Raw genomic sequence first — 72,089 nt, 5'->3', positions numbered from 1 at the left:
AGAGAATTCAATTTCATAAAAACAAGAACCTCTCTTAGGAAAGCAGAGACTAACATTTGCCTCCTTCCCTGCAGTCAAACTGCCAACTCCGCACGCAGGTGCACAGATGATTAGATCTGTCACACACAGAAGGCTTCTGATGAAGTAACAAGAAAACAGGGAGCTTTTCATTGTACTGGCCATTCTGTGCTTCTGTAGAAGTCTCCTTTACAGAAAAGCTACCATGCATTAAAATTTCCACCAAGGGCTTTTGCAGTTCATGGTAACATGGAAGTTGGATGGCTGGTCTGCTAAGAGATCTTTGTATTCTCAGAGTGGTTAGGATTACTGGAAAGGAAATATTAGCAAATGTTGTAGGAAGAGACATATGAAACAAAAGCCCAATTTACTTTCTACTTAGACAAATATGTCTTATGAACATTAGACACAGCAAAGCAGGGATTTGGGGAAGTAGGAGTTTGGGGATTTGAGGTTTTTTGACGATGGGCTGTTTTACAGGTTGGTTGGCTATGGAAAGGTAACAAGATTGTGACTGCTGCAGACTGGCTGAATTTCAGAAGCTTGGACATGGAGGTGAGGCTTTGCCCATTGGCTTTCAGAAGTACGCATCTGTCACTGAATGGTAGGCTATAATAATTGAACTATGTACTGGTAGAAAACGGTAGTGTTGAGAAGCTATTAGTGAATCAAATGATTTCAAACTGATGGTTAACTGTTACCCATGGCTATGGAAAAATCATCCTTTTCTGAGAAGTGTTGAAACTTTTCTTTTCTTCTTCTTCTTTTTTTTTTAATCCCCTAGTCCACTGTTCTGCTAATGGGTGGAACAAGAAATGCCTGGGACAAATCTCGTCCTTGAAACATCAAAAACCAGAGCTGAACTAAAATTAAAGGAACAATCCAGGCTTGATCAGTACTACTCTTGATTTAGTTTAAATGATCAGTCCCTTAGCCTTGATTCTGACAACTAGAAAAAAACTACTATTTATGGAGTAACTAGATAGATAACAAATAAAAGATTGATTTTAAGATATGAAATATCACAAAGGATATAGGTATTCATTAATAATTGCAGCAAATTTAAACAATTTTATTGATAGACTTACATGCTAAAATTTATAACTTGTGCATCTCTAATGCATTTTCTTAATTATTGATGATCAAAAATATAGAAAAAAAGAGTAAATAATGTATAAACAACAGAATTAGGAGGATTAACCTAAAGAAATTAACTGGAAATCTTCACTCATCAAATTGAGAATATACATTTTTAAGTATGCAGGGAGTGTTGAAAAATAAAATATAAACCTTAAAATCCCATTTATATAAAATAAAATTTAAACTGTATTCTAAAAAAGAACTGAATGAAAATGAAAATATTGCCTATTAAGTGTATGGGATAAAGCAAAAGTATTATTTCAAGAGCAACTTCTAACCTTAAATTAGTATATTGAAGAGAATAAATGCTCACAAGTAAATAAGCGATCCTTTTTTCACATTAGAAAAGATGCAACAGGGAAATCCCATACAAACTAGGAAAAGATCATTAATCTGAGAGCAGAAGTTAATGAGATTTTAAAAATATATATCAATGGAGACTATCAGGAAAACCAAACATTAGTTCTTACAAAATATTAACATCATTTAGAAAGGTTGATAAAGCTTCCAGGGAAGAAAGAAGACATAAACAACATCCAAGTGAAAATGAGAACATAAATTCAGAAAAACAGAGAATAAAATAGTAAAGCAATACTTATAAATTGCTACACAAATTGCTACACCAATTGTTAAGAATATATACAGCATATATATACAAATATATACACACATCCAAGACAACTGACTCCAAAAAAATTAAAAATTCAATAGTATTATAACTATCAAAGAAATGAAAGCAGTGATTAAATATCTTATATCTCCAATTTAAAAAAAACATAATTTTACAGAGAAGTTTTATGAAATTTAAAGTATGTAGTCTTTTCTATTTACCACTATTTTTGAAAGTAAAGAAGAAATATTTCATTCTATGAATCTGGCCTAATTTTAACAGTAAAATCGGGGCATTATAGTGCTAAAAAGAATATTTTAATGGCCATTATATTCATAAGTATTGATATGCTTAGGACACAAAGGTTAATATTTAAAAAAAAAAATGGAGGGGCACAGTCACTATTGATTTGGGCTCAGGTCATGATCTCAGGGTGGCAAGATGGAGCTCCATTAAGTTCTGGCTCAGTGGGGAGTCAGCCTGAGATTCTCTCTCTCCCTCTTCCTCTGCCTCTCCCCCCGCTTGTGGGCTCGCTCTCTGTCTCCCTCTCAAATAAATAAATCTTTAAAAAATAAATAAATGAATGAAATGAGGACCCTACCAAAGGGAAAACCTGTATATGTTAATTTCATGTGTTTGTCATAGACCCAATAGAAAATAAGTCACACATACAAATTTGTGAAATTTGAGGAGGGCTTCCTTAAAAAGAAGTTAGGACAAAGGTGAATGGACTGTAGGGAAATCAGAAGGGATCGTGTAGGAATTCAGCTAAGGAAACTGGATTACTCTACAGTTGTAATAAATCAGGATCTGAAGATAATACAAATAACTAACACGAAAGGTTTGCTATTACAGTTCATAAAAAATAGATGAAAATGAGTTTTTCTGAGGAACTTAATACAATTATTTAAAAATTTTCGATGAAGAGCCATTAAGGACTAAAAATCCCTCAAATGAAGAGAGCCCGAGGTAAGGCGTAAAAGAGGTTGTCTGCGAAGATACCCAGAAATTACGAATCTCAAGTCATAAAGAGACGCAGTGTATCTCAGGACAATGACCGCAGGACGTGCATAAATTTGAGTGCCACGAGAAGGCCCACAAAGGATGTCAACAATCGAAATAGGCAGATCTGTTTTCTTTATGAACCTCGCCAGCTTTGCGCACTCCGTGTGGAGGTTCCACGGGATAATGAAGGAGGGGACATTCCGGCTCGGGTTGGTAGTTATGTACAGGCTCAAGGAAACGAATATACCAGCGCAGACACTGATGGTGTCTTGCCACCTGCTGAGCTCCCGGCTTGACAACAGGGGTAACAAATGCTGTGTTTTCCAAATGGCAGTATTCCTCGAGGAATAGCCAAGCACCTGGTGGCATGTTAACTAACTAGAATAGATCCCTCCAGGCAGGAGCGGTGATTTTCTTCTTCACTGGAACAGGAGCTCACACTTTATATTAATTTGTTTCTGCCTGCGCCACCTGCAAACATGTAAAATCTATTAGTCAGTTTCATGATATCCCACACAACACTGCTTCCAACTAGGAACCACTTTCACAGCAAACAAGGTGAGGAATGGATGACCTTATACCAATGGGATTTGCTGATCTTATGTAGTCCATCATCCTGAAGTATCTATCCTGATAGAAGGCAAGATGGCTTATCCGAAATTCAATTAATGCACTAGCTGCGTAACAACACCTTGTGGGACCGAGGAGCTTCCCTGTATGTTGCACTATATACTCAGAACAGAGGATCAGGATACAGCTAGATTGCATGTGTCTAGGAGCCAAGCACTCGGGAGCTGTTTTTCTTACCAGTTCTCCTTATGCACTTACACAATTTTGGTTTTCCGTTCCAGCAACTTTGGTTTTGCTGGCTTAGATGTCTCAGGGTGCAAGAAAAGCCAGTAAGGGATATAATGACCTTTCACCGAGTTGGAAGTTGAGAGAGTCATTATGCAACTCTGGGCTCATGGTGCCAGCAAAGGACTAGGTGTAAGAAAGTCTTACTGAATTTGTTGAATATCCAGTTTATCTAGAAAAAACAGACCCCTAATATAGAGTGAGGGCAAAGGGAGTATATCTAAAATCAGAAAATTATCTGAGTGCCTCTGAGTATTCCCACATCACGTGACAGAAGTTACTATTAATCTATAACAACTCGATAGGGATGGGGGACATTAATTGCATAGATTTTTCAAGAATAAAATAATGATCATATGCCCAGGTAAATAGCCAAAATAAGTTGAAAGGTTGTGGAATTATTGTTAGAAAATGTATTGTAAACCCTAAGAAGTGATGTGGAAACAGCTGAACCGTCATCAGCATTCCTGTTCTTGGGCTTGAATACAATGGCCAGGTAGGAAGAGGTTCCCATCATCTCCTGGGGCAGGGCAATATGAGAGAAAGTGACCCTCAACTCCCCTTCCTGCCTCCAGCGGTTGCTAGCTCAGACATCCCCTTCTTTCCTTATCCCATGATTGGCTCCCATGTGTTCTGAATAGGGGAGTGTGTAGGCCTGCTTTCTGGCTTCAAGGTAATTGATTTCTTTGTATCCCTTCCCCATGCTTTAAAACATCTGTCCTTGCTTTGCTGATAAAAAACAAAATAAAAGCTATGTGTAGAATTCAGCTGCTGCTACTCTCCCTGTAGAGGCAGCCCTACAAGACCTCCTGAGAGCTTTATTTTGTGCCAGATGATAAAGGCTGGGTGAGGACAAATAGAGCATGGCATGGTTGTGGAGAAGTGAGTTGTAAATATCAAATCCACCATGTTGACTAGCCATAGAAATAAGAAATGAGAAGCTTTGCATATTTGCCATGTTTAGCTGTATATGATGATATATAGAACCATATTTTCCTTTTTCTATAACATTCTATCTAATGCAAGATGTGTTACAGTGGTTATACATTATACTATTGTGTATACATTTTATAATTATAATTGTATAAATATCATTAAATACTAAACTATGCAAAAAATTAAATAATTTAGTACTTAATTTCAGGATGTCAAAGGGAAATTGTGATTGAACTAATAAAAAATGAACAAGACCCACATAATTAACCAGTGATGTGATTCTTCCTACTCTTTGGGGGAAGAATAGGAGTAAGTCTAGTTAACTGAGGATTGCATCCAGTGAGGTTGAGGAAGGTCATTATTGCTGCTGTTCAGATGATGAATTATAGGTTATAGGTAAATTTACAAAGTGGTAGACTGAGCTAGGATTTTCAACTCAGTGTTAGAAGTACTCCAAAGTCTAATATTACCTCTGTGCAAAAGGGAAAGCTGGGGACTAATTTTTCTTGAATCAATTATGGAGACAATTCTACATTTTTAGTAACATATTTCTTCCCACTAACCTACAAATAGATTTCCATTACAGGGATGAATCAATGGTAGAAAAATACTTCCCCCCACTGCCCACAAAAAAGGTAAAATTCACAAATGATCAGGATAGTGTCAATTTGGTATTTCTTGAAGAATGTTTTAGAAGAATCAAAATTATGCAGATTCAGTAATGAACATATACACAGTCATCTTCTAGCATCATTTAAAAATTTTCAAGTGAAATTATATCTTTTGTAGATAATGTAGCTGAAAATTAAAAACCATAAATCAGCTAACCCAAAATCCATTGCTTAGAAAGCTCTTGTCAGATCAAAATTCTAAGCTGAGCTCATTTTCTTTCAAGTGAGCTTTTCTCATTAATCTAAGTAAAAGTGATGGGACGGTTAGGAGCTGAGAATTGACAGAATATTTCAGGGGTGTCAGAAAGAGTGTGATGCCACTGCCCGTTTGAAGGGAAGAAACTTTAAGTAGATGACACCACAGCTCACAGTTAACTCCCTGGGCATTTTGGTATTAGTTCTTTTGTATGTCAGGTAAACTCCTGTGCTTAATAATAACAATAAGTTGTGATGTTTGCTGTTTTTCCTTAGAAATTCAGGACAATTTTGGTCATTTAGCAAAGATTTGACCAAATGAGGTAAAGCACTTGGATTTCTGAGACTGGTTGAAATTTATTTTGATTAAGAATGATAACTTTGCATTTAATTAAAAGCTTAGATAGTTACAAACCTTGCCAGATTTAAATATTTACTTGCGATGAGAAAATTAGAAAGCAAAATTTCTGGAGCGTTTCCTTATTTCAAGTTATACATTAATGTTAGTTTGCTCTGGTTTATAAAAATAATGTAAGTTTCTCTTGATTATATAAGATCATGATTTTCTTATATTTGAATTGCCTGGTCTTAAGAGATTAATTTGTACAAAGTAATAGTTTAATCTTTTTTTATCCCCATTCCTAATATATCCTGCATACTTCCCACAAAATGAAATTAATAAGATGCAAATCTACTTAGAACTTTACAGTGGCTGGTAGGATTGAGTACAAGCTTTATGCTTGTCAAATACAGCTCTTCAGATAAGACTCCACTTCATTCCCTAACCTGTCTTGCTACTACCTCACTATTTTCTTTTATTTCATACTTGAGTGCTGCTTAACTACTTGATTCCCTTGTAGTTTACTCGCATTTGCCGTCTCTATTGGTGATTACTAGAGCAGAGGGTATTGAGAAGAGAGACACACTAAAGTCAAAAGCTGGTCTGTAATAGATAGATAGATAGGTAGGTCAATAATGTATCATCTACCTGTCTATATTATTGATATATAGATACAGCAGTTTGATCTTGAACAAATAAAGGAAACCAAGGCAAGTATACATGCACCATCTGCCTTTCTGCCTATTTGGGCAAAAGGCTGAATTAATGGAAAGACCTGTAAACAGAAGTAAAGAGTAGTGTTCTGCCTTCTAAATTCTGTTAGTCCACAACTTTGAGATATCATAGAAATAGTTAATCTCATAGATAAAGCTGGGTACCACAAGGTGGAGAAACAGCCCAGATTGCCTATCCAGAATTTCTCCTTTTAGCTTTGCAGGGGAAAATTACATTAACACTAGTTAACCAAAGATTTTTCAGTCTCACATATCCAAGAAACATTCATCTCTGGATTGTAGTAAATCCTGCAAGCAGGAATCAAGAGTTATTTCTACCTAGAATACTTTTATTTTCTAAATTTCAAATATATTTAAGATCTGAAGAGAAGATTATACCACTACCAAAATTAGCACGAATCTTGTCTCTACTGGGAAGACTTTTCTAATTTTTTAACAGCACCCCTAACCCCATACCATCACCCCATCAATTATCTGCTTCAAGAAAAAAAACTAAGCATTAAAAACTTGGCGTTTTCTCCATAATGTGTAACATTTGTTCCTGGGCTTCTCTATATAACATAAGACAGAAGACTCAACTAGATATCTAGACACTCAAATTCGAATTTTCATGGGTTAATAAATTCTTAGTGAAAAGCAGTATAGTTATTACAGTGTCCCCTTGCTTTTTAAAATGTGAGTACCTTGAGGGTAGGAGTTTAGCCATTATTTCCCAGAGCCCACATTGCTTACACCATCTCAGTATAATTTTTTGACTTGAATGGAAACTGTGTGTACCAACATATTGAAAACAGTTTAGAATTCTGTTGTCTCATTTTCTGCTTATTTCCAAGTTGAGGTGTAGGTACTGGCATCTGGCCTAGTGTTAGATGCTAAGTAGGTACTCAATTATAAGAATCATAATTTAAGAACCAAAATCATCTCATCAAAATGTACTTCAATGTGTACTTTCTGAGGTCCCAAAATAAACTGCGCATATATGTGTATACATAAACATTATATGCAGAGGGAGAGGGCAAGAGAAACCTAAAAGAGACTGAGCACCAGCCCATCGTGGGGGTCAATCTCACGACCCCCAGGATCACCAAGAGTTGGTCGCTCAACCTACTGTGCCACCCAGGCGCTCTGAAAATTTTAATTTAATTATAATTTCAAAAAGTAAGATGTGAGCAAGTTCAAAATAAAAAATAAAGCAAATGAATATTATTTGAGATATAGATTTTATTTGAAATGTGCAAAATTTATTTAAAATAACTATAGAGCTTGAGAAAGACACCAACAAAATAAATATCAAGAGAAACAAATCACTTATCAATGTGTGGAACTGTATGCTGATACATTATGGAGAAAATTTTAGGAGACAAAGAATTATATATTTATTATATTCAAATAAATAAATTACTGTTTAGCGGGGAGCATGTATGGAGTATAGTTTGTATTTCCTCCCTAGCCCTCCTTTCTTCTAGTTCCATAAACTTCCTGAGTGAATTAATCAAACCCCAAAATTTTGATTATGATCTAAGAAATCATGAGTCCTTTGCCTTTATTTTCAGCCTACCCCTTTCTCAACATCCAGACACATGAATTCAACTCCATATTTCTTCCTAGATGAAACCCAATTACCTTTAACTAATACATATAAAGCTAGTTGTACCACCATGTGCTAAGTTACATGTATCAGAGGGGACTTTTAAAAGATTCTTCACTTGGGCACCTGGCTGGCTGAGTTGGTTCAAGCAACTGCCTTCGGCTCAGATCATGATCCTGGAGTCCCGGGATTGAGTCCTGCGTCAGGCTCCCTGTTCAGCGGGGAGTCTGCTTCTCCCTCTGACCCTCCCCCTTCTCATGCTCTCTCTCAAATACATAAATAAAATCTTCACTTATTACAAATATTTTTACAATTTGTAGTAAACTTTACTTCATAGATATCTATCCCCTTCTTTTGACACAAAGTCCATGTGATCATTTGGCTTACCAATCATCTCTGGTATACATGTGGTCTAGTGGCAGATTCCTAGTTTATTTTAAATCTCAACTCTTACTTTACCACTTTCTGCCAAGCAGCTACTCAGAATTTTCTCATTAAAGTTATCTTCCTATTTCCTTACTTCTGATACTTAATATGTAGCAAATGTATGAAACATTCTACAGCTGTGAGAGGCATACATAATTTTTCTTCCTCAAATAACAGTTTTCAAACAAGCCACTACAAATTTCTGTCTCTCATGTCTCATGTATAGAATCTACTGCATGCATAGTCTATAAAATTTCAATAATTTTAAGCACTAAAAATAATAGCTCAATCAACTCTAGCTTACTATTTCAATAACTCTCAAACCGTTCTCCAGCTGAGGTTTAATCTATAACTTGAAAGCTTTGGCACTGAGGATTACAAGACATGGATTCCTCTCTCACTCCTCCCTCATTCTCCATTCAGCTGCTGCTGACTGGAGTAGGAAGAGCTGGATATTGCAGGAAAAGCAAAGCTTTTTAATTTCATTGGAACTCCTGTGGTCATATCTTGGCTGTACATGGACTTAATTTGGCAGGTTTCCAGGTGTTGGATCTCGTGTGGGGCATATATCTCTGTTCTCTGAATAATTTATAGGCCCTTGATAAGAATGTGCATTCTCTGTTATAAGGTATAGAGCTTCATATACAATAAATCACTAAGATTAATCTTATTATGTTTTTAGATCTTCTGTCTATCATAGCCCACTTGCTCTGTCTTGTACTGAGAATGCTGTATTAAAATGCCTTGTTACTGATCAGTTTCTGTATATGCCTTTTTGCATTCTCTGTGGCATTTTATTCCTAAAGGTGGTTGCTCTGTTAATCAGTATATGAACATTGATGGGTATTATTTTTATTTTTGAGGATTCTGGCTTTCCACTTTGAAATTCTTCATCATGTTTAATAGTTTGGGGCTTAAATTTTACTTTTGCTGGTGTCAGGACCTCTGTTCCCTTTTTGTTTCCATCTGCCTGGCGGAATTTGTTTATCCTTTTACTCTTTAATCAGTTTGTTATATATTTGGTTTTGTAAGTCACCTAGGAAACTTTGTCTTTTAAAAGATAAGTTAAGCCCTTTAACATTTATTCTTATTTTGTATGTTTGTTTTCAACCTTGTCATATTAGTACATGACTATAATATTTATTATGCTATATAACATACTATCATGTTATAAAATATATAGGGTCTAAAAATCCTATAGGATAATTATAGTATTTTATAATTATGTGTATTGTGTGATGACTTCCATGATTCATCTGTGGTATTTTCTGTGATTCTTTATGAGATGTGCACTCTCTTTTATTTATTTTCAACTTAGGAAGTTTGTATCTGTATTCTGTGGTTATCTTTGTACTTAACATCTTTTCACTGCTTTGAGTTCCCTGTTTACTCATTGAACATTTTGATATATGGTCAGATGTTATTTAGTATCCTTTAACCTGTCTATTACTTACCCATACACCAGTGAATTGTTTGCTACTTTATGCTTTACCTATTTTTTCCTCTTGTTTTTAGTTCCGTCATTTGTACTGTATTGTAACATACAGCATTCGTATATTAGCCATCCATCCTTACCCCCATTCATTCTTTAGTCATATGTGACCATTTACATGCCTAGAAATGGCAACTGGCATTTTTCCCAGTCATCGTTTGGGTGGATGAAGCTCACTGATGGATACAGAATTCCCTAAGTATTTACATATGAAATCCCGTTTTTCTGTAAGGCTGATATTTGGCGGAAAGGCTGACTTGATGTAAAATACTTGGCTCACACTTCCTTTCACTGATTTTGTTTTCATGTTACTCTTGTTGCTTTGCTTGGCATGTTGGTTTTCAAAAGTCTGATGCTGGTCTGATTCCTTTTGTATTCACTGTATTTGATCTTTTGCTTGGATGCTTTGAGGATTTTACCTTATATTTGACACTTCGCAGCTTTAATAGGATGCATCTGGGTTTAAATTATTAACTTGAAATTTTACTTCCTTTCTGTTATTAGCACCTAAATCTAAGGATTTTTCTCAACTGCTGTAACTGCAACACAGAAGTTCTGATACATTGATGTTAACCACGATATTTTCTAATTTCCCTTGTCATTCTTTTAACCCATAGGTTATTTGAATATATACTTTACATTTACTTTCTAAATATTTGGAGATTTTCTAAATGTTTTTCAATTACTGACTCCTGATTAAATCCCTCTGTGATTAGGTAACATAATTTCTATGATTTCAATCTTCTTAACGTTCCCTGGGGTTTGTTTTATGGCCCAGCATATGCTCTCTCCTACAGACTGCTCTATGCATACTTGAAAAGAATGTGCATTTAGCTGTGGTTGGATGGAGTGTTACATACGTGCCGGTTCAAGTCGAATGACAGTGTTACTCAAGTCTTGTAGGAAAGTACTGATTGTCGGTCTTTTTTTTTTTCTTTTTTTTTTTAAGTTAGTGAGATCGGCATGCTGAAATGCCTGAGTATAATCGTGAAATTGTGTAAGCCTCCTTTCAATTTTTTCAGTTTCAGTTCATATATATTGAATCTCTGCTGTAATTTATGTGTTTGTCTAGCACTTAGGCTCTTTTATCCCTATCACTAGGAAGTAGATCTTTTGTTTCAAGTCATATTTCTTGTCCTATAGCTTATTTTGCCTGATATTAACTTAGCCCTTCCAGCTGTAAGATTCCTGTTTGCATGGCATATTTTGTTCCGTTTCTTTACCTCAAGACTATTTGTGTCTTTACATTTAAAGTGTTTCTAAGATGACAGTATATAGTGGGGATTTGCTGTTTTATCCGGACTGAATCATATGTGGGAAGATGATTAGGGAATAAATTAATATAATCCTGAATTCTGAGGAAAACATAAGAGAAAGAGTGTATTAGGACCCAGTAAGAAAAGGAAGACGTAAGATGCTGAGCACCTAAACCAGACTGAGGAACATGGCAAAGCTTGGGGAGCATTGGAGAGAGATACCATATATCCAAAAATGGCAACTAAGTTGTAGAGGCCACATTAAATTTGAAATTGCTTCTTGGATGAAATGAGATAATGTTCCAATTATACCCATAAATTTCAATAAAGATATTCCACACAATTAAATGTTGGGGGATTTAGGAAAAGGGGTGGCTGAACGTGCAAAAAGATAGCTGAGGAGAGACTATCAGGACCAAAACCTGCAACAAGCAATTAAGGGCAGTTAAAGAGGAAGAATAACTTATAACCCTGCTGATTATGACAAAATTAAATCTTAAACTTAGTTCCCATCTATTCCCCCCCCCAAAACCCTGGTTATCAGAAATCTCCACAGCACATAAAGTAGTAGTTCAGGCCAGCATCTCAGGATACTGTTGTAAAAGGTGACTCCAGAATGCTGGTGTCTCTCCAGGAATGTCACGATGGACTGACTCTACTAAGTTGACATGACTCGTTTTGGTAGAATGGCATTTCTGATTAGAAGTCGTACACTGATCATGCAATCACTTCTGGTGAGGTGCGCAGCATTACCTTCAACAGACCTAGAAGTTTATTTCAAAGATGTATTCAAATTTCAGAAGTTTAAAAATGTTACATGTATGGTTTGAGGGATTAAAAAATGGGTAGTTTTCCCTTACTGCTACCTCTGGTTTTGGACTTGCAATGTTTTATTGAAATACATTTGTCACGGAGCACCTAGGTGGCTCGGGTGATTGGTCATCCGACTCTTGATTTAGCCTGGGGTCATGATGTCAGGGTTATGAGATGCAGCCCCATGTCAGGCTCTGCCCTGAGCGTGGAACCTGCGTAAGATTCTCCCTCTTCCTCTGCCCTTCTCCACTCCCTCTCTCTCTCTCTTTCTAATATATATGTTTGTCCCATTTTGTGTTATGAAGATTATTTTATGTTATTCAGTACAAATAATTTGATGGTGCTACTCAAAAATTCTAAATTATTATATGGCATAAATTCAAATATATTTCATTTTATTATATATATTATAATATATAATATATATTTTATAATATACACATTATAATATATATTTATATGTATGTGTGTATATATATATATGTGTGTGTGTGTGTGTGTGTATATATATATATATATATATAACAATATTCTCAAACAGCTGTGGGAATGCTACAATGGAAATAATAAAGCTGGACCAAGCATAGGATTATTGATTTTTGAAAAGAAAACAAAATTACTGACAGAAAAATGGCACAATCATTAAAGAAATTAAGTCAAATGTGTCATGCCAAAGGCTCTCCTGGTCTTTTAGGACATCAGCCTATAACAGATTGCCTAATTAAATTTAGCTAATGAAAACTCTTATATTCTCTTAATAAGACACAAAGTAATTTTTATACTTGTTGGTGTTTTCATTTGAAACACAAAGTTTTGCCATAAGTCACGAAACTTTCAGCAGCTGATTTCTCAGTTTGACTGCAGCCAGTCTGACAGATGGGACTGACATAATAAGAATAATTTCAAGTTATCAGAATGTTGTAGTCTAGATATATCATATCAAAATCTCCATTGTTGTCTATTAATTTAGCTGTAAATAACAGTGCTAAAAGGTTTCAAAGTTTAATGATGTTTTAAATTTCTTTATATTTCTTTCATATGTAATTTTCTCAGAAAGTAAATAACTATACTGATCAAAAGTCTTTTATTGTAGTAATACTACATACTTTTTTAAATTTCCAAAAATACTTTGTTATAGTTGTCACAAAAATGAAATAATTGATACTTGGAGGTTTGTGGACTCACGGAAAGCAATTTACATGTTCCTTATGACTGCATATATGTGTGTGTGTATATATATACACACACACATATATACACACATTATTGACCTGTGAGAGAAAATAAATTGTCTCACCCTTTGGAGCCCCTTTATGCTTATATACACATATACACACACACACACACACACACATATATATATACACATATATATACACACACATATATATTATGTGTATTTGTAAACATTTCTTTGTCATAAACTGAATTTAAAATTCAAAAATCTGCTATTTCTGTGAAATTTTTTTTTCCTTTCCCAGGAATGCAGGCTCCTAAGCATAAAGAGGCTCCAAAGGGTGAGACAATTTATTTTCTCTCACAGGTCAATAAAAATGGCAGAAAAGGAGAATAAATTTCTTGTGCTTTAGTATTTGTTAGGCTCTTACTATAAATTTTGCCTATATCTTTTCATAGTGCTTAGTAAACTTTTCCATAAAGATAATTTTTCATTTAATTTTTATGCAACCATGCAAGATATTTCCTAATGTTGCTTTTTTACCAATGTGATAACAAAATGAAGAATATTATGTAGTTTGCTCAGGGGCTAAGTATCACAATTCAGTGTAGTTGTATATGGCTCTGTATATGTGTGTGTGTGTGTGTGTGTGTGCCTGATGGATCTGACACAGTAAAGAGGCTGCATGTTCTTATAAGGGAATTTGTCACTTACATTCTTTGTAGAGGGCTTATCCATTCTTATAAAAAACTTTTCTTCAAATACAGGAAAATAATTTTTCATGTATTGAAAGCGTTCCATTATTAGTTATTTTTAACCTTAAGAATTCCTTTTGGCCTCTCACCTGTTTCCCTTGCCCAAAACAATTTCCTCAATTTAATGCATCCCAAGGGTCTCCTGGGGAATGTTATTAAGTGGATGGAGGAGATTTATGGTTCTGGTTTACCATCACGTTATCGTTTTCATTGATCTAGTGTAACAGAGGGTAACCCTTTACAATTTGCATGGCCTTTAAGGCCATCTGTAAAACTACTAAAATAAAGTTTATCTCAACCTACACTTCTGAGTTTTAATTAGCAATTAAGAAGCAGCTGTGTTCACTTTACAGAACTTTCCCCATCCAATTTATATATTCCCACCCATTCCATTTTTCATGTGGGCTCACTAATAGCCTCTTTCATCACGAACAAATACTGATATATTTTCATATGCCTACTTTGTTCTTCTTTTAGTATCACCTGTATTGGTCCATACATGTTCTGTGATTTCTATTTCTGATTCTCCCTTCATTTCCATCTTTGACAATGCTTCATTTTACTCTTTGTTTCATTAAATGGTTGATTTCTAATGTATTTCTTTTTTTTTTCTTTTTGGTAAAGTCATTCCTATTTCATCTACTTTATCTTTATTGTCCTTTGTTGGTTTCACTGATTTTACTTTCATTTGAGTCAACTTAGTGATTAATGTGCTTTCTCTGTTTATTCATCTACTCATACATTCCCTAAATATTAATTAATTCTATATTAGGTGCTGAATATCCAAAGCTGAAAGAATATATCAACCTTTGAGAGACTCACTGGGGAGGAGACATGGATAAATACGAAATATAAAGTTACAGAAGATGCAATCAATGCTTTATTACCTATGTATATAGGTGTTACAGAACCATGGAAGGTGGAGCATCTAACTTTACCTGAACCATTCAGAAACAGCTTTACCAAGGTCAGGAAGCTTCTGCAATTGTGAAATGCATTGTATATAACTTAGGAGATAACAGTAAAGCACATTTCAGGCAGAATGAATTTGTTCTCCAAGCTTCATTTGGCTCCAGCGAAGGCACAAAGAAGCAAGGAAATCTCTAGAAGGTGGAGGTGAACAAAAGTTCATGCCCAAGGGTGGCAACAGAAAAGCTGGAGGGTGGTTGAGGGACTCAGAGCTCCATCCAGAGCTGCCCTCCAGACAGCTTGGGGAGTGTGCCTGCTCCCCAACCATTAAGATAAAAGATGAGGCCTGCCCAATTTGAATTTGTATTGTCACCAAGTGATGGTTAATTTATGTGTGGACTTGACTGGCCATTGTATGCTAAAATTAAGCATTATTTCTGGGCATGCCTTTGAGAGTGTTTTAGACAAAATTAGCATTTGAATTGGTGAACTCAGTGACATAGATTGCCTTCAGCAATCCGGACCTTATCCAATCAATTGAAAGCCTGAAGAGAACAAAAGGCAAAGGAAAGAAATTTACCCCTTTTCAATTCTCACCTGATTACTTGAGGTGATACATTGATTTTCTTCTGTCCTTGATGCTTCAGACCTGAGCTCAATTACACCATTGGCTTTCCTGGGTGTCTAGCTTGCAGATGGCCAATCCTAGGACTTCTCAGCCTCCATAGTTATGTGAGCAAATTCCTTATGATAAGTCTCTTCCTATACATTCAACCTATTTGCTCTGTTTATCTGGAGAATGCTAATATACAAAATTTAGTCAATTTGTTCTTTAAAATCCTATGTCTTTGCTCAATTGCTATAGCATTATAAAGATGAGGAAAACATTAAAGAAATTGTCTCCCATGCAATACATTTTAAAAATCTGGTTCAGTACCTAAACAGGGAAATATTTTCTTTAGACAATGGCAATAGAAACACATAATATGTAACAGAGAACTAACCCATTCAAAAATGTCCCATAAATTTCAATTTAATTATCTCGAATGAAGAGATAACCTTCTGGCATAACTTGAAAAAAAATCCCTACAGTATCAATGCTCATTGGCATTAGATGTTGAAAGAAACCTATACTGAACTAGAAAAACATCTAAGGGTTTAGGGGAACATTGAAGGTCAATAATTTTAGACCATTTTCCCAACTCAAAAAGGACCAATTCCTAAAAGATATTTTGACTAACACAACTTGTTTCAATGACCACTTAAATTGTTTTTAATGTATCTTCTAATGTATTCACAAATGGATTTCAGATATTTAACCCTGGCACAGACATTTGTTATTTATTTATTTATTTTTAAGATTCTATTTATTTATTTGACAGAGAGAGATCACAAGTAGGCAGAGAGGCAAGCAGAGAGAGAGGGGGAAGCAGGCTCCCTGCTGAGCAGAGAGCCGGATGTGGGGCTCGATCCCAGGACCCTGAGATCATGAGCTGAGCTGAAGGGAGAGGCCCAACCCACTGAGCCACTCAGGTGCACCCATCACACCAATAAATAGGAATGTAGCAATATTAGTGCAGAACATTTATTGGAAATTGTCATTTTTGCATCATATAACTCATCATGATCTCTCAACCCCCATTCTATTGTGGTTGCACAATTAACCCCACTGATGAGGGAGCAGGAAGCTGGCTGAGGACAAAGCAAAAGCTGGCACCTCCCCCCCCCCACCCGCTCCCCTCAGGAATATGTGTAGCATTCCTCAGGCAGCCCAGACTGCCATTGCTCAATAAGCAAATAGTTAACTTGCAGGGATCACAATCCTGCTAGACAGGAGTCTCCTTTGGCTTACAAATGTCCTAAATCTCACTAACAAAGACTATTGATAGCAGGATCATAACATCCCACCAAAAAGTCTCCCAACTATCTTAATGTTAATGACTGGTCTAAAGACAACATTGATCAAGCCACAGGGCAAGGCCTCCTGTAGGCCTCCGATATTCTGGCACCTTGTAGGCCCTCTTTAGCATATGAAAACTCCATTGAAACCTTCCTTTCCCTCACCTTCCCCCAACCGCAGGATACATAACCTGCCATCCCTCACATCCCGGGGGCAGCAGTTCTTCCTGCCCACGGGTTCTGTCCCCGTGCTTTAATAAACCACCATTTTGCACCAAAGATGTCTCAAGAATTCTTTCTTGGGAAAAAAAAAAAAAAAGAATTCTTTCTTGGTCATCGGCTCCGGACCTCAGCCCACCGAACCTCACCTAGGTTCTAGAACTCCATCACCCACCACCACCAAAAAAAGAACACAATCACTTTGTTTGAGGCCCACAGACTGACTTTGCATTTGGTTCCTTAACTTCCTGCTCACTTCTGTTATCCTGTTTGTTGTGCGGTTTGTCTTCTGTCCTGCTTCTGTCCTGCTTGCGTGCTGTGTGAGAAGCCAACTTTAATCACATGGTGAAATGTCATTGAGTTTGGAATCCTGAGCCAGCTTTATAATCGTGATTTAAATTGTGGAAAAACACAGCTCACGTGTGTGCCTTGGCACACTCATGGTACCCTTCTTCTTGATGGCATAATTTTTTATTTCACTTGGACCCTTTCTGAAGCTCTCTCTATTTCTTTAATTGACTATTTCAGCAGGGAGTTCACCAGATTTTGTCAGATTTTCTCTCATTTCTGGTTCCCCTTGTGGCTTGGCTGGGTTTGGGCCAAGAATTGAGCAGAAGCTGGAGACATACGCTACCTTGTGGGATTCAGTCCCTCACTTTCCCGCTGCATCTGCTGGAGCCCCGCAGTCTTCTCCATCTCTCCCAGATTCCTTATATCCTCTGGATAAATTTGTTTAATATTATTTTTCTAAGAACGTATGTATATTAAAAGTCTATTTTACCAGGACAAAAGGGGCAGAATATTGCCCTCTACACCTGCTCTGTATCTTCATATCAGTTCTGAAACCACAGAATGCACAGCTACAAGCAGGATGGCAAACTAAACTAACATTAACTATTTTCCTGTAAATCCTGAAAGGTTGATGACTCTGAATGAGGCTGGATTTGCTCTTTTTAGTTAAGAAGATCATTTTACTTAAACAATAACTATACATGAAATAGAAAAGTCAATTCATTTGTTAAATTACCACAGATGAATTTTAAATTATTATATTAAGGATACAAGATCATTCTGTAAATAGGCATTTAAGTATGGATTTCTTCTACACGTGTTATTCAGAAGGACCTGATTTACATAGTCCAGATAATGAAAGAAATTACGAGAGGTTTTTCTCTTAAGAAATTACTTTCTTTACTCTTTGTCAGTTTAAATTTCAGATCTCATTTTAATACTACTGATTTTCTACTTGAAGGTATATTACCTTAAGTAAAGAAACTAGTTCTCTATTTTTTTTTAAATTTACTTTAACTTTATTTATTATCCAAAGATAGCATTCAGAATGATTTGCCCATTGAAACAAATATTTACTACACATAGTTTAAAGAAAATATACTCAGAAATGATCGTATAGGAACCTGCATACGTATGATACTTTAATCGAGCTTAAAATATGTTCTCAGAACTAACGTTACATACATATAAACTATTGATCACTAGTATTATGAGAGCTTGGGCAATTTTTCTTTTTCTTAGTAAACTGAAAGCCCTGGGTATAGGTTCTGTCCTCTTGTTTTGATATAATTAGATTTAATGAATAGTCTTTGCCATTCACCAGCTGTACACACCTAGGGGAGCCACGCAACATTGCTGTGCTTTGTTTAATGATCCACAAAATGGAGGAAATAACAGCACTCAATTCACAAGGTTGTTCCAAGGACAAAATATGAGTCATATGCAGAGATCTCAGTACAGTATTATCACTCAGCACATGCCAAGAAACATTATCATCATCATCACCATCATCATCATCACCATCATCATCATCCCCATCATCATCATCACCATCATCACCATCATCATCAACACCATCATCACCATCATCACCATCATCACCATCACCATCATCATCATCCCCATCATCATCATCACCATCATCACCGTCATCATCAGCACCATCATCATCACCATCATCATCAACACCATCATCACCATCATCACCATCATCATCATCACCATCACCATCATCACCATCATCACCATCACCATCATCATCATCACCATCATCATCATGACAATCCATATGCTTCCAATCAGCTAATTTTTTTCTCACTCCAAGTACACAGCACTTTTCTGAGTCCAAATCAGAGCTCAGTTATTTTTGCTTTTGTGAAATTAATATATAAAGGATCCAAGTAACTGATGAAACATAGCTTTACTTTTCTTTCACTGGTTTTCAAAGGCTGGGGATCATAAAATAAACATTTCCAATGTTTACTATAGCAGCTCTTACCCAAGAGATATAAAAACTGACACCATGGTTCTGGACAACAGATTCTAATAAACTGAAACTGATAAATACCATAGACTGTAGCTAACCTCAGGATGTCAAACTCTTATTGCACTTAATTAAGACACTTTACTGCCTAGTGAAAAAAGGGGCTTGTTTTAACCAACTGTGTAGACCTGGGACTAATTCTGTCTTATCCTAGTGCTATTTTTCAATGCTTAATTAGCTTGGTAGTATGAATTTCCCCTTTCTAGCACTTAGAAACCCTAAATCCCCCCCCACTTGGTAATTTCTTGGTAATTTCTGCTCTTTTTTAAAGAAACAAAGTTTGATTTTCAAAAATATTATTATTTGAAAGAGTAATTTCAAAAGTCCTTTTTAGACAATTCCCTTTTTTCCTTTAGAGGAAAAAATCCCTTTCCCTAAACATGGTAAGGGAATAGCCCACTGTGGGGAGTGGAGTTTATGGTAGCAGAGGGTCAAAGAGTGATGGAGACAAGCAAGAGTTTCAGTCGGCCTGAAATCTGAATATTCAAGTGTGGCAATACAAAGTAAAAGGGTGTTATAATCAGTGGAACCTCAATCAGGGTCCAGAATCAGAAGCTTTAATGGGAAAAATACATCTTCTGAAAAAGTTTAATATAAAGTATTTCTTTAAAAAAATAATAATTTGCCTAGAGGGCTCCTGGTTAAGTGATCTACTAGTTTCGATTCATGCCGTGATCTTATGGTTTGTGGGATCCAGTGGTCCAGCTCCTCGTGCAGCAGGGAGTCTGCATGAAAGACTCTCTCCTCCATCCCTTCTCCCACTCACTCTCTCTCTCAAAAAATAAGTCTTAAAAAACACAATTTGCCTAATTACTATTACTTATTGGGTATAACCTCTTAAAAGTCAAATAGTAGTTATATAAACTAATAAATATAAAATGTATGTCTGTGACCAATTCTATTTTCCAAAGCATTTAAAACTGATTGCACACTTAACAAATTAAGCTTTTTGCAAGTCCAGTTCTTTATATGGTCCAAATATTAGATTCTCTTAAACGTCTTAAAACCTCTTGAAGTTGGGCAGAAACACAATGATTATACTTAGCCCCCTCTGAAATGCAAAAATAACAATGCTTGTTAAACGCTGAATTATCACCATGATTTTCCTTTTTCTTTAATCATTTAATTTTTTTTTTTTCATTCTCAGCTCTAACTCCAACACCTCTGACTTTATAAGCTTCAGCATCTATCCAGTTTATTTTGTTCTATCAGGAGTCAGTGCTTTTAGATACTTTCTAATCCTAGTTGAAATGACTTTGTTCTCTTACATTATTTATAAATAATCTTTCCAGTTTTTAGGAAAATCCAACATGTCTTTAGTACAACTGAATGATAACTGTTAACCTAAGTCTAAAGATGCAGTTAGAAGAATAAACCTATTTTCTTTAAAGATTTATGTATTTATTTCAGAGGGAGGGATAGAAAGAGTAGGGGGGGGGTGTCAAAGGAACAGGGAAAGACAGAATCTCAAGCAGAAAGTGTGGAGCCCAACACGGAGCTTGACTTAGGACCCTGAGATCATAATCTGAATGGAAATCAACAGTCCAATGCTTAACAACTAAGCCACGCAGGTGCCCCAGAAGAACTATCCCTCTTAAATAAGTGTGAATGAACTAAGTTACCTGAATGTATAATTGCACTGGTAAATCTTATTTTCTGTCTTTATGTTGAACGTCCAATCTGCCTTTCCTTTATTGTTGTTTTAATGCATTAGCAGAGTCATTATCATATTGTATTAAGGAGATGGAGGATGAGTCTAGCTATAGCTTCCTTAAATCACTACAAGGATGGCATTGCCATGTCCATCACCACTTGCCTTGCAGGGTGTCCCTTGGTAGTTTTTTTCTAGGGGACAGAAGTAAAAAGACAAAGGTGATGTGGATCTCTTTTGTCAAGGCAGGTCTGGAACAACACAATTTTCCCCTACTAAAATTGTCTTTACTCTTGTAGGCCATCCTAACTGAAGTGGAGATATATCCAGAAATGCCATGACTCGAATGGCCTAATAAAAACTATGGTGCTGTCAGAAATTATCCAGAGTAACATAATTCGAAACTAGTACCTTATAAAAAAGCAATTTGTGAATAAGCAAATAAATAATACATAAGTAGGGGCACCTGAGTGGCTGAGTGGGTTAAAGCCTCTGCCTTCTGCTTGGGTCATGATCCCAGGGTCCTGGGATCGAGCCCCATATCGGGCTTTCTGCTCAGTGGGGAGCCTGCTTCCTCCTCTCTCTCTGCCTGCCTCTCTGCCTCCTTGTGATTTCTGTCTGTCAAATAAATAAATAAATCTTTAAAAAAAAATACATAAGTAAAATACATGCCTACATATCCAGAGAGTGCTTCTTCATCCACCCTACCTCCCAGATTTCCTAGCGCATATGCCTAAGAAGTATACCACCTCATGTTCATATTGCATGGTATTGTGTGTTAGAGTATGACCGTTTCAACCCAGAAATAGATAATGACTGTGATTGTAGCAGCTGGCCATGTACATTTCATGGGAGATGTATTCTCATTCATCTAAATGTGTTTATTCTCATAGCTATTGAGATGTATGTCTAAATGTATATATTCTCATAGCTATGTAAAATCATAGCTATTGTTAAATAAAAATCTTAATATATATGACATTTCTGCAGATGTATTCTCATTCATCTAAATGCCAATGAGCTTAAAAAAAAAAACAAAAAACAAAACAAAAAAAACCCCACACAGATGGACACTTCCATGGCAACCATCACATAGGGGATCGACCACCTTGCCAAGGATGTAGCTAATGGAAGATAAGGAAAGAGAAAGAAAAGGAAAGTAACTCTGGGAGCTCCCACCTTGTGGGTGAATGACATGCAGTTGGACCAAGTTGTTTCTTATGGAAAACAGTTAATTTCATAAAACACTAACATCAAAGAAGATCATCCTGTCACTACATTAGAGTAAAATAAAAACAAAACCATTTCACCATTCCAGAATCATACAAATAAGGAAAAAAAAAAAAAAAGGAGACCCCTAGCCTATATTTATCAAATACTAAACATCCCCCATCATTTCAGATCAAGGCTCATAGTGAATGGAGATGCAGATAATTGTAGAATTTTAGAGAACATAAACCATGTACTATGCAAGAAACAGAAAGGATGGGGGACATCCTAGTCTCAGTTTCTTAATTTTGAGAATGAAGAGATAGTATTAAAAAAGAAAAACAACTTTTGATATATTAGCAGAGACATAATTATATAGAGAGTAAAGAAAATTGTATACTTAAAAAAAGCAGAAATAGTACAATAAATAAAAACATGTCTATATAGTGATTTGTATTCTATAAACTGGATCATGTACATAACTCTTGGATATATCAGGGTAATTCAGTTGATCAGATCATTTAAATTAAAATGGATTTTAAAATATTAGAATAGGAAAATAATGAAAATGTGCACCTAGGACTGTCAGTTTCTGAAACCTAGCTAAGACAAAAATACATTTAAAATATATGAATTATTCATAATAGTGAAATAACACTTCTTACAGATTACTAGAATGCTAAATTTTTACAGTGTGAAGCATGAATTTTCTCTCTAATGCAATAATCTTTTAAAATCATAGCTATTGTTAAATAAAAATCTTAATATATATGACATTTCTGCAGATTACTGTTTATTTTAAAACTGAGCTGCTGCCAAACGAAATATTTCAGCTCAATTTACATTTCTATATGGCTGCTTTTACCACTCACCCATGGCTTTCAGATGGCAAACATAATTCTCAGTGTTTTCTTCTTCTGTTTTCCCTAAACAACAGGAAAACTCATTATGTGTTTTATTTTGAGAAGGGTATCATACTTTTAAGGCACACATTATTTGTATAGCCTCAAGTTTTCAGAGCTAAAAAGTGAACACACACACACACACACATAAAATAATTTGATGTATTAATTATATATGTGTATTATATATTTTAAATAAAAGTACATACTGTTTTACTCAAGAAGTATTATTTTGGAAATGTGTTCAAAACCACTGAGTTTCTTAGTTCATGGTTGTGGGTGACTGAAATAGATTGTAGTTAACCTAAACCAGATAATAGATTATACTGGGTGACATACAATTTAAAAGGAAAGTTGAAGAAGCAGGCTCAGGGTGAGGACAGTGACCATGGACACGGGACCCAGAAAGTCAGTGAAGTTGTATTTCATGACCAGTCGGGGGAGAGTAATGGTGCTGCCCACTCAGACCTGGGTTGTTAGCCACTGGACCTCTCATGAATGAATGATTCTTTGTTTCTGGCCTTTTTGCTACTTGCTATTCTTTCAAATTCCTCCGTGAAGCCGTCTGTATTAATTTTCTAGGGCTGTCATAAAAAATTACTCCAAACTGATAGCTGAAAAAACAGCTATTCATTTTCTCACGGTTCTAGAAACCAGAAATCCAAAGTCAAGGTGCTGGTAGTACCACACTTCCCTCAAAAAGTAGTGAAGAACCCTTCCTTGCCTCTTCCAGCTTTGGGTAGCTCAGGTATATCTTGGAGCTACATGTGGCTATTTAGAGTTAGTTTTAATTAATATAAAATGAAAAGCTACTATAAAGTCAGTACCTCCATTGCAATAGTCGTATTTCTTTTTTTTTTTTAAATTGAGGAATAATTAACATATAACATTATATTAGTTTCAGGTGTACAACAATAATTCAGTATTTGTATATATTATGAAATGCTCACCACAATAAGTCTAATTACCAACTGTCACCGTACCAGTTAGAATTTTTTTAAAATTTTTAAATGTGAGAACTTTTAGGGCTTACTCTCTTATGTCAAGAGTTCACAAGCCACATGTAGCTCCTGGCGGCTCTGTGCAGCCCTATGGACTAGGCAGCACTGTCATCACACAAAGCTCTCTTGGACAGCCCTGTTCTAGAACAGTTGTGTAGGGGAGTTAAAAAAAAAAAAGAGGTTTCACCTTGCTGGGCATTAATAAAAGTCCCTACAAGTACCTGTTACTTGTAGAGCAAATTCAGTATTTATTTTTCAACACCAGCAGGATAGTTGTTTATTCTACATTTAGATATGATTTTGCTGCCAGCTGTGCCTTGCTCACTTCTACCATTCATGGGCTGACCTGTGGCCTTCCTCACCCTCCTGGCTGGCTGTAGGTGAAAAATTATTTACTCCACAGAGAAGTTATTAGGCAGTGGCTGCTCAGATATTTCTCATCTTCATATGCATGCCACAATACAAAACCAGGTCACCTTCCCTAAGGAGAAATCAACTATGAAAAGCTTAGTTACAATCAATATGTATGCTGACTTCTAGGCTGCTGTGCATGATTTGAGCTTGCCTCTCCTTTATGCTGCCATTTCTCCCAGAGTCAGTGTTGCAACATGGTTTCTGCAACTCAGGGCAAGGTGTGCACTTCAGATAATTATACCCAGTTACCTTCTTGCAAAACACGTGCTTCCCAAGTTTATGGCTTTCTACTACTAGCCTAGCAATTGCAGTGCAAAAAAAATTCATAGAAATTTCTTCCAAATTAGAACCTTAAATAGTCAGTAGATAAAAAAAGATTCCTCCAGACATTACAATAATGATTTTTTTTCTTTTTAAATTTTTCCCATTTTTATTAATTATTTTTATTTTTAATTTCCAACAATATAAATACTGTTTTTTCACAGCAGGCTACTCTTCTCTAATTAGGCATGTTCTCAAATTTCTCAGATGAGACTATTTATCCTTAAAATATTCCTTCTGTTTTCTGTGTCAGTTTTTTTTTTTTTTTTTAATATGCACGGTTAGGATTTGTAGATTTACTTCCTAAATTTATCCTTTAATGTTCTCTAATATTTGGAAAAATTTTAGATTTACTGCTCAAATTTGAGAGTAAATGACTAGACTAATAATATTTGGTAATTTAATGTCCTCATCCCATGCAAGAAAATTATTTCTATCCCTGGGTCATCAGTAAGTGCAGAATTCTGATGATTAAACACTGATCCTGATAATATTGTGGGGAACAAGGACTTGTTGGATGACTTTCCCTTCAACATGCACCAGTGATTTTTCTATCCTATAATGGTTCTTACCTTTCCCAGAAAGCTGGGTTACCTGTGGAAAATTCCATTACCTCAGATCCAATGAAGTCTCTCTTTTTAAAAAAAAAAATTCTACATCAGGGAATGAATGGTATTTATGATATTATCTTGAGACAAACTACAGAAGCCCATAGTTCTGCACTAGGTAGCATGTGGAGACATCATTCTGTTTTCTTGGTTTTCCTAAATGAATCACCAGCTTTAGATATCTCACAGCATTCTCCTTTGCAGCTCTTGTCCTCAATTTACAGTTTATTTTAGGTTATTTCTTCTTTTGAAAATTCACTTTATTGGATATAATCTCTTTTTGCTGTGTGGAGTAGAATATTCTTCAAATCAATTTGCTAACGCTGTCAGTCTAACCTGTCTTGCTTTATATATTCCACATATTCATCACAGTGTACATCTGTCCCCAATTCTATTCATGACTTTCAATATCAACATTCATTCTTCGTTGTTGTTTTACCTTTGTTTTGTTAAGTACTGCATTTCTTTCATTTTGAAGGAGTAGAAAACATGGTATGTTCTACTCCTGCCATTAATGCAGCATTTAATTTTTTTTAAAGCAGTAATTAGATGGAATTCTTTCTCTAGTGAATTCTGTTAATATTAGAAAAAATGCTATTTCAACAGTGCTCTCTTCCCAGTTAGCATCAACAAATGTATTTTAGGAAATACATACGTAGATAATTTTCTAATGTGAAGTTTCAAGTAAGTAGTTCAACTTTGCATCAACATTACATGCAAACATAAAAGTAAGTTTGAATGGTTGTGAACATTTTCTTTCACTATTATTAAAAGGATTGCCTGGAATTATTTTTTACCTTTACTTTTCATTTTTTTAAGTGGGCTCCACATGCAACATGGAGCTTGAACTCACAACCCTGAGATCAAGAGCCATGTGCTGTACTGACTGAGCCAGTCAGCTGAACTGCCTGGAAGTATTTTTAAGGAAAACCATTACTAATATGTCTGTCATTCCCAGACTTGGAAAGCCACCTGCCATAATAAGAACTGTTTCAACCAACATACATTTCTCCTCAGTTCACTCAAGTCGTATCTACTTTAAAGTCCAGACATTTTAGAGTGGAGATGGAATACTTCTGGGTAAGTGGTGGTGGGCTTGTTATTAAGGCTACCTAATTTCTCTAATTAAAAACTGGAGGATTCAGTAAGTCTAATGTACCTCCAGTACATGCTCATTGATTAATAGCCTCATGTAGTTTACATGTAGGCCAAACAATGATAATGGGATTTCTATGAAAGACACACTAATGACATATATTAATAATGTAAATTGGTAGATAAAGAAATAGGTTTTGGGGTGCCTGGGTGGCTCAGTGGGGTAAGCCTCTGCCTTCAGCTCAAGTCATGATCTCAGAGTCCTGGGATAGAGCCCTGTATCAGGCTTTCTGCTCAGCGGGGAGCCTACTTCCCCCTCTCTGTCTGCCTCTCTGCCTACTTGTGATCACTCTCTCTGTCAAATAAATAAATAAAATCTTTAAAAAAAAGGAAAGAAAGAAATAGTTTATGTCCTTTTTATGTTGTAGTATATATTTAGGTGAAACATAAGTATACATGCATTTTTGTAAGGTGGGGAAAATGGATCATGAAATAAAAATAAATAAATAAATAAAGTCATGTAATTTAGATGGCTTAATATGACTAGGTAATCAATTTTGCTGTAAATGTGATGGGTATTTCAATATTAAATCAAATGATGCACATCTATTTCTTATAAAATATCTAGAAAAAGGAATAATATAGTGTGTCTTTTCATGATAAATGTGTAACATTATTTTTTCCTGATAGTAATGTGTAGTATCCTGATTTTGTCTATTAAATCTTTAAAAGATGGAGACGAATTTATAAACTGTGACTAAAATATTGACCGACAAAATATGCCCTTTCCTTGCTCAGTTTGGTTAAGAACAAACAAAAAATATGAAGTAGGTATTTTGTCAGAGCACTTGTTGGGTTGAATTTATCATACTGCTATAAGTAATAATAATTGCTGCTAAACTTGAAGTGTTGGTTAAATGATTGCTTAAAAAGAATCTTAAAGGAGCACGCATTTTAAATAATGGAAGGTTAAAAGAGATAACTACTAATCCATTTCCAAATTAAAGTTCTATGATTGCACTTGGTGGGTCATATACCAATATGCATACACAATCTGATTCATACCAAGCAGAACTCATCTATATGCATTATTTAAGTAGTACATGGAAAATACCTGCTAGGAGAAAAACTGCAGATTTCTTTATACTAAAGTGTTTATATATTTTTCCATTTATGAAATAAGGAGACAAATAAAAATAATCTCACTTTGTAAGGATGAGTATTTGGCTATGAATTTCACAAAGAAAGTTACAAATTAAATTCATCTCCTTTTTTTTGCTGTTTTAAAGGAGTATAAGGGAAGTATTTTTGTTTTTCTCAACTGAAAGAGTTTTCTCTAGTTTGACTTAAATAAATTTATTGTGTCACATCAGGTGGCCATCTATGTTCAGATATCTTAGTGGGTAATAATAAAGGAATATTGCCACTTAATAAGAAATTTTGTCTGAAATACACAGAAACACACTGACAGTAATATTGGTGTACCTTAGTAAAAGATAAAAGCCAGATCTCATTTTAATAAAAAAATGATTAGACAATATTGGAGCAAATGAATTGCCCTGAAATAGAGTTCAACAATGCCACAACAGCTTAAAATATTAAAAAATTATTTACTGTGAATAGCTATAGGAGAAGTTTGAGATACTTCTCATAAAGAGATATTTTAAGCCTATATGACAGCAAGCATTATAAAAAATAATTTTCAGAGATTTATAGAATATCATCTCAGTGTTCTCTGTCAGCTTTCAGTCTTCATTCATTTGAATTAAGTGTAGACTTAAATAAAGTTGGGGTTTTCAATATGCAATGCCATCCACATTATTTATTTAATTTGCCAACAATTAGAGTATTTTTGTTGGCTGTAAAAAAAAAATTGGTGTATTAAGGAAAATGTTAATTATCACTAATAAATATATAAAACAACCAGATGGTGTTGCTTGTATATTTAACATTTCATGTAAAATTCATAATCATTTTTCTGTGTAAACAAAAACCATATACATGCAAGGTATGTGTATGACAGTATTAATAGAAAGAGATGTGTTCCCTTACTCACTAATTCATTTATTTATTCAGCTCAAATAGTGTATTAAACCCTTACATATATCAGGATCTGTGCTTTTTACTGAGATTCAAAACACTTGAAAAGCACAATCACAACCACAATAAAGGCAGATTTTTGTAATACTGATTCTGAGAGAATGGAAAACTTAGAAATCTAAAACATTCTCCTGTTTCCCCATCTGCTGGTGGATAAATTGCATTAAAGACTATTTTCTGTGGTTTTGAGACTCAAAGAACTGAAAGAGAAATGGTGAAATGAACTGCATCCTACACACACCTACACACGCATACACACAAATACACACACAAGAGAAGTGTAAACAAATAGTAGACGAAAGAAAAATCCATGGCAATTGGTGAAAGAAAGCAATTGATTTAGAGAATTATCACGGGGCAAAAATCTAAAGACCTGTCCTGAGGCTGCCGTTGGGAAACTGCAGATACAGCCACCATAGAGGAGACTCCCAGAATCAAAAGGCAGGCAAGCAAGAAAAGTCTAATGTCCAAATTTAAAAATGAATTTAAGGAGAAAGAGATTAGAAAGAACTGAAGACAGTATGGGAGAAAGAAATGGATGACAATTTTTAGAATTGAAGAAGACATGATTCCACAGATCCATAAGGCACAAGTTTTTTGACTTACAATAGACTAAATGTACAACTAGACATATTTCATTAACAGGACAAAGATTGAAGGCAAAACTTTAAAGCCTAAAAAGCCACTAGAGGGGGCATCTGGGTTGCTCAGTGGGTTAAGCCTCTGTCTTCGGCTCAGGTCATGATCTCAGGGTCTTGGGATTGAGCCCTGCATTGGGCTCTCTGCTCAGCGGGGAGCTTGCTTCCCTCTCTCTGCCTGCTTCTCTGCCTACTTCTGATCTCTCTCTCTGTCAAATAAATAAGATCTAAGTCAAGACATTTACAAAGATAGTTTTCTCAAGAAATATTAAAGGCAGAAGATGGTAATATAATATCTTAATGTGAAGTGATAGATACCTTCTCTGAATTGCATACCCAGAAAAACTATCTTTCTACTCAAATGTGAAAATATACATATAAACAGAAACTGTGTTTTTGTATATATACAATATACCCATGCTAATGCAATGAGAAGTATGATGCAGGAAATTGAAGAAATAATTGCAGAAGGAAAATCTGGACAATAAGTAGAAAAATAATTCTAAAGCAAGTAATTAAGAATATAATTTTAAAGAGATTCATGATATAATTTTTAATTAAATAAAAAGAGTCATCCAGATGATTAGAGGCTTGCATTTGAACGGCTTTTTAAAAAGACATTTTGGCTGGTTGTGATGCATACACAATGAATCTTGGAACACTGAAAAAATGAAGTTTAACTATCCAAAAAAACCTAAACAACAACAACAACAAAAAAAAACGCCTAAAACTTTTGGCTCTCTACTCCTCCCGGTTTGACAGAGAACTGCATCTTCTGGTGCAGCACCAGCTGCATTACAGAGACACAATGGTGAAGGTCAGAGTAAATGGATTTGGCCATATTGGGCGACTGCTCACCAAGATGCCTATTAACTCCTGCAAAGTAGATACTGTCACCATCAATGACTCCGTCATTGACCTCAGCTAGATGGTCTACATGTTCCAGTAGGAGTCCACCCACAAAAATTCAATGGCACAGTCAAGAGTGAGAACGAGAAACTTCTCATCACCTGTCATTTCCATCATCATCATTTCTGTCATCAATGGAAAGCCCATCTCCATCTCCCAGGAGCAAGATATTGCCAGCATCAAATGGGGTGATGCTTGTGCTGAGTATCTTGTGGAGTCCACTGGGATCTTCATTTATGGCTGAGGGGCTGCCCAGAACATCATTCCTGCTTCTACTGATGCTGCCAAGGCTGTAGGCAAGATTATCCCTGAGCTGAGTGGGGAGTCTGGCATAGTTTTCTGTGTCCCCACCCCCAATGTGTCAGTCATGGATCTGAACTGCTGCCTTGAGAAAGCTGCCAAATATGATGGCATTAAAAAGGTGATGGAACAGGCATTGAAAAGTCCCCTCAAGGGCATCCTGGACTACACTGATGACGAAATTGTCTCCTGCTGTTTCAACAGTGACACAACTCTTCCATCTTCAATGCTGGGGCTGGCATTGCTCTCAATGACCACTGTGTCAAATTCATATCATGGTATGACAATGAATTTGGCTATTGCAACCAAATGGTGGACCTTATGGTCCATATGGCCTCCAAGGAGTAAGAGTCTCCAAACCACCGGCCCCAGCGAGAGCAAGAAAGAAGCCCTCAGCTGCTGGGGAATCCTCACCATAACTCATCCCACAACACACTGAGAATCTCCTGACCTCTACAGAGTTTCATTCCCAGACTTCCTGAAGAAGAAGAGATGCATGAGGAGCCCTACCTTGTCATGTACATTCAAGGAAGTATACTGTACCCAGCCCCCCCCAAAAAATTAAAAAACAAATAAATAAAAAGATCTCTTGTCCTTATCAAGAACTGGTGAAAATTCCTAAAGTGTTTGTTTGAAATGATACTTATTTTCTTTTGGAGTCTGGTAACATTACCACACAATGGAAGAGTGTAAAGATTTTATCAAGTAGAACTTACAAACCCTAACATTATGTGAAAATTGGAATCCCTTGAAGATGTAACAGTAAATATTAAATCTGAATAGAATTCCAAGTTATCCTTTTGTAATATGTTTTATTATAAGATTATTGAATGATGATGTGTACAGAGTAACCCCTTGGTAAATTTAGCTATCATTTTCATCCTTAGTATTCTCACCAGTAGACTTATATTCTCTTGGATAATACAGATAAGCAAGCAGGAAACCAAAATAGAGTAAAATCAAGATAACATCTCATAAAACCTTTGGCATAATATAGGATTGATGAATAAATAATAAAATTTCAAGGAAACAGGAAAATCTTTATGGAAGAAATTATGTGTAAGCTAAGATGTGAGGTCAAAAAGTGAGAATCTATGCGTTCTTGATTCTTCTAGTGATCAGTATAGCTGGTGTAACCATTAATTTTATGTGTCAATGAGACCTGCTTCAGGGTGCCCAGATTAAACATGTGCCTATGACAATGTTTTCTGGATGAGAAGAAGATTTGAATCAGTGGACTCAGTAATGTAGAATGCCATCCCCAACATGGGTGGACCTCAACTAATCTGTTGAAGCCCCAACTATGACAAAAGATTAAGGAAGGAGAAATCCACCTCTCTTTTCCTGCCTCACTGATTGATCTGGGATATTGCTTCTCATCTTCTTCAGTCCTTAGGATGGGATTTATGTCATTGACTCTCCTGGTCATTTATTATGAGACAATTTCTCATAATAAATTCCTCTCTCCCCCTCTCTCTCTCTCTCTAGATAGATAGATAGATAGTCTCTTTCTCCAGTGAATCATGACTAATGCAGTCAATCATGAGTTCTTAATGTAGTTCAGAGTTTTCCAGTGGAACATTAAAAATTGCAGGCCAAACTAAAAATTGTATTGGTGTTTGGCTAAAAATAGTTACTAGATGTATTTATTTTTCTATAAACACATCTTGGGTTTTTTTCTACACATACCTTGTTTTATTTCATATCTTAATCATACAAAAAATAAATAAGTAAAAGTATGTCCTGTAGAACAAAAATAATTCTTTGTCTTTGAGATGATTAATTTCAGTTTATTTACTGACTCTAAGGTATTCCCTATAGGCTTAAAATCTTGGTGAAATTTCCATTTAATATCCATTTTAAAAATCAGGAGAAGTTTATAGGCATCATAGTGTTAGTTCTTGGTAGTAATGAATCCTATTACATTTATGATTGTGTTATCATATCAGTTAATGCATTTTATGTGCAATGATGCAGTTCCACCCCCTACATCCATCAGCAAAAGTGAATCCTTTTTCAAGGTCTCTACATGAATACTAAATAAATGAATAGAAAATATGCAGAATCAAAATGTGGGAGATAAATCCATGTTAACCATCGCTTGACCGATATTGCTGTTTAACATTTTTATTTTGACAACTACATTTTCTTACGTTGTAGTATACAAGTACCTATATTTCCAGAGTTAAACTCATTTTTATTTGAATCAGCCCTAATTTATCAATTGAAATCATCAAATAAGATATTGGATATTTTTAAAGAGAAATGGGGAATATGCTAGGACTTACATAATCTTTCCCCATACATTATGTATTACTATTTAAATTCTTTATAACTATTACTTTTCATACAGTTCTGTGCCTTGTCAGCCCATATGTTGCCAAACATCAATTTTTTTTTTTTATCAAGATTTCTTTTCTGCATTTGGTTTCTTTCCGGCTATATCATTATGATATTAATTATTGACATCAACATATAATTTCCATTTATCCCAGAAACATAGAAACAGTATTTTTAAAAAAGGGATGTGTGTGAGGGTAAAAGATCTTTTACACTTGGAGAATCTCCAGGTGATATTATCCCACAGATAATTTTCCAGAATATTTTTTCTTATATTTTTTTTCTCCCAAACTTCTTTTGATGAAGTATTGAACTTGCTATCACAAATATTTAATATACAGCTTGGGAACAAATCTCCCTGAGCATCCTTCTGTCTGAAGCATCTATTACAAATTTTCCATGATTATTTTAAATACTTCAACTAGCATTTCTTGGAATAAATACAACAGAATAACCTAGTTTTAGTGAAAACCATAAACTTTGTGACCATAGAAAATCTGTCAAAGAGGTTTACTGAAATAACATGATGATATTATTAGGTCTTATTTCATCTATCATTTCGGCTTTACATGATAGTTCAGTTTCAAAAGGAAAATAGTGATAAAATGAATCAACATATTATTTATGATAATATATAGGATATTTGCTCAGGGATGACACTAAGAGTTTTTTCATACACCCACACTCTTAATTCTCACACAAACCTATGAATTGCATGTATTTATCATTCTGATTTTTTAGATGAGCAAATACCCAGGGAAATGTGTTACACAAGTTCATACACACAGTACATGTTGCAGGAAGGATAGATTTACCCCTGAACAGTTGGGCAGAGATGTTTTCTTATCCCTCACCTCCCTTCTTTTCTTGCTTCCAGTCAACAGACTTAATGAAATTGTAGGATATTTTTCTTACTATGATTCCATGGCCTTTTTTTTTTTTTAATTAAAATGTTGACATTATAAGCAAGAAAAGTAAACTAGCAGCCCATCATTGTAAAGATATGTCCATCAAATTTTGGGAATAATGGCAGACAGAAGTGAATGTAAGTAATACAATACTTTGGAAAAGTTTAGTAATTATAAGTAACATTTGTAAAGATCTTTTTTTTTTTGGTATTTGCATAGCTTCTTGACTTGGAATATTTCTGGGATGCTTGCAGTGGAAATTAGTTATTAATTATTATTCATTTCTCATGAACCCGGACCCATGTGTCCCTAAGTAGCCATCAGCTCATTACCACCTTCCTGCGAGTATCCGGTTTCCCTCTCATTCTTTGCTAGAGTCAAGGTTGGAGAAAACTGGAGATTCATTCTAATTAATTATATTTTGGTCATTTCTATTTTTAATTTTTTGGCAAGGCCCAGGCATTAACACAAACATTTTCATATCAATATGAACTTTATTTTTTATTAATGGAAATTTTAAGAGAGGCAGGTTTGTCATATAGGTTTAAATATGGTTATCTAAAAAGACATGTCCCAGTTGGTGTTTGGTGCTCCAGTGGTTTGAATTTTGGCCATTCTAACACGTATATAGTTTTTTCTCATTGTTGCTTTAACTTATAAAATCGCTAATGACATTTGATGTTGAGTATCTTTTTATATGCTTTTTTTTTTTAATCTCTATGTCTTTTTTGGTGAGGTTCTTCAAAACTTATGCTCATTTTTTAATCTGTTTTTTCACTTTCTTACTGTTGAGTTTGAGAGTTCTCTGTATATTTTAGATAGCTGTCCTTTAACAGCCAATGTCTTCCACAGAACTTTTCTCATTCTGTGGCTACCTTCTCATTCTTTTGGCTCCTTTGTGAAACAGTAATTTTTAATTTTAAGGGAGTCCAGTGTATTATTTTCCATGGATTATGCCTTTGTTATATCAAAAAAGTCACCACTGAACCCAAGGTCATAGAGAATTTATCCAAAGCTATCCTCTAGGAGATTTAGAGTGTTGCTTTTTACATATAGTCTATGATTTATTTTAAATTAATTTTTGTGGAGTGTGTAGGGTCTGCGCCATTGGTGACCAATATCATTAATGACATTAGTGACAAAGGAATGATGGGGGCAAAGGTGACAGTGAGTTAAAGAGAAACTCAGGAAATGAGTGTTTGAAGTAGCAGTGAAGTCACCCGTTTACGAAGACTTAATAAGTGAGAGGTAAATTGAGCAATAGTAGGGAGAACAGTGAGATCAGGAGGAAGGTGTTTCATGTGCATTTTTCTGTGTTTATAAAATACAGTGTTTTAACTGTGTTTAATATTGTGAGAAGAATGCAATAAAAAGAAAAGCTGATTTTTTAAAGGTGTTTTATTTCCATAAAGCAAATTATCTTGGTTTGAGAAGAAAGGGTAGATCTAAAAAGCAAGGTACTAGGAGAACTACGTTTATTCTTTTTTTATACATATTTTACTAACATATAATGCATTATTTGCTCCAGGGGTACAGGTGTGTGAATCATCAGGCTTACACACTTCACAGTACTCACCATAGCACATACCCTCCCCAATGTCCATAACCCAGCCACCCTCTCTCTACCACCCCCCCACCCCCACCCCCCCGCCCTGGCAACCCTCAGTTTGTTTTGTGAGATTAAGAGTCTCTTGTGGTTTGTCTCCCTCCTGATCCCATGAGGGAATTCTTGTCCATTAGCATCTGATAGCAAAGTCATTCATTAAAATATTTTTTTAGTTGTTGGCCTACCTCTGCAGGAAATTCTTCCTTATTTTTTTTTCTATTTTATTTATTTATTTATTTATTTATTTTTTGGTTGGTGAAATAGAGATTGAGTTCACCTATTTAAAATTATAGATGAGTAACAGTGCCAATGATTTAAAAAAAAAAAAGAAAAAAAGAAGAAGATAAAACAGCAATTAGAAAGGAAAGAATTTCCAGGTACTAATGAGGACTCAGTTAAATGCGAGTTAAGAAACTGATAAAGGGACCAAATCTGGGAAGTAGTTTTGTTTTACTTTGTTTTGTTTTTCCAGTAAGCTTCATCAGTCTTTGAGTTGCTATGGGAAAGCTAACTGGATGGATTGATCCAGGGTTAAGGTGTTGCTAGCATGAGGCAATGGAGCATGACCACCCAGTTCAATAAAATAGTAGAAGTTGACACAGCATGCAGTTGATGTGATAAGGAGAAATAAAGACTAGACCCACTGGGGGTTCTGTCTGAGGCTCGAGAACATCCCTTGGAAAAAAGCCTGAGTGAACCAGCCATGAATGGGTCGATGTAAACCGAGTGACCAGAAATAAACATACGTATGAATTTTAACCAAGAAATGAAATAAAGAGCAATATGTGGCAAAAGACCAACTAAGAATATGTTATTATAGACAGGCATAAGATCAGAAGATAAGGAAATGAGTAACTCATATATAAATTAAATACAACATAGGGAGAAGAAACCCTTTTAAAATTTAACCATAAACCAAATAAAAAGGGGGTGGAGTGGGAGGAAACCACCATTTTGTTCTTAGCTATTTTTGGCAGGTGGCTCAGGAACTAAAAAGCTGCTTTCATTGCTCTGGGCTGAGTGACTGGACTGAAATACAGTTTATGGAGTTTAGGGAGGAGGTTGTATTACGGCAACCATGCAGTCATAAAGTGTGGACCGAGATGATTATCATGGGAATAACAATGCACTTTTTTTAAAGAACTTATTTATAAGAATTAACTGACATGCTGTTCACCACCAAACTGATACAGACCATAAAGAAGTGTTAAGTTTAAAACAGGGTGGTGGGGGATGGGTGAAACTCGTGATGGGGATTAAAGAGGGCACTTACTGTGATGAGCGCTGAGTTATATATCGAATTGCTGAATCACTATATCGTACACCTAAAACTAATATGACATTGTATGTTAACTATGCTGGAATAATATTAAAAACGTAATAAAAATAAAAATGTAAAGTTTTAAAGTGATTGCTTTAGAAATCCTGGTATTAATGAGAGTGTAAAGGGATTTAGGAAGGAAAGATTGTCAGCTATTTAAACTTGACAGGTTTCCACCATTGTGTTCATACACATTGTATCCTCATGTAGAAAATAGTTCCAATGGATCTTGTGAAGTTGAAATAAGATATAAGTGAGGTAACATGTGGAGGACAGAAGCCACATGAATCTGATTTGCCACTGAAAATCCATATCCTGGGACAGTTTTTAATAGACTCTAGATATTCACTAAATGTTTGATGAATGAGTAAAAAAAATTAAAAATAAAGAAAGATGAATGCTGAATTTTTCAGAGAAACAAGAACAAAAACATGAAAAAGGCCATTGGACTGGACACACCTGCATAAAGTCAAATTTTCTTATTACAAAACAACTTCTTACATGTCTCAGAGTGTTTCCATAATATTTCTTTAAAAGGAAATTAGGACAAAAAATAAAAAATAATAACTCATGTAGAATAAAAGTGGTATTAGTTGAAAAAATTTCTCGAAAACAGATGCTCACACTACTTTTTGCAATAGCTTTCTATAGTGCATTAACATATGATGTATTTCTGAAATGGAGCACGCCCATTTGCAAGTCTTTATTCATCAGTGTTCCCAGTAAGAAGTTCAGAAAAAATACTGACATAAAAATGATAATAAACTCAAATTTGCAATTATATCCTTCTATTTACATTGTCAAAAAAACAAAAACCAAAACCCAAATCTTTCTCTGGGCAAAATGTATTCTATCTTTATATTTTACATAACTTTAAAAGCTCATTTTGGTTTATTTTCACAATAATGATATTAAGTCTATTTTATTCTTCACCCCAATAAATATGCCTAATAGTCAATTTAAAAGTTATTCAAGGGTGGATAGAGTTACTAACTTCATGACAAGTGCCATCCTAGCATATCCTAAAACTTTTGCAGTAACTTTATTCCTTCGCCACACTCCCATTCCTGGACTCTTAAGTGCCCTATGTCTTTTGCTTTCATAGTACAATAATTTAAATCAATTTTAGGATCCAATTAAAACTTTTATTCTCATGTTACACACTTAAGTTTATAATATCAACATCATAAAGACAAGTGTCTTCTAGGCATGAGATATATCCCTGAAAGTTGCTCCTAAAAACAGTGACATGTTTTATACAGATTTGTGGTATAATTAATAAACTTCTCATAGATATAGACAATTAAAATGGCATGCTTAATGTGCACATTTTTTTTTAGTGTGCAGTTTTAATCACTTACAAAGGAAAGAAATCTATGCCATTAGTTTTAATCCAAGTTTCCCTATTCACTACTCCTTCCACACACATGAAACCAGCCATTTTTTTATTATCTTATTCTATTTAAATTCAATTAATTAACATATAGTGTATCATTAGTTTCAGATGTAGAGTTCAGTGATTCATCAGTTGCATATAACACCCAATACTCGTTACATCACATGCCCTCCTTATTACCCATCACTCAGTTACCCCATCCACCACCCTCCATTTGTTCCCTATAGTTTGAAATGCTCCTGACTCCAGAACATTCCAGGATGCTTCACACTTCCTTGTCTTTGCTTACAGGATCCCCGTTCCTCGGCACTTGGACCACTCTCCACCTTTATGGTTAATCAGTTCTAAAAAAAAGCAGCACTCTATTAATGTGTCTTGTTTCCTCCTAGCAGAATTGGTTATACATTTCTTAATGCCTTATCCTGTGTATGAATCTATAATGGTACCCATAACACTTTACCTTATTAATTTATTTTTGGCTCTGCTTAACTTTTTGTGACTAAAAGTTTCTTGGCATCAGGGACTGTGTCTCCTATGTGTTTGTATTCCTAGCATATGTCTCAGGGCATATTACTTGGTAGGAAGTTAATGAGTATTAAATGCAGGAAGGAAGGAAGGAACGAAGAAGGAAAGGAAGGAAGGGATCCATGCATTTGATAACAGATTTCCTGAAAATTTCCAAGCCATGATACGGAATTTTCTTTCAATACTGAGCTCTAAAGCTGTTACAGACACTACAAGCATATGCAAATCTTCCTAGTGTGAGTTCAGTGGCGGAAGGTCAAGAAGCAGACAGTCTGGTTAGTATTACAAAAGAACTAACAGGATTGATTATTGGTTTTCAATCCGAAAAGCAATTTTTGAAGTGATCTCAAGACATCACTTCTGAATATGTTAGGTTGATCTGACTTTTGAGTTTCTATCCCTTAAGAAAGTGATGAATGTACTTTAGAACAGAAGGGGGAAACACAGACCCCAATCCCAAACTCTCCAGGACTGAAACATTGCATTAGCTTAAAACCTCATATGCTTTTTATTTGCTTCATTAATGTAGGCCTGTGTAATTTGTTTCTTGTTGTTAAGTCCAGGTTCTGTGTAGTTCTGGCTGAAATAGCATCCCCTTCCTGGGTCATCACTCGCCTCATATTAGAGGAGAGCAATAGGAAAAAAAAACATATTAATACTTCTAATGCTCTTGCTGAAAGTTAACAACTGTCTACCTCACTGTGATACTGTTCATCAAAGGAAGTCACATAGAAAATCCCAGTACATGAGTGCATAAGTCAGAACATAATCCTCTAGTAGGATGAGAAATTTTAAAGAGGGTTAAGAGGTAGGAAATGTTTTGGACAATATTTCACTTCCCTGAAGAATTTGTTGTGAGCAAGAAATTGATAATATACAGTTAGAAGATAATTTCTCAACCGGTATCTTTGAAAAGTTGAAAGAATATGGGATCCATAATACCAGAGGGAGGAAAAAAATGAAAAACAGAATAAGCCCTTTAATTGGAAGTACAGGAATGAAGTTAGTGTCTGTGCACAAATGTTTGCAGATGCATATATTTGATGGTAAAAAGGTAAATTTGGTACCTCCTAATTGCCTTGATTTTTTAAGTGAAGTGTAAGGGAAGGTCATCTGGTGAAAATTTGTAAGCAGCAAGAGAAGTTTAGGAAAGAATAAGAGTAACTTCTGAAAGAAGAAAAAGAAATTCATAAAAATAGAATAAGATTACTTGACAGTTTGGGTATTCCTGTGCAATCAGTGATTAAATATATGTATGTAAGATAGTGTAGCACAGTTGTGTGTATGAGAGGAAATTAAGTTAAGCTTGGACCTCTTTGGAATTATTTGGTTAGAAACAAGGATGTTGTCAGTATGGAGGAGATTTGTAGGTTTCATGAAAATTTTCTTTCCATTCTATGGTATATTCTACAAAATATAGATCTTCTTGCCAGAAGATCTTAAAAAAATAAAACATACTTAAAATAGCTTTTATATGTTTGTTACTATGGAGCAAGAATATGTGAATTGTGTGTAAAATCTGTAAGTGACTGGTACATTATTTCCATGTTAACTTCTGACATGAGCAGTGAAAACTGTACTTACATGTACAATTCAGCCTGAATCTATCACTGAGTTGGGATAATAGTACCAGGAGATCAGGGGCATCTGGGTGGCTCAGCGGGTTAAAGCCTCTGCTCAGGTTGTGGTCTCGGGGAGCTGGGATTGAGTCCCGCATCGGGCTCACTGCTCAGCGGGGAGCCTGCTTCCTCCTCTCTCTCTGCCTGCCTCTCTGCCTACTTGTGATCTCTCTCTCTGTCTAATGAATAAATAAAATCTTAAAAAAAAAAAGTACCAAGAGATCATATGCATGTATGAGATAGTTCTCAGAGCTCTTTCCATGGTAACTTGTTTAGAACTCAGAACAACACTATAAAATAGGTATGATAATTGTTACTTCAGTCTTAACATGAAGAAACAGATCATGGAGGTTAAATACTTAAAGTTACAAATCCAGGACTCAAATTTTAGCAATATGGCTCCAGAGACCATTCTTTTATATTATTTCCATTTAGTTTGTGGAAAATCATCCTGATGATTATAATTTTATTTTGGGGATGAATTATCCTTTCAATTTTACATATGTTTTCAAAATAACTATCAATTATGAAGATACCTTGATACTTTTCATTTTGAAAATAACATATTATCCATAATCCTTGCTTAATAGTTACATAATATTGGATTTCTAAAAGATCTCTGTGAATCTTCAAAGAAGTGCCAAAACCATTAAGATTTCTAAAAATACAAATTAAATTATGTTTACATATGAAACATTATCCTACCAGCATATTTCCCTCAAACTAATAATAAATGTAGAAGTGCTTAGGAAAGAAAAGTTTTCTGACAGAATGGCATGGTAGAATGTATTTGTTTATTAGATTAGTGAATGAATTTTTGATGGTTTTTAATATTATTAAAAGAGACACTTATGATTGCTAATTAAGCTCACTGAACTTTCTGCTTTGTACATTGACATAGCCCACATTAATGCATGAGAAGGGCAGAATAAGAATAATGATAATTTCATAAAAGATATGTAAGAATGACTTAGCCAAAGTATAGGTTGACTAATTCTAACAAGACTTGTGTCCTTTTGTTCTAATTGGTTGGCAAGGTCTACAGAACTGGAGTAGGAATCTATTCCTGGATGCTCATTATAAGAAAATGTAGTCAAGTATCATCATATCCTAAAAATCTAGACTGAAAATGACACCTCTGGAAAGACCATAGACATGATATGTTAAAGTGCATAAAGATGATCATTAAAATAGAAGATACAAAACCCTGAGAAGTCAGAGAAATATCTGCATCAAATAATTTTACTTTAATAAAGAATATAATTCGCTAGTACCTAAAGCAACATTTTTCTTTCGACTAGTCCCAAGAAAACTTGTAGCTAAAAAACAGGGCTGAAATTGATTAGATGGCTAGATGTGCATAAATAATTGTGTAAAATTAAATAAAGCAGAATAATAATGAATAGGGCTGAATAGCTGTAGGGTACAAAGTTTAGAACTTTCTAAAATTTCATGTATACACAGTTATTGTTTTTTTCTCATGTACACACAATTATTTCTACTGACTCCAATAATGGCCTTGTTTTATTGATCAGGAAATAGCAGTTTATTTATTTTAACTATACATAAAACATAGCTTCTAAAGGTCAAAAGCAATAATAGCTTATTTTCCTTCATATACAACCAAAATATTACATCTAGACATTAATGTCTCAGAGTTTGGCTAGCTGCTTTTCAGAATATGAGCTTTTAATTTTAATGCAGCATTTCTCTGCCTTTTCAAAGTCTTAATGGACCAGATTTGAGTGTTAAGAAAGATGGATCAAATAATTTCGAATAGCTCCAGGAGAAAAAAATCAAAGCCATTGGATTTATTTTGCTGCATGCATTAGTATTTAAGTATAAATGAAAGCATTGATTATCAGTCTTGGTTAATATAGACTGAGTAATATTCCAGAGTTATCTGCTTAAAGCTAAAATTAAAATATAAATGAACTTTCCCCCTTAACTTCATGAGTATATGGCAGGCCTTTTAGCTAATGTTACATTAATGCTATATGTGTAATTGTAATATACAGCAATATAGGCAATTAAGTCTCTGAATTATGGCTTCAGAATTATAAGACGTGTCTCTACAATCTATATATGATGTTCATTTTGCATTGGCCACAAAAATACAAAAACTTAACCTAGAATTCACACCATCTGGGTTCTTTCACACAGAGAAAAATTTGTCAGGGGACACCAAAGTTCTATGAAATGCTTAAATTTATACAAAGTATGCACCACCATTAGACTCCAGACTTGTAACAGTGTCCTCTTGCCTATGATTAATTACTCAACTGGCTGATTGTGATTCACATGTGGTTCTTCTCTACATGTTGTCTATGAAACAAATACAGGTCAAGTGGTGAATATCTGCTGTCTCTGTAGAAATAAATCATGAGTTCTAAAGAACTCAGCATTTCAAACATACATTGCACAACTGTGACTTTTGTTGTTTGGCAAGAGGTTAAGAGGATTTCCTTTGACGGAAGATTAAATTTGTTCATATGAGACTGCTAATACCCCAGATATGCTCAAGAGGGTTCTAGATCTTTCTAAATGAGAATCTGATGCATCCTCACTACTTATGAGGAAGGAACAGGAACCCCAAGTGGGCTCTGGAGCTCCCACCTCTACTTGAACAAGAACACCTTCTGTTTCTGTGTTTTCTGCTGACGATTTATCTCAAATAATATTTTCCAAGTTTTTCTAAACCTCTTGATTGCACAGATTTGCAGCAAACTATTTGTTAATTTCATTATGTGGAGCTAATTTTTTGTGTTTTTTGTTTAAATTATTATTATGTTATGTTAGTCACCGTACAGTACCTCATTAGTTTTTGATGTTGAATTCATGATTCATTGTTTGTGTATTACACCCAGTGCTTCTTGTAATCTGTGCCCCCCTTAATACCCACTACTGGGCTCATCCATCCCTCCACCACCCTCCCTTCTAAAACCCTCAGTTTGTTTCCTAGAGTCTATAGTCTTTCATGGTCCATATCCCCCTCCAATTCCTGCCCCCTTCATTTTCTCCTTCCTTCTTCTAATGTCCTCCATGCTATTCCTTATGTTCCACAAACAAGTGAAGGCAAGTATTTAATTCAGTTCTTTTTCATAATACTTTCTGTGAAAACTCAGCCAGCTTGAATGTCATGATGTTACACCTATCCTTAACTTTCTTTGCTATTTTTTTGTTGATGTCCCTGAGTCATAAAATACTGTACCTGACCAGTGGGCTCAAACTGCCTGCTTCTACCCAGCCTTTCCTGGACACCCATACACTGGCTTGTCACTTTTCCTTCTTCTCTGTCAGTGGATATTTACTCATTGATTCAGTGATCCACAGTGACTATGTTCTAAGCACTAAAGAGGCTTTGGGGCTACAGCAGTTTAAAAACAGACTTAGCTCCTGGGAATATTTCAGTTATTTGTCCATGCTGTGCTCTTGCCTAATTTAGACACTGTGCTCTGTTCATTGTTACCTCTAATTAAGAATCTCTGTGGCACTTTCTATGATATTTTCTCTTAGGTTAAATATTTTCCACATTAAAGAAAAAGAGTGATGATCTGTATGCATCTGGTGCTTTATTTATTTTACGTATTTTCATTTTTTTGCATCTGGCATTTCAGTACACTTTCTCCCCACATCAATATTGGCTCTACCTTCTATTGATTACCTATGTCAAATCAAGTGATAATTTAAACTCTGCCCTACTTGTAGTGTATTTACCTTTTCATGAAAATGTCACCTCTAAGTGTGCAATTTTATTGGTCCCTCCACCCCCATATCCTTGGATCTGGATCTGTAACTATAAAATAAAAGACTTCTGGAGAACAGACTATTTCCCATACTCAACTCTCTAAGGACAGCTTCTTATCTTTACCCCCTTTGGGGTTTTTTGTTTGTTTGTTTCATTTTTTTTTTTTTTCCCTGAGTGGAAGTTCTTCATTTTCTCTATATATTTGTCCCTTAGAACTAGTGGTGACTTCAAAAGTTCACCTGACATTTTTATTATACTTTCCTCCGAAATGAGGCCATATTATATTCCTCAAGGTCAAATACTGAAGAAGCAAAATCAAATAGTGCAGTCCAAGATAAAAAGTTATACAGTTTAAGCCTGGGTGGCTCAGTGGGTTAGGCCGCTGCCTTCAGCTCAGGTCATGATCTCGAGGTCTTGGGATCGAGTCCCGCATCGGGCTCTCTGCTCAGCGGGGAGCCTGCTTCCCTCTCTCTCTCTCTCTGCCTGCCTCTCTGTCTACTTGTAATCTCTCTCTGTCAAATAAATAAATAAAATCTTTAAAAAAAAAAAAAGAATAAAATTATCATCTCACAACCAGACCTAAGCTTAGGGTCATTGCATTACACAGTTATGCAAACAATGCCCTCTGCTTTGTGCAGTGTTCAACTCTCATAACCATCCACAGCAGCTCTTCCTTTAACTCAAAATTTAGCATACTTACTCCTATGACCAATAGAATAAAAATATTTTCCTCGATTATTTTGGTTTTGGAACTATTCCTCTCCTGTGTAAGAAAGCAAGGTAAATCAATCGTATGAGTATTTCATAGGAAATAAGGTCTAACTCTTACAAATATACCAGTCTCAATTCCTAGATACATTAGCTAACATTTTAGCAACATTTTGCTTGAATTTTTAATGAGCCTGTGTAGTATATACAGGATCAAAAGTATTATATGCAGTCAGCATTTATTGGCCAAATATAATAATTACTCTGTCCCACATTATGATAAAGGGAATACCAATATATATTTTCAAATAAAACACTTCCAGCTTTGCTTATAATCTAGACATGCATGATTTATATAACCCATACAAGTACTTTATACTCTCCCAAAATGTATGAAAATTAAGGGGGGTATTTTAAAGTAAAATTGTGATAGGATTGTCATATTCTTGCTAAATTTCATTTGTTCCTTTAAAAAAAGTGAAACTGTTGGTGGGAATGCAAGTTGGTGCAGCCACTTTGGAAAACAGCATGGAGATTCCTTAAGAAATTAAAAATAGAGCTTCCCTATGACCCTGAAATTGCACTACTGGGTATTTACCCCAAAGATACAGATGTAGTGAAAAGAAGGGCCATCTGTACCCCAATGTTCATAGCAACAAAGGCCACAGTCAACAAACTGTGGAAAGAACCAAGATGCACTTCAGCAGATGAATGGATAAAGAAGATATGGTCCATATACACTATGGAATATTATGCCTCCATCAGAAAGGATGAATACCCAACTTTTATATCAACACAGACGGAACTGGAAGAGATTATGCTGAGTGAAGTAAGTCAAGAAGAGAGAAGCAATTATCATATGTTTTTGCCTATTTGTGGAGCATAAGGAATAACAAGGAGGACATGGGAAGATGGAGAGGAGAAGAAAGTTGGGGGGAATTGGAGGGGGAGATGAATCGTGAGAGACTGTGGACTCTGAAAAACAAACTGAAGGTTTTGGAGGGGGGTGGTGGGGGGTTGGGTGAGCCTGGTGTTTGGTATTACGGAGGGCACATATTGCATGGCACACTGGGCATGGTGCATAAACAATGAATTCTGGAGCACTGAAAAGAAATTTAAAAAAAATTTTTTTAAAGTTAAGACATTTTAAAGTTTGACAGTTTTGTTTAGTAGCTTTTTAAGAGGTTTTTAATTGTATATAACTTGACATGTTTCTGTGACTCCCCTCCCTGATTTTTGTGTCTTCTTTCAGAATAAAGGTAGCTCATTCAGTCACAGAATCAAATGCAAATCAACAAATTATATGCCCAACTTAAAATAGATGGCTTCCCTCTTTACCATTATTTCTTTATGTAAAAATCATAAAGCTGAAAACAATACATAGAAGATATGTCATAATGACTATTTTAGGAAAAGGTACTTGAACCACAAAGAAATAAATAATTTTTGCTATATGAAATGAAAATGCATAATTTTGAATACAATTATACATTCATGATTCTTGAGAAGTACATCTTTCCCCACAATGATCAAATAAATGCATTGGGTATTAAAAAAGAAAAAAGTACTAAATGAATACTATCTCTCCAATCTTAAGTTTTAAATATAAAGTAGATATAGCATCCAATCAACTAAATTACAACCCCTTCTTTTTGAGATTTGCAGTCATCCTTTATACTCCATTATGTTTTTTGTAATAGGACAAGCATATGCCCATAATTTTAGAAGCCTTAAATATATACTAAAGTGAAAGTAGCCAATTGAAAAGGTTGCCTACTGTATGATTCCAACTATATGCCATTTTGGAAAAGACAAAAGTATGGAGACAGTAAATAGATCACTGGTTGACAGATGTTTTAGGTGGTGAGAGGGATGAACAGGCAGACCACAGAGGATTTTTCAAGGTGTGAAAATACCATTATGATACCATAATGATGGATACATTTGTTCAGACCAAAAGAATGTGCAACACCAAGAATGAACTATAAGTTAGACTGTGAGCTTTGGGTAATTGTGATGTGTCGATAGAGGTTCATCGATTGTAACAAATGTCCCACTCCAGTGGGAATGTTAAAAATTCAGGAAGGTATGCAAATGTATACCTGGGGGTATGCAGGAAATCTCTGTACTTTTGCCTTATTTTCACTGTGGAAAAAATATGTATATAATCAAAATCTGTTTATTGGTGTCACCTCAACCACTATCAACCGAGTTCAAGTCACTTTCATTGATTTTATAAATTATGAGAATAGTCTTCCTTTCTTTTTTTTTTTTTTTTTTAAGATTTTATTTATTTATTTGACAGAGAGAGAGATCACAAGTAGTCAGAGAGGTGGACGGGGGGGCGGGGGTAGGCAGGCTTCCCGCTGAGCAGAGAGCCCTATGCAGGCTCAATCCCAGGATCCTGGGATCATGACCTGAGCGGAAGGCAGAGGCTTAACCCACTGAGCCACCCAGGAGCCCCATGAGAATAGTCTTCCTTTCTAATAATCTTTACTTCCACCCTGTTCCTCAATTTATTTTAAAAAATAAGATTTATCTTCAAACCCCTCAGTTTGTTTTTCAGAGTCCATTGGTTTAAAGTGGCGGGGGGGGGTGGGAAGTTGGGGTACCAGGTGGTGGGTATTATAGAGAGCACGGCTTGCATGGAGCACTGGGTGTGGTGAAAAAATAATGAATAATGTTTTTCTGAAAATAAATAAATTGAAAAAAAAAAGATTTATCAAATCAATATCTATTTCAGAACACGTCATTCCTTTGCTAGGATCCTATTACACTCAGAGTAAAAACAAAAGTATTTTCAGGGTGGATGTACATACCCTCATCAAAGTCGACATGAGATTTACTCTCCCTGTCTGGAATACATTTCCCAAAGACAGCATTTTGTGTTCTTACTTCTCTCAGTTTTTGTTCAAAAATCACCTTTTCACTTAAACTTTCATATAATTCATTCAAAAAAACCTAAGTACAACTTTTCTACATATGACTCACTATTCCTTTTCACTGTTTTATACTTATCCATAGCATATTTCAATATATAACAAAATTTATTTTATTTTATTTTATTTTATTTTATTATTTTATTTTGTCAGAATATAATGTCCACTAGGGTAGAAACTATTGAGTAGTTTATTCAGTTATAATGCACCGGCAATATATAGAGTCTTCTTGTGCAAAAATATATGATAAATACTTAAAAGAAAGAAAGATTAGATGACCTTTAAAAATATGTGAATTAATTGAATTAGATTTTTTACAAAAATATGGACTTTATATGTGAGAAGTTTTGTAGGTCTAACCCTAACCTCTTCAGTGTTCTATAGAAATGAACAGATATCTCTGGGTGGGACAATGAATGAACTCAGATTTCAGTGATGGCCTCAGACAAGAGGCACCTGCCTCTGACCAATACAGAACAGTCACTCACTAGGCTATCCTAAAGCCTACTGATAAGTAGCTGAAATGTTTGTTGTGTTTCTAACTAAGCCTGTGCAAGGTTGACCCTCAGTCCTCAAGAGATACATTTCTTAGACAACTCACTGCCAGAGAAACATTACAATCAAAATATATGGCTGTACTATTCCTCCTTTGAGATTCCTATATCCCAGTATATTGAGACCCTAGGTTGGAGATTTATCAGAGAGGAACATAAAACTAATGTGACTACTATGATTTTATTATTGTTGTTTTTCTCTAGAACCAACACATTTTATGAGGAGTTACCAGGTAAAGAACAACTTGGAACTGAAAACCCTCCCAAAACAAAACCAAAGAGCCTGAACCCAAATACACACTGATTTGAGGTTGATTTAACACTGCCTTATAACCTTTAAGTAAATATTATTTATACCAACTTTTTAAATAGAGCATTGTTTTGTATATAAGAACATCCATATGCTAACTTCTCAAAGAATGTGAAAGGGCATTAATTAAGTAAAGACTGAGATTATAATCTCACCTATGCCTTGATTTCATTATTTTGGTAAAATCTGGGCAACTTTGCAAATGCCTTAGTCTAAGAAAGCCCATGCAAAATTGTTTCACTTCAGAAGTGCTAGCCACCGAAAATTATTTAGAAGTGGCTCTTCATAATGAACTCTGAACAGTGTCTCTGGCACGAAGCTGATGCTCAGTAAATGTATGTTGAATGAATATGAAAGTCAATAGATAAATTAGTAATTAGAGATAAAAAAAATAATAACTTCCCATAAAATAAAAAAATAACCACAAGCTCTGGTTCATGCACTGTTTCTTATCCTTGTTCACAAGGAAAAACATTGAATGAGAGTAATGACTTCTACCAACTGTTCATTATGAACATCCCATTTACAGAGCTGTAGCGACAACTCCCTTCTTATGATCATGTTATGTGGAGGTAAAATTGTCCCCTGAATTAATGACAAATGCATCAAGGCCTTTATCCAGTATAATGTTTGAAATGATTAAACTCATGGAATGTTTGCTTAATCTATTTTCCTTTTGCATACATTAGGCTCTTTGCCTGAGGCAAACCTATCTTATAATTTTCAATTGAACAAAACCATAACTCATGACCCAATAAATTATTAAGGAACCCTGGCTTGCATCTGATTCATCATTCATCTTACCACAATGGCAGAAAGCCTACTGAATTCTCTTAACAGTTTCTTGCTATGACAAATAGTTCCATTCAAAGACGGGAGTAGAGTCATATGTGTTTGTATGTGTGTATATTTTTTTTACAAAATTAAATTTAAAGCTAACTTTTCACTAAGAATTTATAGTAATAATATTCTTGCTCTAAAAAGTTTTATCATTGTGTTAATGTAATTTGTAATTTGCTTCTTAACCCTTGGCGGTCTTCCAGAAATAACCATTATATTCTACTTGAGGTCAGGTTGAAAAATGTACTATATAAAGGATAGGATATCAAAATGCTGTTTCTCATCCCTTCATTATCTTTCTCCTTGTATGCTAATATTCTAAGCCAGCCTCTAAAAGTCCAAGGGCATAATATCGTTTAAGTGGGTATGTCACATAATTGGAGTGGAATAAATTTGGGAAGGCATTGCAATGTTCAAAAAACGTTGAAACAGATCATTGGACTTATGTCAGTAGCAAGAAATAAGTGTGACCTGCCACATGAGAGTCAGTCATATAAATGTATGGATACACATTTTTAAAGCACAAGAAATAATACTAAATATCTGAATTCCTGGGTGCAAGATCTGAGATTATAGTTCATCATGGTAACCAGTTGAGGAATAAACACGATTTTCCATCTGCTGATATTAACTGTTAGTTATCACATTAAAGTGTGTCATTTTAATGACAAAAATGGAATGTTTGACATCATCAGAAAATATAATCTGCCTCTTCAGCTGTATTTCAAAATGGGCATGAGAACAGAAACTCAAGAAACCTCAAAATAATGTGCATTTTAGAATTTTTTTTTAATTTGAAACTGCTGACATAGCAGCTTTAAAAGTTTTGAAGAGAAAAAAAAGCATTTACAACCCTGATTATTCTTCAGTATTTCATTTGATTTTTGGATATTTATCTCTGGTTAATGTTGATCACAAAACCTAATGTGCCATTTTATTTTTTTTATCCAAGTGTGTAATTGTTTAACTTTGAAAAGTAAAATTGTTCTTCTGAATTTCAGTTACACATTTTGTTTTAGGTGCCCCATTATGTGTCTGAAGGGCTGTCAAGAACAGATTCCTATGTTTCTTCTTTGCTGAAAAGAGGATTTGTAAGAAATTTTAAAACTACAATTTGAATTAATTGTTCAGTTTTCTTCCCTTCATTCCTAATAGTACAGTTGAGCCATATATCTTTTTGTGGGTCAGAGGAGCAAAAAGAAGACAGAAGGAATAATTGTATGTTCATGTCTGAGAGTTTCCTGAACCCAGTTACTTAATCAAGGGCAACTTGCACCCACTGATATACAACACCAGGGATAACAAGTTGCTGTGGGATGTTCAACCGTGTCTGGAAAACTTCAGAGACTTGCCCTTCTATACTTCCCTCCTACCTTTTTGAAGTTTGATTCCACCATTTCACAAATAAATACTTCAGTAAGACTTTCAGAATAAAATAAGAAATAGAAATAAAACAACCAATGAAAACAAAATGCACCCAAGTGCCCTGTGGATCTCTGGGTTTCCTATCAAAGCAACTGATTGAACCTAGGATCCAGCATGTTTTCAAGACCCCAGGATCATTTTTCACTTTTGCCATAACCATGATATGATCATAAAATATTTACAAGGTACCATTCATTTGGCTCCTGTAGCCTGATAACCCACAAGCTTCATGGGAAATAACAGCTGAAGGGTCAGATTCTGAGAAAGTGGGGAATTCTTCAAGCAATATTCACACTTGTGAAGAATCATTTCTGTTCCTACAGCCATCATCGTTTATAAATTCTCCAATATAGCACAAAATATGTTCTAATATGGTTTGTATAGCAAACACATATTGTAGAATTTGTTAGTAGAATTCACTTAAACTAAAAAAATTTGCACTCCAGTGGCTTCATATGGTACCAGTTTTGCAATAGCAAATAGAGAGATAATTATTTCAAATGATATATTCCCTATGGTTTAATGGCCAAATATTGAGAAAATGTTGACATAAAAATGGAGAGCACTGAGTAAATATAACAACTGAATCAAGGAAGTAATCAGCCTTGTGTGTCTTGATACAGCAAAACATAATTGAGGCATCATGTACTGTAGACAAGAATCAGTGGACTGTAAAGCTGTTATAAGAGCCAAGCTTGGGGCTTCTGCCTTTATTAATTCATGGGGGTTAAACACTGCCCTAGTGAGGAATATGTTGGTGTGTGAGTGCATGGTGCATATGTGTGTGTGTGTGTGTGTGTGTGTGTAGGGATTGTTCTGAAGGTGATGCTTGAAGTCAGCACTGTTCATTCCATAGTATCTACTAAATCAATTTCAACAGAATTTTTGTTGTATGAAAAAGTCCTGATTTCAAGGATTGCTATAAAATCTTGTTAACAAATACCCAGACAGAAAGACTGAAACAACTTTTTAACAAAATCACTATGCACAAATTGAATTAAAAAATAAATCTTTTTAATATCGATCCCCAAATGTCCCATTTACTATTTAGATGTGATTTGCATTCATTAGCAGGTATCTGGTTGTACACATATTAAGCTGGTATTTCTAGAATTCTTTGGACATATCCTGCTCAGCCCCAAAAGAAAAAAAACGATTTGGCCATAGGTTCCTCATTCATCATGGAGAGTTATGACAGTAAAAATGCATTGATTCCCTTTGTTCGTAACATGACATACAGTTCTTATCACTGAGGCATAAAAAAGAAAATGTATCTGTTCATACAGATAAATAGTAGGTAAACATTATGAACATTGTTAGTTCATCTAAGGAAATAAACCCAGTGAACCCAGGTCAAATCTTTAGTCAATTTCTGTGAGAGTGAATGTATAGCCTTTTATTGGTTCATTTGAAAACTCCAAACTCAATGGCATGGCATAGCAATTATTTATTTTCACTGACACACATGTGTCTGGTTTTGTAGAAGGAGCGAGGCTGGGTAATGCGCTTCAGTTTGCAGAACTAGGCAGGCTGATTCTCACTACATGTTGGGTAAGAGATTCTCCACATGTTTTCCATTCTGAAGTCCATGAAAGGGGACAGACAGAAGCTATGTGGAGAAGGCTTTTCTTATGGGGACAAAAGAAGTGCAGAGCATTTTTTCATGTCTGATAGCCATTTGTATTTCTTGATTGGAGAAGTGTCTGTTCATATCTTCTGCCCATTTTTTGATGTGTTTGTCTGTTTCGTGTGGGTTGAGTTTGAGGAGTTCATTATAGATCCTGGATATCAACCTTTTGTCTGTACTGTCATTTGCAAATATTTTCTCCCATTCCGTGGGTTGCCTCTTTGTTTTTTTGACTGTTTCTTTTGCTGTGCAGAAGCTTTTGATTTTGATGAAGTCCCAGAAGTTTATTTTCGCTTTTGTTTCCTTTGCCTTTGGAGACGTATCTTGAAAGAAGTTGCTGTGGCTGATACCAAAGAGATTACTGCCTATGTTCTCCTCTAAGATTCGGATGGATTCCTGTCTCACGTTGAGGTCTTTTATCCATTTTGAGTTGATCTTTGTGTACGGTGTAAGAGAATGGTCGAGTTTCATTCTTCTACATATAGCTGTCCAGTTTTCCCAGCACCATTTATTGAAGAGACTGTCTTTTTTCCACTGTATATTTTTTCCTGTTTTGTCAAAGATTAATTGACCATAGAGTTGAGGGTCCATATCTGGGCTCTCTACTCTGTTCCACTGGTCTATGTGTCTGTTTTTATGCCAGTACCATGCTGTCTTGGTGATCACAGCTTGTAATAAAGCTTGAAATCAGGTAAGGTGATGCCGCCAGCTTTATTTTTGTTTTTCAACATTTCCTTAGCGATTCGGGGTCTCTTCTGATTCCATACAAATTTTAGGATTATTTGCTCCAGCTCTTTGAAGAATGCCGGTGGAATTTTGATCGGAATGGCATTAAAAGTATAGATTGCTCTAGGTAGTATAGACATTTTAACAATGTTTATTCTTCCGATCCAAGAGCATGGAATGGTCTTCCATCTATTTGTGTCTTCTTCAATTTCTTTCATGAGTGTTCTGTAGTTCCTCGAGTACAGATCCTTTACCTCTTTAGTTAGGTTTATTCCCAGGTATCTTATGGTTCTTGGTGCTATAGTAAAGCCCTCAGGGAGATTCAAATTAAAACCACATTGAGATATCACCTTACACCAGTTAGAATGGCCAAAATTAACAAAACAGGAAACAACATGTGTTGGAGAGGATGAGGAGAAAGGGGAACCCTCTTACACTGTTGGTGGGAATGCAAGTTGGTGCAGCCTCTTTGGAGAACAGTGTGGAGATTCCTCAAGAAATTAAGAATAGAGCTTCCCTATGACCCTGCAATTGCACTCCTGGGTATTTACCCCAAAGACACAGATGTCGTGAAAAGAAGGGCCATCTGTACCCCAATGTTTATAGCAGCAATGGCCACAATTGCCAAACTATGGAAAGAACCAAGATGCCCTTCAACGGATGAATGGATAAGGAAGATGTGGTCCATATACACTATGGAGTATTATGCCTCCATCAGAATGGATGAATACCCAACTTTTGTAGCAACATGGACGGGACTGGAAGAGATTATGCTGAGTGAAATAAGTCAAGCAGAGAGAGTCAATTATCATATGGTTTCACTTATTTGTGGAGCATAACAAATAGCATGGAGGACAAGGGACGTTAGAGAGGAGTAGGGAATTTGGGTAAATTGGAAGGGGAGGTGAACCATGAGAGACTATGGACTCTGAAAAACAGTCTGAGGGGTTTGAAGTGGCGGGGGTGTGCAAGGTTGGGGTACCAGGTGGTGGGTATTATAGAGGGCACGGCTTGCATGGAGCACTGGGTGTGGTGAAAAAATAATGAATAATGTTTTTCTGAAAATAAATAAATTGGAAAAAAAAAAAGATAAAAAAAAAAAGTGCAGAAAGGCAAATAGAAACATACAGTCACTCTTAAGGCTGAGCCTAGTAGACGAGCCATTACCTGGGAGAAACTTTTCACCTCCTGATGGCAGGAGAAGAGAGCAAGCAGAAACATGTATTGCTAGAGCTGAAATGATATAAATACTTGCCTCCCTTTGAAATGGTAAACTGTATCTCTACCCCATAAGCCCACCTAAGTGGCTTATGCGGTGACCTGCATGCGATGACTTTCAGTGGCCTATAGAACATTTATTACCAACTGTGAAGAGCACAAAGGCTTGAAAAGTGTTTGGAAATGAGCTTCCTCAGCCACTGCTCTGTTGAACCATAAGACAAACATGTTAATAAGGCCAGGCCAGACTTCGAGACACTGAGATCATCTGGAACAGAAAATAAGCTGTCCTCCTTAAACCATTTCGCCTGCCTAACACCAGACAGCAGCTTTCAGCTCACCACTCACTGACCTTGGAGGCAGTGAGGAAGCCCAGCAGAGAACAACAAAGCTGAACAAACCAGAGTGACCACGGGCTCTTTTACCGAAATAAAAATTGATGTAACATTGCTCTTACAAGTTTTAAGTTTAGGGATGGCTTACAAAAAAAGCACCTGATACAAAAATCGATATCTATAAATGGGTACTGTCTTTTCAAATCCTAAAACATACGGCAATGGATTTGGAATTGAGTGCTAATCAAAAAATGAAAAATCACCAAACATGGAGTTGGGAAAAGCTGGAGAAATGGTGCAGAAATTATTGAAGAGAGGGGAAAAAGATGACAACTTATTTATGTCGTTGTGAAATAATTGGCAGAACTGTACCCTGCAGTTACTTGGCCTAATAAACATGAATTTTTCCAAAGCGATCCCCAGACAGAATAGTGAGAGTGTTGGTTGAATATTACAAGCTGCATATGATAAAGAACTTTAGGAGAAGGGTGAACCATGGAAGAAATTGTTAAAATTGCGAGGATAATTTTAAAGGGTTACAGAGGAGCCATAAGTTATTGGGATGGAAAACAAACTCTTACGTACACCTAGTCTCCAAGCTAGTTTAAGATTCTCGAAGTAAAAGGACTCCTGACACCACAGTTAATATCAAAGACCTGGTTATAACTCTCTGTATTAATGCCTTTAAAAGGTTTAATATGATGTCTTATATACCCATTCAGCTAGAACAACAGGTCTTACATAAAGCTGAAACACAAAATATAGAAAGGTATATCTCAGAAAGAACTGGACATTTTTTTTCCCCTAGTAAATACTATAAGCTTAAAGATAATATTCTCACAAGTTTTTAAGGGAAATGTGGTGACTGTCACTGGAAAGGAATTAAATTGCTCAAATTTCATAATGCCCTTGGGGTTGTCAAACTTCTACAGGCAGGAAGCTTGCTGAGAAAGCTATTAAGCTTTAAACATTGGCAATTTCTGCAGGAAGAAAATGGGATATCTCAGGAGACAGAGGAAAGATCCCATATGGTGGAGTCAAGAGACATAGAGAATGAGCTAGGGACCTATCCCCACAGATTAGCACAAGGTGAAGCAGTATACACTACTACTGACCTGGCATCCTATGGAATTTCAGATCTTTATGGACCCAATGACTGATATGTGCATCTCATTCCTCATTTTCAAAATATGAGAATTTATCACAGCCACAATTGGGCTCATCATGATACTTACAAGTGTGAAAAGAAAATCATTTTTTTTTCCTTAGTACATTGGTCTCTAGATTAAAAGGCGCCACACTTGAAAAGCTGCACAGAAGAGTTTTATTGCCACTTGGACCCAATAGAGATGATAAGTAATACAAAATATGATTTAGGATTTTGAGGCCATAATTGGATGATAATTTCAGGAGTCTTTGGATGGAAGTGATCATATTTTGCACATGACAAGAAATAGGAATATTATAAGTATGGTAAAGATGGGGGCACCTGGTTGGCTTAGTCAGTTAAGGCTGACTCTTGGTTCCAGGTCAGGTTGCAATCTCCCACTCATGGGATCGAGCCCCACGTTAGACTTTGCACTTAGCACAGAATCTGCTTCAGATTCTCTCTCCCTCTCCTTCCTGCTCACTCTCTCTCTCTCTCTCAAATAAAACAGTAACTAAAATCTTAAAAATAAATAAATATGGTCAAGATTAGGACAGTTTACAAAATTAACTCTAAATACTTCCCCCTGCATCAAAAGTGGTCTATTTTTTGACCTTTAAATCTAGGTTGACTATGCGTCTTTCCTTGGCTAGTAGGACAACTTGACTAGTAGGTCCATCTTCGTAAAAATTATACACAAATCTTGCTTCCTCAAGCTGACTGTAATAAGTCTTACCCTACCATATAGCTAAATGTTTTACTTTCTATGAAGTTCACTGTGGAATATTTGCATAGTCTCCAAATTACCATGGTGTACAACAACAACAAAAAGATGATTTTCAAATCTTCACTTTCTTAATTCACTCTGAAATCTTTAACAGTTTGTGGATAGTAGTCTGGGTAAAAGCTTAAGAATAGTTTTATTGATGCATGGGGCAGTGTTTCAATTATATTATAAATCGCCATTTTTGTTAGCCTGTTAAGTTCGACTTCAAACCAAAAATGTATTTGTATCTTCATGAGCACAGTTAAATTTAAATATAAAAGTTAATTATAGGGCACCTGGGTGGCTCAGTGGGTTAAGCCGCTGCCTTCGGCTCAGGTCATGATCTCAGGGTCCTGGGATCGAGTCCCGCATCGGGCTCTCTGCTCAGCAGGGAGCCTGCTTCCCTCTCTCTCTCTCTCTGCCTGCCTCTCCATCTACTTGTGATTTCTCTCTGTCAAATAAATAAATAAAATCTTAAAAAAAAATAAATAAAAGTTAATTATATAATATTCCATATCATGATAAAACATTAGTGATAATATTAAAACTTACAATTTTAAAAACTTTAGTAGTTTTAATCATTTAACACAAGTATAAACATCTTTCTCCTTTGATTACAGTCTTTTATTACTTTGCAGTTGAAATAGTGGAAGATATCAAGCCAGGTTTTACTTTTCTTCACAATAAAATATATACATATATATTTAAATAAATATTGATTTATATAGATATAGATAAGATATATTTCGTGTATGAGATGTCAAATACATATGTAATATACAATTTTTAACTCACAGTAAGATATGTATTTTATACCTATATGTTTTTTAATAATTCCCAAATATATTTGTGCTCTAAAATAATTTTTAAAAAATATATATAAACATCTGCATGATAAAATACAGATGCTTAATTTTAAATTATTTAAATTAAATATAGTATAATATGCATTACAATAATAATTGATGTGTATTGCTCTGCTAGTAAGAAAAAAGTTATAGGCTTTCATTAAGTCCGTAAGTACCTGCCATGTATATGGCCTTTCATTATAGAGTTATATACACAAAAAAACTAGAAGATAATTCTTTTGATTAAAAGAAGATTCGTTTGTTTGGAACACTTAAGCACTTTAATGATTAACAAAAAAAGTCTTTCAACACACACAACCGGCTGAGTTTTTGTCTCCTTGGACCAAGAATACAGTTTGAATGCTGAAACTTTAAACCAAAGTTATCCTAGAGACAAACTAAACATTAAATTAGTTTCAAAAGCAATTCAGTATAAGCTCTTCATAAACATAATAGGGTTTGAAGAAAAGTTTGTTGATTCATATTTGTTGAATAAAGTTGAACTTAGATTGACCCCACCATGATGGCTCTTTTATCCCTAGAAAACGGTGGCAGATTGGATGGTTGTCCCCATTCTCCCTCACTTTTAATGGAATTACACATGTGTACTCTTCAGCATTTGACCTTGTATCTCCTCCCATTATATATGGAATGTTCTTCTCCTTCTATTGATGTTGGACTGCCAGATGACAATTGCCAAGAGAAGGAGAGCAGAAATGTCAATATGCCAGTTCTCAGTGTAGGTCTTCAGAAACATCATATGTTTTACTACCTTTCTAGTATCATATATATATAGGCAGTGGGTGGGGGTTCTGGTCTCATGTTCAGAAGACATATGGAATAAACCTGAACCCCACTCAAGTTTGGAGAATGAAGCTGAGCTACTTCATTTTTCCCCATAGGAATCAATCAATCAATCACTACCCATTAATGAAAGACAATGACACTTGTTATTAATTGTTAACTATATAGCAATTACAGAAATAACTTATAGTCTCCTTGGGTATGTAAATCCAATCTAGTTATGAAGAGAAAAATGATTAGAGTTTTTAAAAAGAATGACAAAGACTATCCTTCCTTCCTTCCTTCCTTTTCTCCTTCCTTCCTTCTTTCTGACCTTCCTTTATTCCTTTCTTATTTTACTAAACACTAAAAGAAAAGGTATTTAATAGAATATATAATATAGCTACAATGTGTTTAGTGTGACTATTAAAATTTTAAGTTTATACTTATACCCTTTGTGTGAATCTCAAATACTATTTTTTTTTGTTCATCTCTCTAAAATCACTAGATACGTCCACCTTTCCTTTCCCAAACAGATGGAACTGACACATTTCATATGGCATGAAACTTAACCAAAGGCTGAAGTGTAGCCTCATGGCATTCTAACTCTTTTATCTTTGAATACTCATTACATCCAACAAGATAAACCAGGGAAGAAATTATTCCTAGATTTTGTACATAAATATTTCTTAATGGACTCTACATCTACTGTATCAACAGACTATCTATCTGGTAATAAGAAAGTTGAAATGTGAGTGGGGAAGTGAAGAACAGAAACAAAATATAGACATATCTGAATTCTAGAGGTATTAAATCCTTCCTGTGTTAATTTTATATTCTTCTCCTTTTCCTTCTGATTCTTTGTGCTTGAAGCCATGACAACAAGAAATAGGAAGTAAAAATTGAGACAACTACATTTTTTTTTTTCATTTCCTTTGCTGTGTCTTTTATTTCTGTGACTTACTCATTCTGTAACTGGAAACCTCTATCTCCCACTCCATTTTGTTCATCCATTTTGTTCATCCTTCTAGCCCCCTTACCTCTGGAAACCAGCAGTTTGTTCTCTGTATTCATGTTTGATTCTGCTTTTGTTTGTTTATTTATTTGATTTGTTTTGTTTTTAGATTCTACATATGAGTGAAATGATGTGTTTGTCTTTCTCAGTCTGACCTATTTTACTTAGCATAATACCCTCAAGACCTGTTCATGTTTTCACAAATGGCAGAATCTTGTCCTTATTTTATCACTGGATAATATTCCAGAAAAGAAAGATATATATATATATATATATATATATATATAGAGAGAGAGAGAGAGAGAGAGAGAGAGAGAGAGAAGAGAAGACAGATATTGATATCTATATTGGTACAGATAGATATAGATATAGATTTTATCCATTCATCAGTCTACTGGATACTTAGGTTGCTTCTGTGTCTTGACTGTTGTAAATAATGCTGCAAAAATCATTGGAATGCATATATATTTTTAAATCTCTATTTTCAAATTAGTGTTTTCATATTTTGAGTGAATACCAAGTAATGGAATTATTGGATTATACGGTAATTCTATTTTTAAGTTTTTGAGGATTCCTCCATAATGTTTTCCACTTATGGATGTATCAATTTACCTTACCACCAACGGGGAACAAGGATTCCTTTTTCAAAATACTGATTTAAAATTTCACAGAAAACAATAAAGAGAAATGGCTTTGTAGATAGTCTTAAGATACCACCATAAAAATCTGCTCCTCATGCAAATGCATGTTAACAGTGATGCCAGGAATCAAGGCACACGGGGAATGGGTAGCATTGAGAGGGAAAATAGCAAGACCTAGGAATTTTTTAAATGATGGAAATTCTGTGACTATGAGTTTAAGTTTTCATACATCTCAAAAAGCAACCCCATTGCCCCCTAATTCAGAAGATCCACCTATGTATTTCATTGGATTTGAGCTTCCATTTTTGCATGCTAATCCTGACAGTTTATCTGTGGTTATTGGCTATTTGCCAAAAATTGCTAGAATATTTATTGTCAATCTTCAAATATGCCTTCCTAAAACGTTTTCAGCTTTATTTTAATTGGCAATTACTCTTTATGCTGCTTTTATAGTCCATATAAGATATAAATTTTCTCTTTATGACAAAATTAATGTAGATTGACTAGGGTCTAGAAAATATAAAGTATAAAAAAATTATGGCATAACGAAAACATATATTTCCAATTTAAATAAATAAATATTTTTATGGTTTGGTGGATCCATTTTAGTTTCTTTCATTGTATATGCACTAGCAGTTTTCTTTCATCTGTGCCGTTATTTTGTATTTTAACCCACTTTCATTTCTGAAATAAAATGTTCCAATCTCCTATATTATGACATTGAGTAGCTGGTAGACTGCTATTTTAACTAGCTGAAGACAAGTGCTGCAGAGAGTCCAAAAAGGATATTGTTAACTGAAACAGCAAAGGACACCAAAGACAAAGGTTCAAGCAAACACAGAAACCATGCAAGAATGTCTTCCAAAGGAGGGTAGACAAATCACAAGTATAGCCACATGGTCAATAGATCAAAAAATAATGTCAATACTAGAAGTCCTCTGCCAGGGAAATGTTGCCAAGATTATGCAAAGCAGAAGCAAAGGAAGTGAATTAGTTTTTTTAAAAAATCACTTATTTTGGTTTAATTTGTTTTCATCAAATGACCGAGGCTTGCTTGATTGGACTGGCTTAAGGAACTGACAGATGTTTGCATAGTTTTCTCAGATACACACTCTTATTCATCCTTGTGTTCTCCACTATATCTGACCAAAATCCTTTCTAAATAAAAGTGCGTAATAACAGGCCACCTGGGTGGCTCAGTCAGTTAAACATCTGCCTTTGGCTCAGGTTGTGATCTTGGGGTCTTGGGATTGAGCCCCACATTGGACTCTCTGCTCAGCAGGGAGTCTATTTCTCCCTCTGTTCTTTCTCTCTTTCTCTCTCAAATAAGTAACTAAATAAAATATTTTTTTTTAAAAGGAGCTAATTTTTTTAAAAAGTGCGCAATAACGATCGTTGAATGGATAGATGTGTGGATAGTAAGACGGTGCTTACCAAATACCTGTGAGTGGCCTTGTCCTTGTCCCAGAATAACTTAAAATGCTCTTTCTGTTTTGGCAAGTTTTCACTGACTCACAGTGTGCAGGTTTTCAGAGCTGAACTTGTCACATGAATCTCGTTTACACTGCACACTGCTTTTATCAACATCATATCACCTCGGTTCTGTCCACTGGGGCTTATTACTTTTCACTTTTTAAAAGATTTTATTCATTTATTTGAGGGAGAAAAAGAGAGACAGAGCACAAGTAGTGGGGGGGTGGGGAGCAGAGGGAGAGGGAGAAGACGACTCCCTGCTGAGCAGGGCTTGATCCCAAGACCCCAAGATCACAATCTGAGCTGAAGGCAGATGTTTAACCAGCTGAGCCATCCAGGTGCCCCCTATTACTTTCACTTTTTTGAACTTTCCCTTGGACATATATGGTTTTTGCTTCTTCTGAAACAAAGAACACGAGAACCTAAAATGAATGGTCACGTTAACCTTTCTTCTAATCAGTTACAAGACAGAAATATCACTTTAACTCTCTACCTTGACAGTGCTTTTTTCTATATTTTTTCTCTTATATTCTTTCACTTGCAGGCAATAGATTGTTAAATTATTCAGAACAAATGTCTGTATTTCTGCAAATGAACATAAGAGCAATTAGTTAAAAATGGAATAAGTGACAAGAAATATAATATCCATCATGCAACTTTTTAACTGAATTTTTAAGAGGTGTTAGAAGTATTTCCATGTTAAGAAAATTATATAGAACACAAAGCACTTGATAATAAAAAATCTCTAACTTCCGTAATACCAAGTCTCTTTTAGTTTAATGTAAGTAACTGTTTAAAATGGAATGAAATAAACTCATCAACTATTTGTCTAAAGTGCTGTAACAAGCAGTATTTCGACTGTATTTAAATTACCATCACATGTAGTTACAAATCATATTGTGTATATCATCTCCGTTGACGTGTTCACCCACACTTCATTACTTTTTCATATATTATTTTTTGGATTTTTATGAGGATATAGCCATTGTTTGGGGAAAAGAAATGTACGTTTTTTTCCCCCTCTCTTAAAAATCGTAATAGAATTTGAAATCTTTTTTATTACAGTTTAATTAGCCTTTTTAAGAAAATGTTCAGTTGAATTTCACAAAGACTTTCTACCACTGTTGGTTTCTTCTACTTTATATGCCGTGCTCTGTGTGCTAAGACGGATAATGTGAATGATGAGACATATGCATATAAATATATAATATTTATACATTTTAAATCTTTCTTTAAAACAAGAGAGATGATCATTTTCAAACTATATTAGTCTCATTTATCTCCATGATGCCATTAATGCTGTAAAGTGTTGCAGCAACATTACTGACTCCCGAAGGCCTGCCTGAGCCTCGCTCCTCAGCCGCGTGATTAGATTGTCCACATAACTCAGGCCTCTCACAGAGAATGCGCCGACCCGCTGGCTCCTGTGCTTTGCAAACGTGTTTGCTTGATTAAGTAGCTCTGAACATATTGAGGCCTTTCCTAATTTCCTGCATATGTGCTTGCAGAATCGTCTCTATCACTGCTTCAAAACACACTTAAGATCTACACTTTCGTTGTTTCTGTCTCATACACTTCATTCAGTGTATTTCAGTTGCTGGTCACAAATGAGCAGATGAGGAAAGAAAATGCAACTTGTAAAATTAGGTGAAAAATGAGTTATGATGATCAGCATTATAACATTTCACTTACTTTCCCAATTAAGGGATTAAATAAGGCCTCCAAATGTACAGAGAACATATTTAAGAAATTTGTCAAAATATCTGCGGTGTGCATTGGGGGCTCTTTAATCGGATATGAGGGGGGATTTTTTGTTACTGAGGCATATGAGTCCCTTACCATTTTTTTTTAAGATTTTATTTATTTATTTGACAGAATAAATAAATCACAACTAGGCAGAGAGGCAGGCAGAGAGAGAGAGAGGAAGAAACAGGCTCCCCACTGAGCAGAGAGCCCGATGTGGGGCTCGATCCCAGGACCCTGGGATCATGACCTGAGCCGAAGGCAGAGGATTAACCCACTGAGCCACCCAGGCACCCCCCCTGTTTTTAATATTAACCACTTATTGTCTTTAAACATGTTTATATTTAAATGGCATATAAGAACATTAAAAATATATGTACTTATTTTTATGCATTTATGTATTACATATAAATGCATTATAAATATACATTTATGTATTAAAAAACTTATATAAGTATATATCATATACCCATGAACTCATATTGAAAGTTTCAACTTAATTTTAATATCATAGTATTTCTATTTGTTATATTTTATAATTTTACATATTTTCTCCTAAACCAAAAATCTTGATTTGTAGCATCATTAACATCATTAATTACTTATTTTATCTTGAAATATATAATAGCAGCCTCAAAACAAAATATTAGTTTACTAATAAAAATAGCACTATAGTGTGAAATTTAAAATTTCCTTTTATTTTTTATTCAAAGACATCCAATATAAGGTATAAAGGACACTGAATACCTTTTCCTGTGTTACTTGAAGTAAATTATTTTCTCTTGTGTTAGTACTATGAAATGGATATAAAATTAGGTTGATTTATTTTCATATGCACTTAAATGTAGGGCTTTTCTTCTTCAAATCCAGGATGTTTTGTAGTATTTTTTTTTTTTTTTCTGTATCAGAAGTGTAAGTACTTGATTCGAGGGCAAAAGTTTTGTGGAAATTTGTCTTACCTTCACCTTTGAACTTGTGACCGTAGCGTCTCTTACCTGGTAAGGTTAGTTAGGTAACTAACTAATGGTGTCACATGGTTCTGAACCCTGCTTATCAGAATTAAAAAATGCAATGCTCTGTCTTTTTAGAATTTCTTTTAACTAAGAATTTTAGTTATTTTCTAGCGTTCTTTGAGTTCTAATTATTAATATTTATTTGTTCTGTCATTGAATTATGAGTCCCTGGATGTAGACATCGTGTTTTATCAGCATTTCATAATGAAAATTTTGTTGATTAATTTATTATTCATTTGTGAGTTTGTTTCACTTTTGGCCTCTAATAAGTACTTACTGATTCCTCGTGGAGAAAGATTGTAAATACAGTTTATGTACCAAGAGCCCACACCATTCTTCAAGGATTCTGAAATGGTTTGTCCTGTTTTCCAAGTCTCCAGAGAGCGACATTCCATTTCCTCACACCAGCCTTGTTACATGACACCTGCAGACAGCTGTGTCCTTCCTACTCCAGCTGCCTGTTTTATCCTAACCCTAGCTTGTTCTTGGGAAAGTGAGTCCTTCTTGAAGGGTTTTGCCAGGAAGGGACAAAGGAGACTTCCCGATGTCCCTGGTCCTTTTAAAGAGCCCTAAGTTTTCTTGATTCATTCCAGTGCCTCTACTTACATTGAGCTGTTCATAAATTCCCCAAAACACATTTTTTTTCCTTTCCTTAGGAGTCATCCATATTTTTAGATTCATTGCAGATCAGAAAAGAGTTCTTTTTAAACATATTTTATAATTGGTTTGTAGTAACCTTAATATCTGTAATTTAGAGATTATTACATGGCTTCCAGCGATCATTTTCTATGTATTACTTCTTTCCTTTAATCTTCCTAAGCTCTACAAAGATATTATTATATTTTTTCTTTTTATACAGAAGGAAACTATATCTTAAGTGTTAGAGATTTTCTCAAGAGTTTCCAGTTAATAATAATAAAAAGGGGCCACTATTTTGAAGTCAGTTTTGGTAACTTCAGTACCTGAGTTCTGATCACTAGACCAATGCAACTCCTTTCCTAACAGTGTAAAATATTTAAACATTAAATTCACCTAGATATTCCCTAGGATCGCCTGTGTCATTCTGCCATTTCAGTTTTGAGTTTACGGCTACCCATAGACTATAAGAATGATGAAAAGACCCCAGATATATAACTTTTTCTTGGCTTTTAAGATAAGCATTGGCTGTACTGAGCCATCCTAGAGCCAGAGACACAAGTCAAAAACAGTAATACTGATCCTGTACAGATTTAAAATTTCATATTTTGTTCCTCATAAAGTTTTGTATTAATTGAGATTTTTAAATTTATTGTGTTATTGTCTTAATTAATGAGGGCTTTTTGGTGTGCTCCTTAATCCTATGCCCAAAGCAAGTATCTCATTCTCCTCATCCTAGACCCCACCCTGAAAAAAAAGAAAAGTGTTTGTTATTAGAGACCCCTCTAAAAATCAGCCAGTCAGTATGTACCATGTCAAACGCAGAGAGGCATCCTGGGACATAATAAAAAGCAGAGTCATGATCTTGGCCTTTAGAAGCGTTCAATGAAGTTATGTCCATAAACCATTGGTGTGCAAATGCACAATATGGAAGAGCATATGGCAGTGTGAAATAAAGATAATTTGCTTTCTAGTTCTAACAATAGCAGGATCCAAATGTGTCAGAGGACTCAAAAGTGTGTTACTGTGTAGATGAAGCTTGATCTGGAATTTCAAGAATTTATAAGAATCAGAGAAGACCAGGACACTGCATTTTAGGGCAGTGTCATGAGACAGTTATAGAGATCAAGGATTTATGGGCTTTGGGAGGAGGAATTTGTAGTCATTATAAAGGTAGTATAGATGGATCAGAAAGTTCATGGGGAAAATTAGTACAGAGAATTTGTAAGATTTGATTGTGAAGAGTTTGTAAGAATACCAAATCCAGGATAAATTTAAAAACAAAATGCTGGGACACCTGGGTGGCTCAGTTGGTTAAGTGGCTGCCTTCAGCTCAGGTCATGATCCCAGGGTCCTGGGATCGAGTCCCACATCGGGCTCCTTGCTGGGCAGGGAGCCTGCTTCTCTCTCTCTCTCTCTTCCTGCCACTCTGTCTGCATGTGCTCGCTCGCTCTCTCTCTAACAAATAAATAAATAAAATCTTTAAAAACAAAATGCAAGGGGATCAAATTTCATTGGAAGTTCTGGGTGAGATTATTTTGGTAAAGAGGAGGAATTGTAGGGATAGAAAACGCCCCCTGCATATTGAAGTCTGAAATGAAAGTGACACGCAATGGAATATTTTAACTTCCGTCACATAATAGTAACTTTATTCACCAAAAATAATGATTGCAGCACTAACAATTATTGACAATATACCATATGGCAGGCATTACTCCTATAGCTACAAAATGCATGATACACATGGAGAGATTTATTAAAGAACTCAGAAGAAAAGTTCTCCATTATTTATCAATATAAATGATGTTACTTATATTTTAGGCATTTTATCATATTAAAAAGTGTTTTAAACAAAATGATTTTTCATCACTTATTGAATAGTTCACGTTTTTTTTTTTTTCCTATTTCTTCCTGTTAATATAAAAGATCACATTACCGATATTTAAATGCTAACTCACTTTTTGATTCCAAACATAAGCTCTGGATGGTTAGGAAGGATTATCCTTTCTATATTTAGTAGCTTTAATTTCTTGACTTTTTTATTTTATTTCACGTTTGTAATTCTCCCTGCCTTGGTATCTTTACCAGGTTTAGTAGAGTAGTTGCTAAATCCATAAAATCACTTGAAAGCTTTTCCTTTTTTCTGAAAAAGTTTTTTTAGTTATGGTTGAGGTTATATTTTCTTTAAATATTTGGAAAAATACATAAACAAATTAATCTGAATTTGGACTCACATTATGTCTTATGTCCTTTTTGACCATATTGGATTTTTTTTTAAAGGTTTAATTGCATATTTGATTTCTTTACAATATCTCGGTATATTTTTTCCTATGTTTAAATGTTTAAAAGGGTGGATTAAAGCCTCTGCCTTCGGCTCAGGTCATGATCCCAGGGTCCTGGAATCAAGCCCCGCATTGAGCTCTCTGCTCAGCAGGGAACCTGCTTCCCTTCCTCTCTCTCTGCCTGCCTCTCTGCTTACTTGTGATCTCTGTCTTTCAAATAAATAAATAAAATCTTTAAAAAAAAAAAGGGAGGGGGCGCCTGGGTGGCTCAGTGGGTTAAATGTTTAACAGGGCTCACAAGACTCCACAGAGATTTAAAGGCAAGAAATATAGTGCAGCAAGAGAAAGAGAATGCGGTCACACATTGCAAGTCTAAAGAACACCCCATGCATAAGCTACCCTTGGACCCATGATCCCTGTGTGACATGCTGTGTCCCCAGTGTGAACCTCACATTAGTATGAGGAGTCTTGGCTTGGGAGAGCTCACCAAAGAGCTCTCAGCATCCCTTTATATAATCAAGTCAGCCTTGTCAAACTGGTTAGGCCCCTGCAAACCAAAAGTGAAGACCGTAATCTTGTGGGTTGCAACCTCAGAAGCTCCTCCCTTGAAATCTAAAACCAGTCCCAGCAAGGAGAGCAGGAAGAGGAAGCCACTCCAGGTTGGGAGGCAGCAGGTTCAACAAGTAAGGGAACTTCTATAAGAGGCTTGTCTGGGGCTGCTGCAGGATGAGTAGATCTCAACACCCACTCACCAAGTCTTTGTAGTTTATTGAGAGACCTTAAAGGTTACACCAGGTGTTTAGTCCAAATGTTCTCAACAACTCCTTACTCTCTCAAGCCTGGGTCCTAGCATGGGGGGATAAGTGGAGAGAGCATTTCAGGTACAGGGGAGTTAGTAAGTAGTTTCCAAATGCTTCGAGGGTCAAACCTGAGGTCATGTCTTCTTGATGACTTCCCCCAACATGGGTAACAAAGGACTTTAATAGCACATTATAAAATCCATTGCTGTCTCTTGGATAAGACTAAAAAGCTAGAAATCAGGCATCCCCAGGGACAGTTTTCAGGGCGGCCAGTGAGATTTTTTTCTTAATTTCTTCTTAAGGAGATTTGGTAAGATTTTTATTTGGAGTTTATCCACATTATCTAAATTGTAGATAATTGTAGATAATATTGTAGATAATTATAGATATTGTGGAAAATTATAGGTAATATTCTTTTATTATCTTTTCAATGTCAATAAGATCTGATGTGGCTCTCTCATTTCATGCTTTATTTTGCTATTTTGTGTTTCTTCATTTTAGTCTTATTGAGGGCTCAAGATGTGTTAATGTTTTTAAAAGAACTATGTGACTTTTAAAATTTTTCTCTGCTGTCTTTATTTATGTTCTCTTTCATGTATTTAGGCACACAAATACCCATTCGTCTGTACACATGTGTAAATTAGGCCAAGATTGGTTCAGATCATCTATATTTTTTCTGATGTTCTTTTGTTTATTTTATCAGTTATTGGATGAAGTCTTCCACAATGAGTATATTTAGTTTGACTTTAAAATTGTTTTAAACTAGACTGACAAGTTTAGTTTTTTCAATGGAATGATTAATCTTTCCATTTAATATAAGCACTGATATATTCAAATCTACAACTACTATTTGCTTCCCATCTCATAGAATTGCATTATTATTTTTTCTTTATCTTTTCAATTAATTGAAGACTTTTTATTAAGCCATTTATTGGAATGACTTCATTACTAATATATTACTTTACTATAAATCTTTGGTTTCCCCAGAAAAACTAGAGAAATGATAACCAGCCAGTGCATCATGTTCAGACTTGGGATTCTAAGTCTAAGGTGAAATGTGGCAAGTATGATCATGAGTTAAATTCCTTCATTGTGGTGATATCTGATATATATTATATAATTTTCTATGTATAATGTGAGGCAAAGATAAGAGAGGCATAAGAATTGTAAGTTAGAATTATGTACCAGTCTTATTCAGGCTAGGTCCTGGGATGTTGAGTTGGAGTTGAATACTTATTTGTGTATCAAGTGCCCCCACGTGTGGGAAAGACAAGATTGCATGCACTGGAAATTAGGTGGCCGCCAGTGTTGTTTGGTTTGATTAACTTTGCATGCTCTACCAAAATTGCTATATTAGTCCGAATGCAACATAATACAATAGCAGCAAGAGAGGACCTTAATTTCAATAAATTATTTTAAATGGTACATCTAAGACAAAGAGGAGATGAACCCATAATGTCAGCGTATACTAGAAATGGCCTATGTATTTAGAAAAGTGCAAATAGACAAGACCGCTCTTATTAATATCTTCTCAAATGGAATCCTATTCAGTTGTTCGTAGTTGGGGAGAAAAAGATACAAATGTGGTACTATTCATTTTGAGGTATTTTCCCTGAACATCAAGTCAGGATGTGACATTTAAGTGACAGAAATGAGAAATACTGGAACTCCTGGGTGCCTCGGTTGGTGGAGACTTTGACTCAGGTCCATGATTCCAGGGCCCTGGGATCAAGTCCTACATGGAGCTCCTTACTTGGTGAGGAACCTGCTTCTCCCTCTGCCCGCTGCTCCCCAGCTTGTACTCTCACTCTCTCTCTCTGACAAATAAATAAATAAGTAAAATCTTTAAAAAGAAAAAAAAAAAGAAATGAGAAATATTATGATCTTGTATTAAGAAAGATCATATGCAGCTGGACAGGATACATGTATATGAATATACCCTAATACATAATTAAAATATTTTTAGATAAGTCTCTTTTTTTTTTCAGTTACTGTTAAGATGCTATGAAGAGGAAATGACAAATATTCCGTATTTAAACCCTTTTATTTATTTATATTTTCTGCCTTGCCAGCATAACTTGAAACTTTGTTAAACTCTTAATGACTTTTTCTTTTTAATCAGACTATGTCACAGAAAAGTTCTACGTTCTGACATATCATGTTGTACGGCCGTTCTTGAATTGGTATTATATTTGATTTAGTCTCATTAACACTACTGAAATATTAAGGTCAGAATTTTATTTATAAATGATATTCAGAAAGTCAGTGCAATTGGCAGCATTGTAGAGAGTCATAGAGGGAACCCTACTTGTAGTAAGTCAGTATTAGTGGGAGAAAAATCTTTCATCTAGCAAACGTCCATCTTCGATATTAGGTCATGTGTCTGTATTATTATCTCCTCATCAGTCATCGGTGCATCTTGTCACTCTGACTAGAATCCTAAAGAGTAAAATATAATTTCTTATAACGAATTATTTTTACCCTTCCCATTTTTTTTCTTTTTTTCAACACTTTCCCTATCCTTCACTGTTTGGTTCAGGTTAAGGAAGTAATTTTCTACCCAGAAGTCCAACCACTCAACTCAACTGCCAAGGTGACACAGAACAATTCCATTTGACAATTGCTGGCACTGTATCAATGATGCTTCAAGTCACAAAGTACTTTTCCAGAACACTAGTCTTTTCTTCCTTTTTCTTTTTCACTCTCACTCTGTTTTAACATTCCAGATGGTTGCAAGGCTTGCCAACTCATAAAATGGCTACCACTAAATCAAGGCATTAAATAAATCAAACCCTTAGCTAATAAATTGTAAAACTTTAGCTCTACTGTTTCACCTATGTTTGCTTAAAAATAATAATGTTCTACATCAAATAACTAATAACTGTATATTGGGCATTATCATGCATGCCCTGTTAAAAAATGAAATAAAGATAAGGTTTTGAAAATTGTTGAGAAAAAGCCAAATGACTGTATGTCTATGGGAGGGAGGTGGCGGAAGTGGGCAGGGGTTGGTGTGTAAGGCAACAGGCACTGTGTGAGTCAAGCTACTTCCTGCCATAACAGATCAACTTTATACCCCCACCCCCTGTTAACAGCCTGACAGAAAAAGAAGGGTGTCCTTCGCTATGTATAAATATAATTTACTTCAGTCTCTACTGTTCTCCTACACACTCCTGTTCTCTTATTTGGTTTGAAAATGAGCTTTAAAGCTCTCTGGCTGTGGGAATAATGTGAAAATTGCTTAATACATTGTATGAAAATTTCAGTATATTAAAAAAACATGGACATTCAGTGGAATGTTATTTTTTTCCTGTAAGCATGAAATTTGCTTTTAGCTATTTGTAAGTCTAGGGTCAAATCACCTTTGTCCAACCAATGTTTGAGATGATTTGATCCTGGCTATGGTATTTGTAAGTTTGATCCTACTATTAAGTTTTAGGAGTCAGTAATTTCATTTGAAAGCTTGGGCTGTTAACCAGGCCACTTCTTCCTTTATAGAAACCCGGCCTCACATTTTTTTCCCTTCTCAGCACTGCGAGGTTGTTGAAAATCCTGTGTAGTCCTCTGGCCCTCAGCGGATCCCTCCTTCTTGGCCTCTTGTTACCAGCAGATGCTTTGAGACAAAGTGTGATGCAAAATATCAGGCTTCGTTATGGTTCCCTTTCTCCATGATCTTGGCTACTCAAATTCAGTCTCCTTCGTAATTCTTGGTATGAATCTTCCATTTTTGCAAGACTGTAGAAAGACTGACCCTGGGCCCCTTATTGCATGTGATTGCTGACTGTCTGGAGCAGAAAATTCATGGAGGCTGATGTACTTGCCTGGATTCATTTGCCTTCTCCAAGGATCTTGGCCATTTCATCCTGGCTAACTCAAGTGCTCCATAATTCCTTCAAAGAGCTGTTCTATTCTTTTCCGAGTTTGTTTTATTTTGTGTTATCAGAAGAGTGTGATTAAAAACTATCCATTCCTTCAAAAAGCAGATACATAGCAGTATAACAGATGGTGAAGTTTAGCTTGTTCATCTTCTAAGAAACCCAAGACCGTACGGGATCTTTGGCAACACAGTCGGATATGGGATTCTGGTTCTTGAGAGAGAGAGGAAGGGTGGGGGGGATGTAAAGAAAGGGGGAAAAAGTAAAAAAGAAAATCAAGTTTCTTGACTTCCTATATTGCTATCCCCATTTCTATTAGGTGAACACTCCGTTACACTGGGAATGGGAAAATGCGGTATGACTCATTGGACCACTGAAGGAATCACTATTTCAGTTACGTG

This window comes from Neovison vison, chromosome 3 (assembly GCF_020171115.1).
Source record: "Neovison vison isolate M4711 chromosome 3, ASM_NN_V1, whole genome shotgun sequence".
Taxonomy (NCBI): Eukaryota; Metazoa; Chordata; class Mammalia; order Carnivora; family Mustelidae; genus Neogale; species Neogale vison.
Note: the sequence above shows the minus strand (reverse complement) of the source record.